Source organism: Dermacentor silvarum, chromosome 2 (genome assembly GCF_013339745.2).
Source record: "Dermacentor silvarum isolate Dsil-2018 chromosome 2, BIME_Dsil_1.4, whole genome shotgun sequence".
NCBI lineage: Eukaryota > Metazoa > Arthropoda > Arachnida > Ixodida > Ixodidae > Dermacentor > Dermacentor silvarum.
In genome coordinates this window covers 63048194-63120282 of record NC_051155.1, presented here as the reverse complement: position 1 = coordinate 63120282, position 72089 = coordinate 63048194, and the positions used below count along the sequence as shown (strand labels likewise).

The 72089-nt window shown below is 45.4% G+C and overlaps 1 protein-coding gene across 1 annotated transcript; it reads right to left on the bottom strand.

Moving 5' to 3' along the window:
• Positions 1–23182: 23182 nt before the first annotated feature.
• Positions 23183–70239, bottom strand: LOC119441529 (beta-hexosaminidase subunit beta-like). The gene is made up of 13 exons (XM_037706143.2): positions 70072–70239; positions 67945–68266; positions 65444–65559; positions 60190–60300; positions 57428–57529; positions 49136–49244; positions 46567–46771; positions 37948–38034; positions 36886–36958; positions 36467–36638; positions 35225–35315; positions 28366–28470; positions 23183–23514 (listed from the first exon to the last, which is right to left on the bottom strand). Exons 1-13 carry the CDS (start codon positions 70195–70197, stop codon positions 23451–23453), a joined length of 1683 nt encoding a protein of 560 aa, XP_037562071.1. The 5' UTR covers positions 70198–70239; the 3' UTR covers positions 23183–23450.
• Positions 70240–72089: the final 1850 nt, after the last annotated feature.

Here is a 72089-nt window from a genome sequence, read left to right as displayed (position 1 = left end):
GCTACTAAAGATTAAAAATTTTGTTATAGTGCTCTGGGAGTGCCCCTCTTTACAGCACCGCACGGACCAAGGAATCTCGCAAGACACATTTTATTCACTAATGAAGAGTCATGGCTGGTTCCATCAACTCAAGGCAGTCCAGAAGGCCCACGATGCGGCGGTGAGGCTTGGCCTTCCCGTCCCGACGTGGGAGCGGCCCGCGGTCCTCCCTCCATGAAAACGGGGGGTGACTGTACCTCAGGACTTCAATAAAGTTTACTACCTAGGAGCCAAAACCAACATCTGATTCTGATACACGCCGTAGTGAGGGACTCTGTGTTAAGTTGGACCACCTTGGGTTTTTTAATGTACATCTAAATCTAAGTACACAGGTGTTCTTGAATTTGGCTCCCATCGAAATGTGACCAGCGTGGTCGGGATTTGATCCTTGGTCCTTTTGTTTATGACTAGCATTGTGAAAGTTCCAAACAGGGTCCCCTATATACAGGGTGATCTTTTAAGTTTTAAGGAATTCTTAAAAATAGCCTGTTTCAGATATCATAATTCTAGTCCTTTGGGTAGGGTAGCCAACCGGGCACGCCCTTGGTCAACCTCCCTACCTTTCCCTCTTCGTTTCTCTCTCTCTCTAGTCCTTCAGCTGCATGTATTAGTCAGAGACGGGGACATTACTTCCACGACAAATCGTAACATATACTCAGGTAATTAACAAAATCCACTAATTATCTTGTGAATTAGTTGCTTCATGGGACATAGGGCAATTTACGAATTGTAGTCAGTCAATTTGAAAGGCGTGTCCTCTTGGAATTTCCAGAATGCGCCAGTTTGGAGATATGCGCCATCAAACTTGCCCTAAAAATGCACTATTGTTCCAGTTACTTTCTTAACAAAGTACTCTATTATGCATTGAAGCACATAAGTAACTACAATGCCCATTTATTTCGTCCCACACTTTCGGAAATTATATCTCGAAACTGGTGTCATCCTGGAAATTCATTTCAAGTGATTACACCTTGCAAGCTCACTGGCTACTATTAGTTAATTGCAATATGTGCGGTAAGGTAATTAGTTAATAAGAAGTTAATTACTGAATTTTCGGTAATTAGTTGAATCTGTGTTTCGATTTCTAGTGCTGGTACTCTCCGCCTCTTCAAATAGTCCCGCTCAAGGACAAAAATTATCTTGTGTGCTATAGGCGATTTTTAAAAATTCCATAAAACTTAACAATGATCACCCTGTATATTTATTTGCTTATAGTGCATGAGTTGTGTTCTGCATGGACACTTTAGCATGGCTACTCTTGAGGCCATCGTCATCCTCATCGGCCGCCTTTTATATAATGGCGCGCTCAGGTGTATGCGCATGTGCCTCGTTCCTCGTGCTGCGTGCTGAGAGGTTACCAAATCCTGACTGGGAGCTTACCACTGTCGTTGAAAAGAAAAAGTGTACAATCATTGCGTTCTGCCGATGCTAACATGGGGCAGGAACTTGTAGGTCAACAAAGAATCTCGAGAATAAGTTAAGGACCGCACAAAGAGCGATGGAACGAAAAATGTTAGGCCTAACGTTAAGAGAAAGGAAGACAACGGTGTGAATCGGAGAGCAAACGGAGATAGCCGATATTCTAGTTGATATTAAGAGGAACATATGGAGCTGGGCTGGCCATGTAATGCGCAGGATGGATAACCGGTGGACCATTAGAGTTACAGAATGTATTCGAAGAGACGTGAAGCGCAGTCGAGGACGGCGCAAAATTAGGTGGGGTGAAGAAGTTAGGAAACTTGCAGACGCAAGTTGGAATCAGCGAGCGCAAAACAGGGCTAATTGGAGATCGCAGGCAGAGGTCTTCGTCATGCAGTGAAATAAGTATAGGCTGGTGAGGATGATGATGAATGAATGAAACCGTAAATAGTCTGACTTCAGCAGCAGCAACTGAAGTGGGATGCAAGGAACCAAGGGAAAAGAGTAGGTAAGCTCTCCCAAGTAACGTAGGGCCTAATAAAGAAACGACAAAGTATGAAAGTGTCTAACTCCAGAAGAACCCGCTGATGTAGCAAAGCTAACAACCAAAAAGAAACTAAGCGATATTCGAAAATTATAACGTCAGAAAGATTGAGGAAGCAGTGAAAAGTGGCCACAGTGTGAAATCTGCGTGCAGAAAACTTAGCATAGGACAGGGCAAATGTATGCAGTAAAAGATAAGTAGGATAACGTCATGAACAATTTAAATGATATAGTAAAGGCCGCAGAATACTATACTGGCCTGTACAGTAACCAGAGCTGCTCTATAACCTTCATTGGAATAGTGAGGAAGAGGATACAGAGGCTCCACCTATAACCAGCCATGACGTTTGAAGGGCCTTGCAAGACAAGTGCCGGGGTAAAGCCCAGGAGAAGATAGAATAACAGTCGATTTAGACAAACATGGAGGCGATATTATGCTTCAAAAGCTTGCGGTCCTGTAAACGCAGTGCCTCAGGACTTCAAGTGTACAAGAGAGCTGGAAGCATGCGATAATTATACTAATCCAGAAGAAGGAAGACGTAAAGAAACTTAAGAATTATAGGCTCCTTAGCTTGCTTTTAGTATTATATAAAGTATTTAAAAGATATGTAAGTTTCAATAGAATTAGGTTCGAACTTGACGTCAATAAACCAAGAGAACAGGGTCGCTGCAGTTAGGGACATTCTACAATAGATCACGTCCATGTCATCAATAAGGTAATTGAGAAATCTGCGGAGTACAATGAACCTCTCTAAATGGCCTTCATATACTATAAAAAAGGCATTTGATTAAGTAGAAACACCAGCCGTCATGGGCGCGTCATGGGGGAATTCCGAAACCAAGGAATACACGCGGCGTACGGGAGTATCTGTCGAAATATCTACAAAGATTCATCTGCTACCTCGCTTCTACTCAAAAAAGTTGAAAAATATTTATGAGAAAGGGGTTATCAAATGAGACACAATCTCTCCAATACTAACCACTGCATGCTTAGAAGTGTTCAAGTTATTAGACTGCGAAGGCTTAGAAGTGAGGATCGACGGCAAATATCTCAACCACGTTCGGTCTGCAGATGATATTGTCGTGTTCAGCAACCGTGGGAATGAAGTTCGACGTGTGACTTGGAACCTTAACTGAGAAAGTCTAACAGTAGGTTTGAAGATTAATATAAGGTTATGTTCACTAGCCCGGTAAAGCAGCAAGCATTCATTATCGCCGGTCAGCCTCTCGAGTCTGTGCAGGACTACGATTATCTACGTCAATTATTTACAGGGAACCCTGATCATGAGAAGGAAACTTACAGAAGAATAAAATTAGGTTGGAGTGCATACGGCAAGCATTTCCAAATCCGGACAGGGAGCTTACCACTGTCGTTGAAAAAAAATGTGTAGAATCATTGCATTCTACCGGCGCCAGCATATCTGGCAGAGGAGGAGGACGAAAAGCTTTATTAAATAGGTAAAAGGTTTCATTTGCTTCACCCATACGCTGCGTCACCCATGCGCTGCCTCTCGCGATCTACCGATTAGTCGCGCCACACTTCGCTCCTTTTGCAACGTGCCGCATGAGATAGATTGTCCACGCCAGCCAATATAGCGCGCAATAAAAATACCTATAGAGCTGCGGTCAAATTTCGCGTTAGGGACTTTCGTAATCGTAATTGAGATTTCAAGATAAGGAATACGGCTTTTAAAATAAATTGTACATTGAAAACGGCACCGAAGTTAGGCGAGATGTTTTGTGACAGTAAAATCAGCATGATCAAAATGAGACGCAGTACAATGTGACGTTCCCGCTTCAACCGAATTATAACTCGAAAGCCTTATACGTCGCATCGTGCGCCTTAGATTGAAAAAGAAAACCTTGTCGATGCTCGAGTGAATATAAAAGGATCCACGAGACATTCTCCTAGCTAGCGCGTGTGAATAGGGATCCGGCGACGTGCGCCAACTCAAACAGGTGTTGCGCCGCTGACGTCATCGTGGCTTAGGTTATGACAGCCGTTGACTGCGGATAGAAGGCAATGGGAGACGCCCGCCGGGGCCTAGCGGATTGTGCGGTAGGCCTAGGAAGTATTCTATGCACCAAATGTGCAACAGGCGTTCGCCTTCATGTTTTAATAATGTGTAACACCTGCCGAACGTTTTTGTTTCATTCTAGCGTATTTCATTGTGAGGCGACCCGCGCGGCTAAATATCTCTATTTATCAGTAATCCTATACCTGGCAAGGAGCACTTGCTGACCATTTCGCAATCACAACTCCCGCCCTTCTTCATTCCTATTATTTCATTATAGAGCCATTTGCGAACGGGTGCGCCCAGTGCCAGAGATCGATCCTCGTGAACATTTCTGAATGACCCGCATAGAACCCAGCATGGGTTCATGACATCCTCGACAACAATAACACGACGTCCAACATGGGGCCAGCAGGAAGAAGGCTCGACGTACTGCCAAGGGGACCGCACCGGAAAGTAATTATTTCATGTTCCTTCTTCTTCTTCTTCTTCTTTCTGGGGTTTTACGTGCCAAAACCAGTTCTGATTATGAGGCACGCCGTAGTGGAGGGCTCCGGATTAATTTTGACCACCTGGGGTTCTTTAACGTGCACTACAACGCAAGCACACGGGCGTTTTTGCATTTCGTCTCCATCGAAATGCGGCCGCCGCGGCCGGGATTCGATCCCGCGATCTCGAGCTCAGCAGCGCAACGCCTTAGCTGACTGAGCTACCCCGGCGGGTTTCATGTTCCTTTGAAGTCTGTGAGTTTGCAACCGCAGCGGCGATGCCTGCGGGCACTTATACGCCGAACTCCCCGGTTCCGGGCGTATCGAAAACACCGAATTTTCCTGCCCCCATGCACCGAGGTACGGCGATGTTCATGATATCGTCACCGCTAATTCGATCCCCGCCGACGACATAGGTGAAACGAAAGCGCAGCGCTTCACCTTCGAGGGTCGTTTCAACATAGCCTGCTGTTTCAACCTTGCTGTAAACGTACAGCAAACGCGACTCCACTGTCGCTTTCACTTCAGGAGCGCATCTCCGGATATACATACATAAACAAGCGTGCATTCCCACTCACACAGCTGCAACCACACACAATCATAGCAGATTATCCTCCCCCTACGCGTGTTCTTGTACATTGTACTCTCCGTCCCATCACTTGAGCCCTGCAACGCTGCCCTCAATTCGATCTATTCGCAGCCCCCACCCCCATTTCCGTTAATGTCTGGGTATCCAAAAGGATAGGGCAGGCGTGCACGCAGGAGAGAATTGAGCAATGAAACGCGACACGCATTGGAACATGTGATTCTCGATTCCTTTTTCTTTCTTTTTTTAGTGTCTTCATACACTCGTTTATGGGTGCTTCTTGCCTATTTCTGTTTTGTCACATGGTTTATAGCATGGTCGGAGAACGTAACACAGCTCGAATACGCCGACGTAAAAAAAAGACGAGCAAATATAACGATATATAAGGCGCTATAAAGGACCGTTTAGTTTCTGCGCTTGTGTATAGAGGATGGAAGAAAGCGGCACTAGAAAAACAAAAAGTCGCAGTTACGTCCGAAAGGCGAAGCATGGATTGCGATAGCAAATTAGTATACAGATATGTGAAGTAAGGGTAGTAGTTTTATCGGCCGTGTACACCTGTATACATTGGCATACCAACTAAATTGACACGCAATCTTCCACGTGCGCACAATCAATCATGGGCACATCTCACTCGATTACCGCGGAAATTTGCTGTCAAAACGCTGGAGTGAGGATGCGCGGCAGCAGCAGCGAGCGAATTGACCTTCGTGCTACCTCTCAAACAACGCGAGCCCTCGGCGCACCTAGACCCTGTACTCACTGTAGATCAATTTCAAGATAGGGCCTGCGCAGCCGCGTCATGCGCAGCAGCCGCCGGAAATGAACGCGCCCCACCCCCTCCCTTGTCCTTGCTGCTTTTGCCTTGCTTTTGCTGACTCTGCGGCGATGTTTTCCCACCACCAAGTGATCCTTGTGGTGGAGCGAGATCTTCGGCTTGTCAAATTTTGCCAGCCTAGATTTTGCTAATTCTCTTTTAATCCGGTAGCGTCTTCATCTTCCATGCGCGTTTCGGCCATTGCGGGCCTGCGCGGCCGATAGGCCTACTTAGGTCTAGCTAGCCGCACACGTTCTATGCACCAAGAAAGGCCAGTAAAAGTTCAAAAATGAAAGTCGCATCTTAAAGAAAGGTGTCCGCCAATTCCCGGCGACTTCACAGCAACAACAAGGGACCTACAACCACCACTACATTCAATAACTGGATTGTCGCGGCATCAAGGATGCCACAATTGCCGCAGGAGCACAGCAAAATCACCATCCGCCCCTGAGGGGGTCTCAATTTGAGAAAAGTGAGCACCATAGCGATGGAATGCACAAAGAACCATGGAACAAAAAATGTTACGCCTAACGTTACGAGAAAGAAAGACAGTGGTGTGGATCAGAGAGCAAACGGGGATAGCCGATATTCTAGTTGATACTATGAGGAACAAATGGAGCTTGGCAGGCCATGTAATGCGCAGGATGAATAACCGGTGGACGATTAGAGTTACAGAATGTATACCAAGAGAAATGAAGTGAAGTCGAGGACAGCAGAAAACTAGGTGGGGTGAATGAGTTAGGAAATTTGCAGACGCAAGTTGGAATCAGGTAGCGCAAAACAGGGGTAATTGGAGATCGCAAGTAGAGGTCTTGGTCATGCAGTGGACATAAATATAGGTTGATGATGATGATGATGATGAGCACCTTAGCGATAGGCGTGGCAGTTATTGAAGCATCGGGCATCACTCTGGAGCAAGCCCGAGAGGATGTCGTTTGCCCTAACTTCACTCAGAACATCGTGGTGGTCAGTACATCAGAGTCCAGTCATACTGCCAGGTATGCGCAAATCAAGGCAATCATTATACGTGGAAACAGAATATGAAGTTAACGCCTACGAGACAGCTCCACACACCGCGTGTAAAGGGGTGATTCGGAGAGTTGACCTCAGAGACAATCCGGCCACGATAACGAAAAGCATTGTGCATGACTTTCACCCACTGGCATTGGCAGCCAAACGTATTAAATCGACGGGCTCGATCATTGTACTGTTTGATGGACTCAGGGTACCCAATTACGTCAGATACGGGTCTACCTTTGTGAGGTACTACCTGTATAGGAAGCAGTTTGATGTCACGGTCAAGGCGCCCCTCGCCGTCGAAAGCAGAAAACGCTTCAGATCACGTGAAGTGCAGGTGCGCTTCGAAGGAGGAGGGCAGATGCCTGGCAATAAGATGACATCTGGAACCGCCTGGGCCGGCAAAGTGAAATGTATTGTGACGGCTGCGGAGAGTGATGCGGGGCTTCCGGTCGGAGATAGTGATGTCACGATAGAACCGCTAATTAAAAAGGTAACATATCTGAGAAAAGCAAATGAAGAACTTACTAAGCAGGCTGCAGAACTTGGCAAGAACTCGCAGACTAGCTCCACAAAAGTATAGCAATAGCCAAACCGGTGAACACAGACAACAGTCAGGAAGAAGAAAACACACCAGCTCCAAAGAAGCGGGCAAGAAGCCTAGTAGAAGCGACAGTGTGCTCTGCTTTGGAAGAGATCAAGGAGGCGATTAAAGAACTTAGAGATGCCACAAATAAAACTACCTTCAACGTTGATAAGTTAGGGAAATGAAGACTGACGACTGAAAGGAGGCTTACTAAAGTAGGAGAGCAAGACGAGGATAACGAATACCTACCTTCAGAAGCAGAAAGCGTCAGATGGCTCCCTGGCGCGTCAAGGGAGGGGGGGGGGGGGGGAGGCGGCACGAAGCGTACTCTAGCGGGTAGTAGTAAGGCGGGTTCCATAAACAATGGCTATCAGGGGAAGCTTTACCGTGTTGCACTGGAATTGCCGCGGATTTTATCACAAAAAAAGCACCTGTCATGCACTTAACAAACCCATCTTCAGGTAAACTGCAAATAATTATGCTGCAGCAAACCTTGGCGGACGAGATCAGCCTATTCGGATACAAAGCGACATGCAGGGGCAAAAAGCGGGGTAGAGGACTAGCCACGCTCGTAGATAAGAAAATACCATACATATAACATGATTTACTCCTTGGACTGAACAAGTTCGAATACTTGTGGAAATCATTTTGAAGAGGAATAGAGGTAAACCACATAGCCTCTTTTGTCTCAAAGTTAGAGACATGAAATAGTTTCACAGCACTTCTTAATAAGACTATGGCTGTTACTAATCGTGCTCCCCTTATTATTGGAGGGCATTTCAACACCCCCGATCAAGCCTGGGGATATCGCTGGAATAATAGAACAGGGCATGGACTCTGGAACCTAGCTACAGATCCTAATGTCTCCCTCACCACCGAACCACCTTATCCCACTAGGTGTGGTACATCTACATGCAGGGACTACACCCCAGACATTACTTTTGCATCAAATGTAACGAACGCTGGTTAGGAATAAGCCCAATATTGACCTGGGTAGTGATCACTATGCTACTGGAAACACCCAGTAATGATATAAAGCACCTTAACTGCATTGACTGGCATCTTTTTCGGAAGGCAAGGAAAAGCAGAACTGAGACAGAGACAGGACAAAAGAAAACACTCCGAACTTGGATCACTCAGCTAAGGGTGGATGTAAAGGCGGCAACGAAAGATACTACCCCAGAGGAGGATATCGAAATTATGGACACTAGGCTGGCGCACTTGATTGAAGTGAAATAATCCATGTTAAAAATATGGAAAATGCAATGGCTGTCAGGAATCAGGAAGCGTATAGCATTGTTGAATAGGGAGATTGAAGAACACTCCAGAAATTTACAAAAGCAACAATGGGATGAGCTTTGTAATTCCATAGATGGTCGAATCAAACGAGGTGGAAATCTCACCTCACACCTAAGTATTTGCCACTTAAGGATACCAATGAGAGTACAGACCAGCCTGATATACAAGGAAAGACTGAGAGGCTATGGATCAAGACTTCATAGAAAGCGAAGTTCACGCAGTCCTCTACGACCTCAACAGTAGATCTGCTGCCGGTCCAGATGGCATTTCCAATAGGCTGTTGAAAAATCTGGACGATGATTCTATAAAATATTTAACAGAGTATTTCAGCTAACTCTGGGAAAACGGTGATTATCCGGAGGAATGGAGAATTGTATGGTGAATAATGACAACAGTCAGGGAGAAGAAAACGCACCAGATCCAAAGAAGCGGGCATATTAAGCCCAGTAGAAGCTACAGTGGGATCTGCTTTGGAAGAGGTCAAGGAGGCGACTAAACAGCCTGTACGACCTCAACCCTGCCGGTCCCTGCCGATCCGCTGCCGGTCCAGATGACATTTCCAATAGGCTGTTGAAAAATCTGGACGATGATTCTATAAAATATTTAACAGAGTATTTCAGCGAACCGTCGGAAAACTGATTTTTCCGAAGGAATGGAGAATCGCTAACGCAATTCTTATTGTCCAAACCAGGCAAGCAACTCAATCTAGATAACCTAGGACCCCTTTCGGTAACATCATATCTGGGCAAAACCACGGAACATGTCATACTCAATAGACTCACTAAGTATGTAGAGAACAGAAATGTTATTCAGCATAACCTGATTAGTTTTCGCCCTGGACTCTCGACTCAAGATGCAGTACTTTTAATCAAACATCACCTTATTCTTGCTAGCCCGCTATATACGACAGCTCTCCTAGGCCTAGATGTAGAAAAAGCCTTTGATCGCATCAAATACAGGGCCATATTGGATATCTTCTCAGAGCTGGGGTTGGGCATACGATTACACAATATAGTCAAAGCCTTTCTCGGTCGCCGTTCTGCTTTACTCAGGTTAGGCGAACTACAATCGAAAACCCTGGAACTTGGGAATCGTGGGACACCAGAAGGGTCTGTCCTATCTCCCATGTTAATTAATTTCGCAATGTCAAAAGTGGCTCTAGGTCTCGCGCAGATTGAGGAATATCCACTTTGCAATATATGCAGATGACGTTACAATCTGGAGGCCTCAAACAAAGACTAAACTACAGGAAATCATTTATACAGTGGAAACAATACTTGAGGGTATGGGATTGAAGTGAACAGAGCAAGCGGAACAGATATATCCCGGAGGAAGAACCTCGCATTGACATATGCGCCAAGAATGGAGAACCAATAAGGCAGGTGGAGGAGACTGTTAGAGTGCTAGGACTTCTCCTGGAAGCGAATGAGTCGAATTGCAGGATGATACAAAACATTTCTAACAAGTCAGAAGATGTAATTAGGCTTCTGCGTAGAATTACCAACAAGCATAAGGGGCTATAGGAGAAGACAATGCCACAAGATTGGTGCATGCATTCGCCTTTTGCCACTTCTCGTACGTGGCAGGCATGCTGCAATGGACACTGGCTGATAAGAACAAGCTCAACGCTTTAATCAGACGACTTATAAAGACTACACTAGGACTTCCCATCAGCACGCCCAATGACAGATTATTGTGCCTAGGGCTGCATACCACACTTGAAGAGATAGCTGAGGCTCCACAGGTGGCCAACCAGGAGAGGCTAATGGGTACACGACCTGGGAGGGCGTTGCTTGAAGAAATAGGCATAGCAATTAACAACCGAACCAACAAAGGAGAATTATTAATAGAATTGCAAGCGGGACTACGAGAAACAATTAGGACGACCCGGTTCCCTAGGAACCTGCTCCCGACACATAACCTCGAGAGACGGAAGGCAAGGGACAAGGCACTCCTTCAAGACATAGACGAACAAAAGCAGCAGGCGGTGTTTGTTGACGCCGCCTGGATTAAAAATAAGGATGCGTATACCTCAATTGTTGTAGACACTCAAGGTAACATACGGGATGCCATCACAGTCTATAACAAGGCCCCGACAGTAGAAGAGCGAGTAGCAGTCGCCTTAGCCATCCGGGCCAATCGGGGGACATATATTACAGCGATTCTAGAATAGTCATACGCAACTTTACTAACGGATATGTGACATGGATAGCAACCAGGTTACGAGACAAGGTCAACAGTAAGAGGATCCGAATCTGCTGGTTTCCTGCACATCTGGGGGTAGTGGACGGAACTCCGAGAAACCTCGTTGAGGTGGCATATGAAGCACCATGAGGGCTTTCGTTCTGTGCTCTTCAAGAGCGAGCAACTTACACTTCACCCGGGGAACACAGGGATCGATTATTAACCTATAACGAAATCACGAAGCGTTATGATTTCAGGAGAAGTGAATACCCAATGCCACACGGCAAACTTTGCAGGGCCCAAGTGGTGGTCATATTACATTTGATACAGTCAAGAACATACCCAAGTACACATTTATTAACAGGATCTATACGGAGAGGGAAATTCAAGCCAGTGAAATGACATCATTCCTCTTGACCACATGCCTGTGAAAAGGAACTGTGACAAGGAACTGTGACAAGGAACAAGAATAGTGGCGGAAAATGCTACAAAGTGAATCACTCTCCGATTGATTACGGGCTGTCCAGAAGGCCCGCGTCAACCCAGGGTTGACCTTCAGGACCCAATAAAGTTCTTCATACTATAGCATACATATACCACGTTTCCCTTTCCTTCCGCGGTGCCTTGCGCGCATACGGAAAACGGCGCGCTTCCTCCCCGCATTCCCTCCTCGGGCGCGCGAGATTGAGCCTACATCGACGGCTCACCCTCGCACGCTTCCACTCCCACGTACAAGGGTGACGATGTTATCGCCCTTGTGCTTTATAAGAAACGTCACGGCGACGCAGACGCTAGAAATTTGCCTTGACTGTCCCTTTAGATGCAATAAAAAAATGTCACAGTTTCGCCCTAAGGGCGAAGCAATGAATGCGATAGCAACACAGCAATGTCATACGAAGTAAGGTGAGCGGCTTTGGTAGCAATATGAATTGTAGTAAACATGAGCTGATTAAGTAAGCAGGTGTGCTGCGGCGTAAGTAGACCGACATGAAGAGAGACTCGATGACCACGAGAAGGCGCGTGTGAAACGGTGGTGTTGATGAGAAGCGCTTCCCGTGGGCAGCGCGTGCGAAGGGACACACCTGTAGTGCTGCACTGCCGATCCGGGCAGCATTGCATGTGTAGCGTGCGTTGGAAAATCTGGCCCGACTATTACTAACTGAATGAACAAGCGTGGTGTGAGCGTGCATAAACATGAATAGATCACACTGAATGACTGCAGACAACGACTGTCAAAACTCTGGCAGCGAGCGCATACGCCTCCGCGGCGAAGGTACGTGCGGTCTATCGCTTCAGCGGAAACTGAGCGGCGAATGCACGGCGCATAAAGGTCGGAGCCGTGTGGAGATGAGACGGTGCGGGCGAGCGAGCGACGAGCGCGGTTGTTGGCAGAGTAGAAGAAGTGCGTCCCCCCCCCCCCCCCCCGCGCTCCCTCCGGCGCTGGCTTCCCGCTTCCTTGCTTGCGCGTGGGTGATTAAATGCGTTCGCTCTCCGTGATAGCGCGCGTCCCCGCACGCTTCCGCTCGGGCATACGGCACGCGGCGAAGATTTTATCTATAGGGAACCTCACGGCGACGGCGATGATGACGGCGACGACGACGGCGACGGCAGAAATCCGGTTGAAGTGTCCATATAATTGCTATCGCAATAAAACAATTCGGCCGCGTGGGATCTCCAACGGCTTAAAACTCCTCAGGACCTCAATAAACTTCTTGACTGACTAACGATTACAATGCTTCATAATGCTAACTTTGTGTCAGCTGTTTAGGTGTTTTGAATTCGCGATATATTGCGGCAAAGAATTTGATTCTGAACGACAGGGTCATCCCGGCGATGGCGCGGAGCCACTGCTCGGGCAGCTCGTTTAGCAGCAGCGGCGGAAATTTCCACCCGCAGGCGAAGTAGCACATGCGCAGTGAGTCCGAAGCGCAAGCCAGCGCTTTGTTTCCATGAAATGTAACGGTGGACGCGTTCGTCGCATGCCTGGTCGCCGCCGTGGGGCACGTCTCGTGCGTCACTCCGCTTTCCCACTTGCCCTTTCGCCATACTCTCCCCCTTCGCTTTCCTCCTCATGATTCCCCTGCATCCTACGCCGCCGCGTTATTCCTCGCACTCTCTTCGCTATCGCCGCCTTTCATCCACCGCTACGCTCGTTCGCTCGGTTTCGCCGAGGAACACCGACGCTCAACGCAGAAACGTACGCCTAAGAACTCCGCTCTAAACATTGTTAGGAAAGAAATCAACCAACATTAACAGTAAGTGAGCAACGTTGCAGTGAGAGGCTTGATTTTAAAGCAAAAAGCGACGATAGGTGGAGCGCTCCATGAGTACCATCGCACACTTCGGGAGAGAGGAGGGCCGTGGGGGGGGGGGGGGGGAGCACAGCCGGAGAGGAAAGTGCCAGGAGGGGATGACGCTGTGTAAGGAGGGCCGGTGAAAAAATGGGGAAACGAACAGCCGCTGCCTGCAGGGTGCGCGTGCGCGGTTGCAGGTATATCTTAAAGGTCTCAAATGTTTACTGGAAGGTCGTTCGATGCAACGGCATAGAGTACACGGGGCGGTGAAACGGTTGCACGTGCGTGACGCAGCTTGCGCTGTTCTACGCGCGTGGAAGCATACGCGCACAAACATGGCCACGGCTGCCGCCACGCCTCTGCGGCCTCGCGTATGCGCAGCCTAGCAGCAGAAGTGGGCAGCGTGTCACGCCATTAGGGAATCATTTACCGTGTCGTCGCCATGTGCAACCACTTATGGGGGGATAAAGGGAAGGCGCGGCTTCTGCATAGCCTGGATAGGGTGCCCTCCTCCTCTTCCCTCCGCGTTTTCCTTCTCTTCAGCGCTCTCCACCTCGGACGCTGCGTCGCTCCAGTGCTTCATTGAGTGCCACGCGGCCCCGTGACACCGTTATCACTCTCCACAGCCACTCTACGCCGATAGACTACTTTAGACGGGTGCAGTGCCTCACCTGCAAATGGCCAATTGAATAATATTTGTCATTCAATTTTTTTCCTTGTATTGACTTTTGGTATAGTGTTTAGTGAATGCAAGGAGCCTGACTAGCGGAATCCGTGTGACTCCTGTTTTCCAAGCGATGCTAAGAGACCGTCTTCCCCTAAACGTCTTACGAAGAACGTTTCTTAGTCCAACGTGCTAGACCATAAAATTTCCACACATTTGGATGGACGGGCGGTTGGATGTATGGATGCTTTCGCATTCGTATTAGGCCGTTGACATGCTCACCTGTGCAGCCTTTTGGCAAACACAAAGTCACGATAGCAGCGTAAGTCAAAGGAGCCAGGCTTTGGTTTGAGGATCATTGCAATGTGCAGATGCGGAAGCGATGTATATTTCCAATTTCGTGCCTTCAGCGTTCCCATGTAGGTGGACAGTCGCGAAGCGACGTTGTTCTGGAGCTAAACAATTTCGTTTTTGAAACCGCATTGAGCATCTTGGTTTCATACTATCAGAAAGAGACGAAGGGTTACACGTTTCATTACTTTGTAACTCAAATGTGAAATCTTAATAATTAAACTAAAATTGAACAGCAAAGTAGTACAGAAAACATTTAATTGTGTGATGGAAGAGAACCACTAGAGACGCAATTGGTCCAGCAAATGTTTGGGTCCATATCAACGGCAGAAAAGTGTAGTGTGGGCATTTATTGTGCACTTCTTCATCATCTGTACATTATCTTCATCATGCGTGTGCCCCTCATCTTCATCGCGCGTGCGGGCGCATCATCATCAGCGTGGACTGTCGAAGGCTGTTCAGGCTGGATGTGGACGCCGCCCTTCTTCGCCGTGTCGTCTCTCGGGCTCAATAAAGGTCCGACCTTACTGTGACGTCACAAGTGGTGGAGGTGCTTCTTGGTTCCCCGTCCTCTACGCCCCTGGCCTACTCCCTGGAGCTTCGTTCGGGTCGCCGCTTGTGCCCACTGTCCGTCAGCATGTCGCAGGACGAGCAGCCTGGCGCTTCTACCCTAACCTTCCCGCCTCCACAAGCCGCACCTTCTGTGATCATCAGCGGCCACCAGCGCGATCCCCATCTGTTCGCTGGTCTTCGTGGTGAAGATGCTGAGGACTGGCTGGATGATTACGAGCGCGTAAGCTCTGCTAATCGGTGGGATGATCCCCACAAGCTCCGCCATGTCTCGTTCTACCTGACCGGTGTGGCGAAGACCTGGTTTTTCAACCATGAGGTTGATTTCACCGATTGGACGAACTTCAAGCAGCAGCTACGGCAAGTTTTCGGCACGCCGGCGGTTCGCTCCGCCCTTGCGAAGAAAACTCTGGATGCTCGCAAACAACACTCCGGCGAGTCCTACACATCGTACATCGAGGATGTGCTTGCACTCTGTCGCCGTTTCAATGTTGCCATGGCTGAGTCAGACAGGATACGCCACGTTCTTAAAGGTATTCGGACTGTGGCCTTCAACGCGCTCGCCGTCAAGAACCCGGCTACCGTCGCTGACATCGTCTTGACGTGCCAGCGCCTCGACGAGCTCGAGTCCGTACGCTTGCAGCCGGACTTCAGCGAACACCGTTCTGCGGCAGACCCCGACTTGCGCTTGATGATCCGGGCGATCATACGCGAAGAACTTCAATCTCTTGGCTTGTCATCTTCGTTGATGATTCCTGCTCAGCCTTCTGGTGCAGCATTGCGCGACGTCATCAGAGAGGAACTTGCATCAATGACCTGCTCTGCGAATGTGGACCCTCCGGCCCCTCGCGCCGTACCAACATACGCTCAGGTTGCTGCCGCGCCTCCGACTAGTGTACGTCCAACGTTGCCTCTACCCACATACACGCAGGTTGGTGTCGCTCCTCCGGCCAATGTCCCCTCAATACCAATTGAGCCGTCATTGCCCCATCTGACCGCACTATCTCACAGCGCACCGAGCGCCCCTTACTACCCGCCTTGGCGACCGTCTCGTCCTACCTGTTATTACTGTGGTTATCGCGGCCACATATCACGTTTTTGCCGCAAGCGCCAACAAGATGAGCGTCGCGGGTACGACCGCACGTACCTTCGCCGCTGCGGCGTATCCGCTTGCTGCCAGAGTTTTGACGGTCGTTGTCTGCAGTCATTAAGTGTGATCTATTCATGTTTGTTTGTGCGCGCTCACACCACGCGTGTTCATTCAGTTAGTAATAGTCGGGCCACATTTTCCAACGCACGCTACACATGCAATGCTGCCCGGATCGGCAGTGCAGCACTACAGGTGTGTCCCTTCGCACGCGCTGCCCACGGGAAGCGCTTCTCATCAACACCACCGTTTCACACGCGCCTTCTCGTGGTCATCGAGTCTCTCTTCATGTCGGTCTACTTACGCCGCAGCACACCTGCTTACTTAATCAGCTCATGTTTACTACAATTCATATTGCTACCAAAGCCGCTCACCTTACTTCGTATGACATTGCTGTGTTGCTATCACATTCATTGCTTCGCCCTTAGGGCGAAACTGTGACATTTTTTTTGCCGCAAGCGCCAACAAGATGAGCGTCGCGGGTACGACCTGTGTGAACGCGATGCGTATTCTGGTGGGACCTCTTACCAAAGCCGTCGTTACGCTTCCCCTCCGCGCCGTTCCCCTTCTCCGCCCGCAACGACCGAGACGCCGAATGGTTACCGTACCACCAGACGCCGATCACCATCGCCCTTCCGCCGCTCCTCGTCACCGCTTCGGCCTGCCTCTTTCACCTCTGACCGCCGCCCGGAAAACTAAGTAATGCAGTTTTCGGAGGAAAAACTGCATTCACCGACAGGACTACAATTCCTCCAGCGCGCCCTTGTAATATGATGTCCGTGTTAAAATGAAGGTGTGCACGTTGAAGCTTTGGTGGACACCGGTGCGACTTTATCTGTTATGCATTCCGATTTGTGTAGGCGTCTCAGGAAAGTTACGACGCCTTATGATGGACCCGCGCTTGTTGCAGCTCAAGAGAAAACAATCCACCCTTCCGCGTTTTGTATAGTGCGTGTATCCATCGATGGCATCGTCCACTACATACAATTTGCTGTGCTGTCGCCCTGCTCCCACCAGCTCATTCTAGGATGGGATTTCCTTGCCTCTAGCTGCTTCTGCTGCTATATGTTGTGGGCAAGGTGTCGTACATATGACCGACACCGACTATTCGCTCGGCGATGAACCGCACCAGCCACTTCGTCTGCTCGCTGCAAAAGATACCGAGCTCCCTCCAGGCTGTCGGCAAATTCTGACCATCACATCCGACGCCATCGACCATGGCGATGTGTTAGTGTTACCTTGTGCGCGTTGGCTCACAAAAGGGATAGCCATTGTTTCAGGCCTCGTTAGGTTCGATAATGGTTCTGCGCTTCTCGAAGCAAGGAACACAACACCTGAGAAAATTCTACTTCCTAAAGGCACCACTTTGGCTTGCGTTGCTGATTCCGAGCCTCTCTCTGTCGTTCCCCTCAAGGCGGCTCCCTCTGAAATCCCTCCTGCTGCTCATTCTGCCTCTACCTCCGCTCTTGCTGCTATAATAAGCTCGGACTTGACCCCTTCGCAGACGCAACAGCTCCTTGCCTTGTTGAAGAAGCACGAAGGTTCATTTGACGCCCATTCTTTGACATTGGGACAGACGACCGTCACAGGGCATCGGATTCAAACAGACGGCAGATCCATCGTGCGTCGCCGGCCGTATCGCGTGTCTCTAGCTGAGCGCAAAATTACTGAGCAAAACGTCGCCGACATGCTGCAACGTGAGATAATTCGCCCCTCTGCTAGCCCTTGGTCGTCTCCCATTGTTTTGGTCCGAAAAAAAGATGGCTCCGTGCGTTTCTGTGTAGATTATCGAGCGCTCAACAAGATCACGCGCAAGGATGTGTACCCCTTGCCTCGCATTGACGATGCCCTCGATTCCCTGCAAGGTGCTGAGTACTTCTCCAGTCTTGATCTGCGTTCAGGTTACTGGCAAGTACCGATGCACGAAGCCGACAAAGAAAAAACAGCGTTTTCAACCCCACATGGTCTTTACGAGTTCAACGTCATGCCCTTCGGCCTCTGCAATGCTCCCGCAACTTTTGAGCGCATGATCGACACCATTCTGCGTGGCCTGAAGTGGAAGACCTGCTTGTGCTATCTGGATGACATCGTTATTTTCTCGTCGACATTTGCACAGCACCTGCAACGTCTCGACGAGGTTCTCACGTGCATAGCCAGTGCTGGTTTTCAGCTCAACACCAAAAAGTGTCATTTTGAAAGCAAGATGATCAAGGTCTTAGGTCATATTGTAAGCAAGGATGGTATTCGACCTGACCCTGACAAGATTTCGGCGGTGCTTCACTTTCCTCGTCCAGAAAAGACCAAGGACCTACGCAGTTTCCTCGGCATCGCTTCCTATTTTCGCCGATTTATTCGCGATTTCGCCTCTATAGCTGCACCTTTACACCACTTACTTCGTTCTGGTGCTCCCTTCGTGTGGTCACCTGAATGTGAATCTGCCTTTGACCAGCTAAAGGGCGCCCTCACATCTAACCCTGTCCTGTGTCATTTTGATGAGACTGCTCCCACACTCTTGCACACAGATGCCAGCGGCCATGGCATCGGCGCTGTGCTCCTCCAGCGAGACAACTCTTCGCGTGAGAGAGTCGTTGCGTATGCCAGCCGCGTGCTCACACCTGCCGAGAAGAACTATACCATCACCGAGCAGGAGTGCCTCGCTGTCATTTGGTCCATCCAGAAATTTCGCCCTTATCTCCATGATCGCCATTTTACCATCGTGACGGATCACCACGCCTTATGCTGGCTTCGCACACTGAAGAACTTGTCAGGGCGTCTTGGTCGCTGGATTCTTCGTCTCCAAGTATATGACTTTGAAATCATCTACAAGTCTGGTAAGAAGCACCAAGACGCAGACGCTTTTTCTCGCTGCCCGCTTCCTCCAGCCGCACTCATCAATGGTTCCGCCACCGCCTCCAGTGACACACACACTGACGTCTCTTCTACGGCGGTTTTGTCCTTCGTCACACTTGATCATCTCACTTCGCACGACCATGCATCATTTTCGTCTCAACAACTCGCTGACTCGTACTGTCGCCGCATTATAGACCACCTTCGTGGAGCTTCGCGCCCGCCTAACGCCCGGCTTCGTCGACAGCTGACACAATTTAAGCTTGAAAACTCCGTGCTGTACCGCCGTATCCACCATCCTGACGGACGACGCTGGTTGTCCGTGCTACCTCGTTGCCTTCGTGCACGTGTCCTTCAGGCCTTTCATGACGATTTGACTGCTGGCCACCTTGGCATCCAGAAAACTTACGACCGCATAAGAAGTCGCTTCTACTGGCCTGGCCTGTCTACTAGTGTGGCGAGATACGTCACTTCCTGCGCCATTTGTCAGCGTCACAAACGTCCAACATCAGCTCCTGCCGGACAACTACTACCAGTCTCGTGTCCTGCGGAACCATTTGAGGTTGTTGGCATCGATCTATATGGGCCACTTCCCATGACTCCCGCCGGTAGTCGATGGATAGTCACCGCCGTCGACCACCTGACGCGCTATGCCGAAACAGCCTGTGTAAGTTCAACATCGGCTTCCGAAGTCGCTGCCTTCATTCTTCAATCCATCATCCTGCGCCATGGCGCCCCTCGTGTCCTTCTGAGTGACCGCGGAAACACATTCCTTTCCCAACTAGTAGGCGAAGTGCTCAAAACCTCTGGCACCACTCACAAGACTACATCAAGTGATCATCCTCAGACCAACGGCCTGACTGAGCGGTTTCATCGTACGCTCTCTGACATGATAGCCGCCTATATTCAACCCGATCACAGAAACTGGGACACAATTTTGCCATTCGTCACCTTCGCGTATAACACCGCCGTTCAACGCACAACTGGTTACTCGCCATTCTACCTTGTTTATGGCCGTTCACCCAGTTCCTTTCTCGATGTTTCTTTCTTCTCTGCCCCTGTCAGTCCATCTCGATCTTCCTGCGAAGAGTATGTTTCTCGCCTTGTCCATTGTCGCCAGCATGCCCGCGTCAACACCGCAGCCAGGCAGCGGGACCGCAAGGATCATTATGACACATATCATCGCGTAGTATTCTACCAGCCTGGCGATGAAGTGCTGCTCTGGACACCAGTTCGCACTCCTGGGTTGTGTGAGAAGTTTCAGTGTCAGTTTATTGGCCCCTACACGGTCCTGGAAATGACTTCTCCAGTTAATTATCGCGTGACCCCTGTTGTTTCCTCAACTGACCGCCGTTGCCGCTCTACCGAAGTGGTCCACGTTTCTCGTATGAAGCCCTTCACGCGGCGTTCCCCGTACCTTTAGGCAGCGGCCAATATGGCCGCTTTCGCGCGAGGGAAATTAGTGTGGGCATTTATTGTGCACTTATTCATCATCTGTACATTATCTTCATCATGCGTGTGCCCCTCATCTTCATCGCGCGTGCGGGCGCATCATCATCAGCGTGGACTGTCGAAGGCTGTTCAGGCTGGTTGTGGACGCCGCCCTTCTTCGCCGTGTCGTCTCTCGGGCTCAATAAAGGTCCGACCTTACTGTGACGTCACAGTACATATGTTTGTATGTTTTGGCTCATTTGTTACCTTCCACATTCATATTAAAAACAAGAAATAATCTGTTGGCGGAGCATCCACATATACATTGTGCAATTGCCCGTGAAAGAACTCCTTGAGGTAATTATCTCTTAAAGCATTGTCTGCAGTTTACCCGCGAAAAACAGCTGTTTTCAGGCGTGATTCATTAGAAGCATGATTGTGTAACATAAGTCACTGCGCTCCCCCCTGCTCGACAGAAACTATTCTATCCATCGCGTTGCGCTTCGATAGACGGGCTAAATTCAAACGTCATACCTAGAGTGTCCGTGTTAGGGAAAATCTGTAATATGGAATCAACAGACAGAAGAGATTGCAATGAGAAAAGATGATATGGTAGAGCAAAAAACAAGCTTCACCAGCACGCAGCGGGTTCACGTAACTAAGAACAGTTTCTAATAAGCCTGCGTAAGTACTTACATTCCCTTTAAGAATTTGTATAACATGATCCAACTTGTAATTGTGTGCGTCAGGTTATGCGTTTCCATAACAATAATCGAAGGAGTGGTAAGATATTAAGGTTAATAGCATGGTAGAACAGTGAAAAAAAAAACAATGTTATAGCTGGTCTCTTCTGGACAGCGATATTGTAGCGATTCCTTCCACTTGATTCTATGCCACTCTTATTATCGGCCGTTCATGGCCGTGGGCCATCGCTCTGAGGACTGACGACCCGCGAAACAAATAGTACCGTAAAGAGCATTGCTACGAAATCGCGGGCGAGGTCTTGGGGCCTAGATTTAGGAGCAGACGGTTGTCTACGGCGTTGTCGGAACTCGTAGATATATATACAACACAACATTTGTTCCCAAAACTTTACCGCAGACTGGAACCACCTTCCGTATCTTATGGCGAAAGCTAATAGTGTCAATGAACTTAGGAAAATGACATCTGCAATCTTGGCAAGTGATAACATCTTACATTTCTGATGTACTGCTTGCATGTTGCTTTGTTCTAAAATGTCTCATATTTCAGATCAGTTCACGGGTCCCAGTTATTTACAGTAACATAATATCGTTCATATGCTTTATTTGCTGATGTTGTATATCTAGTGTTATGATGTTGTGTATCTGTATTGGTAATGAAAATCAGCCATATTTATTATTGCGACAGCAATTATATGGACACTCCAGGTGCATTTCTGCCGTCGCCGTCACCGTGAGGGTCCGTATAAAATCGACGGGCGATAAAATCGTTGCCACGCGCCGTATGCTCTATGTGCAAGTGAAAGCGTGCGAGGGTGAGCCGGCGATCGCGGGTCAATAGAGAGTACGCACTGCGTCGCGTGCTTTCGCCCCGGCGGCTGTATCTTGAAAACCATCTGCGGCGGGGGCAGAGTCCTTCCTCTCTGCGCTGTGTTTTTACGGCTTAGTTCGCTTTCGTGCAAGCGGCGGGACCAAGGTCAGTTCGCTCTCTGATGCTGCCGCGCATACTCACTACAGCGCTTTGACAGCGAGTTTCCGCGGTCATCGAGTGAGATTCGTTCATGTTTTCTTGTGCGTTAACTTAGTTAGTATGCCTATGTTTACAAGTTTATAGGGCCGATAAAACTACTATCCTTTGTGTGTGTGCGTGTTTTTTTTTTCGATCTCCCTCTTATTCTATGCGTGTGCATTTTTATTATATTTCTGTCTCCCCTTACCCAGTGCAGGGTAGCAAACTAGATATCTACCTTCCGGTTAACCTCGCTGCCTTTCGCATCTCATTTATCTTTCTCTCTCTCTCTCTCTCTCTCTCTCTCTCTCTATGCTTACTTCTTATTGCTGCCTACTAGTTTGCTATTGCAATGGATGCTTCGCCTTTCGGGCGAAACTGCGACTTTTTTTCCTTCTTGTATTTATTGCTCTCGAGTGCTTTTATTCATACCTACAACTTCGCTTTACACTGCCCTTTTGGACGAAAATATATTTGAAAAAAGTAAACAAATAGATAAATAAATAAAGTACCACGTGATGCAGTCGATTCAGTTATCACAATGTCCTAAATGAACGAAAGGAAGCCATACTGAAGTGACAATGTGTGCCCTATACCCGAAAAAAAATTAACAAGACCATAAACAGCCTAATATAATAACGTAAACCTCAGACGGTTTCTGATGGTTTTTCTAAGCAGGTGCCATTTGTAGATGTCTTTCCAAAACATGTCCCCCATAATAGGGCGCTGCCGAAACATAGCTTATATATATACTCGCCGACAACTTTCTGTGGCTATGAAGGGAAATCTACCGAGGCAAAGCGCGCACAAGTGAGATCGCTTCTGAAAAGAGTCCCGCGTTTTATTCCATGCCAGTTTACACTGGGGCCAACACACTACTGAATGCAAAAGTTCACTTTTGTTGCGGATTTTCCCTTCCGCGCCTGGGAAAACGGGAAACCGTCCCAAGTGGAAGCTGAGTCGATTCATAGTCTGTTCCGAGCAACCAAAAGCACTGCCAAACGCTGCCGGAACACATGTGCAGCACCCGCGCGCCCGTTGCTTTCCCTTTAAAGCCACAGGAAGTTATCAGCGAGTTTAATGCAGTAACAATTTCACGCGAAGTATTTAAGAATGTTGTAGCATACCCGACTTATCCAATTTATTGATTTGTTATGAAGACACAGCAATTGAAGCGAATGAATTTTATTTGTGAGATTTTACGTAGTGCCGTACTTGCTCTTGTAAAACAGCTTGCCACGCTAAATTTGTGCACAAGAACGTCGACCAGAGCAGGTTCTCGCCTTGAAAGTGGTGGGTTCTCGCACGCCAGCTGGCATGTTCAGACAGGAAGCTTCTGTACACATTCCTTTCCATACTAACATTCCCACCGGAAAAACGAGCACGGCCCGCATGTTCATTCTTAATCATGGAGAACCGATTGTTCCACGGCATATGCTGTCTTCAAACGACATAGTCGCATTCGCAGACACCAGGCCCGTTCTCCGGTTCAACTTTGAGGCCCCGCCTGCACACACGAAAAAAGGAGAGTTGTAAATCTCTGCGTTAAATAATTCCAGGAAGCTGCAGTGCATGCATACGACGACACCATATCAGAGTTGCGGAGTGGAAACTACGCAGTTGAATTGTTTCCGAAATCATTCCACATTTTAAACACCTGGAATTGAATGGTAATAGAATAATCGCACGAGCTGAACAAGTGGCATGGAAATGCAATTGGTGCCCGAGATTCCGGAGTGTAGTTGACATGAAATGGGCACATAGTTCTGGAACGCTAAATGTTGATGTTGAGCGAGGCAAACAAACTGGAAAATTTGCCATTTAAACTAAACTATGTAGAGTTGGCCTTTATATTGCATTTATAAGAACAGTTCCTTCAGTATCTACCTGTCAGTGACTGCCTCTGCCACATTAGTTACCAACGACACTATATTCTGCACATAACTTTTGTAGACGTTGAAACCTGTCTGTGTTGGAAGAATTAAGCGCCATAAACTTCTAGTTGTAATGATAACGATTCGTTTTAGCAACAGCACACTTGAAGTACGACAAAAGGGTGGAGGCCAAATACGACGTTGCTAACGTGTATACTCTGCACGAGTCCATAGTAATTGGAACACAGGCCATGTTTTTGGAATACTGTCGAGCATTCAGAAAGAGTGGTAAGAAGAATTAAGAGAGGTGTCTTGGAAAAATCGGTGGCCGTTATATGCCAGTAGATGTGAAAAAGTACGCCCTGGAAAACACACCAATGTGCTTCAGTTTTATGTGAGTGTTCAAAGTTACTATGTAACCTAGCTGAATGGATGTCATACACAACAGTACAAATTATTTTCTGCTTGCCTTACGCGATTAAGTTTCTAACGAATTACATTGTTTTGGAAATGGTGGATCGTATTTAGAACGCAAGCCTTGCTTGTGTCGCAGTGTGCGATGTATTCGTGAAACGCCGAACACATGTGCAGCTCAAGGCAAGCTAGCTTCAATGGTCATAGCTTGGTAGCTATAGACTATAGCATATGACATATTGGTTAACCATGATGTCAGAAAGTAGTGTCAGGCATGGGTTAACCCTAAATAGTAGAAAAACGATGTAAAAACGACTAGGTGTAATTTCGCTTATAAAGGCCTGAATTCTTATAAAAATGTTTTTCTGAAATGGTGGTTTTGAAGAAGCCTAGAGAGTGAGCCTTCGTGCTGTCACTTCACCTTTTTCGATGTAAGCAGGGAGCCACTTCAGAAAAGGGACAATTCAGGCTGCCACCACAAATTGACATGTTTTCGGCATACTTTTATCACAATAAGAACTGAATGTACTTAGCAACCGCTTCACATATTGGCGACTTCTAACGAGCGCATCTAGCACGTCTGTTGTTATTGTTCATTATTCATTATTGTTTTGCATAAGCAAAGCAATAATGCTTATGCAATACTGTTTTGTGTATTTCTTTGTCAGGTCCTATGGATACGTGTAAATATGTTGAGTGTGTATCTTTTATATGTGTTTTTTAATTCGTTTATTTATGTACGGATACTGTATTGACGAGGCGTGTGCTCTAGAGTGTTCGTGCAGTGCTTCTCTTCAGGGTTTTTGATCCTTTTCCCAGCATATAGGCAGATACTTTTGCCGAAATCAAAATTCACAAAAGTTATGCAGACCCAACGCACATATTCGAATCTGTGTGAGGCGAGACTTTTTGAAGCGGTTATTAAAATGATATAAATTTGCCCATTTCACTCCGGCGTTCTTACTGTAAATAGAATTCGCGCGTTCGCATGTGATTTCGGGCACCCGTGTTGCGCATTGTACCACACATGGCAATCATCTCAAAGAGCTAGTTGGCGATGGCATCATGAAAGTGTATGTGTCATGGCGGCCTCATGGTTAGAGCATGGGGCTGCTTTGGATCGAACACAGGTCCCACACACGAGATGCGACTCAGCTATTCGGCAAGACATGAACACCCAGCCACGGTCAGGGAAATCCAGCAGGGCTTGCAAGATGACTTTCATTTTGAAAAAAAGGAGATATTAGAGATTACAGACAATAACGCACTGCAGAGATAACAGGGTCGATTATGTTCCCCGTCCCAAGTATTGTAGGTAATATGATTTGTAATGCTGTTAAGACTTGAAAAAATACGCTTTTCGGTAGGAGGCACGCATGCGCAAGTAGCAAACAAAAACATACACAGTGTTTCACTGCTGGAATTAAAGGAATAAAATGGTTCAGTTCAGTCAATTCATGAGTGGGAATGGTCCGACTCTCACGATTCCGAGGAGTTGGAGGGAGTGAAATTAACGCAGATTTCCACCGTCCGAAACGGAGTGGGAATAAAATGAAGGGCTCAACGCTGCACTATATGCTCATCTATGTGCTGTGAGCAGTACCATCGCATGTGTTGTCATTGCTATAAGCAGCCATAGTGTTTATATCACAGCAGTATCATGGCCTGTGTTGCCATTGGTATAAACAGTCCCACAAAGTGACGACGCTCTGTTCTTGGTGTTGCGTGTAGCGGGCAGTTAGCTACGATTGTTATTTTGGTTTCTACGACGTCTTGTGTTTTCATACTGGCAGATGTAGTTTTCCTTTTTCTTTCTGGCTTTTTTCACAATACCAAGAGAAGGTGATTAATTTTTTTTTCATTTGACGAAAATTTGATTTAGGCAAACATTGCTAACATAAAGGAAGGAGTGGGTGAAACAGTTCGAATACTTCCCTCGAAGCTTCTAGTGCAACGAACCACCGTGCTATTGCGTGCGTTGCTTCAAAATGTACAGAATGCAACACGTATAATGATTTGCGTGTTCACACTGAGCAGTTGAAGATGACATGCACAAAATAGTAAATACCCACCGAAGGACCAAGTGGCTCTAGAAATAATTAAAATTTTTCATGCAGTTAGCGAATATCTTTCCGACAACCGCACCATATTGAAAAAATCTATTAGCCTATATAGCAGATCAGTATAAATATTTCAAGAAGACTAGCCATTAGAAATAATTAAAATTTTTCATGCAGTTAGCGAATATCTTTCCGACAATCGCACCATATTAAAAAAATCTATTAGCCTATAAAGCAGATCAGTATAAATATTTCAAGAAGACTAGCACTTAACATGTTCATTGAATGTCTAAATGTTTCTTTAAGAGCATGAGCGGCTTGCTTGCGCTATTATGGCAAAAATAAAACTAAATATTGCATAGCATACGAAAAACGATGCCACTGTTTCGAACGCAATGGTGGGTGCGCATGCGAGCTTAAGTACCTAACTTTCATATGTTTATGAGCGCAAATGTACTCTTCAGAGCGAAATGCACGCATGTATTTTAAGGGGTAATAATTGAGGTACAACATAAAACTAATTTACGTTTATAGTCATAGAGGGTCTTTTCAGAACTCTAACTTCTTGGTTGGTACAAAAGGGTTCATTAGGAGCGGATGTAATAAAGTTCATAGTTGAGTCTTGTTCTATACATGAAACCATACGAGTACAGAAAACATGGACAGTCGAATGGTGCACCGACTTACAAGTGGTTTTCGGATTCGTACATAGCGCAAGAATCAATATCAAACTCCCACCCACTATAGCTCCATTCACCGCCCTTTTAAAGTGGAGATAATGAAGACCTAGCACCCGTTCCTTTTTACTTCTTAATCTGGCGGCGAAAAGTTCGAACCTGTAGGCCACTGCGAGATCAGAAATTTTAGCGTTTTTTTTTTGTATTTGGATTGTTTATCTGAAGAAAATGTTTCCGTAGGTGGAATCAGTGGTTTCTTTTTATGAAAATAAATTCCTTGTTTACAAACAAGAGAGAGAACACAGGTAGTAAAAATGCAAGGAGCTTAACCAAAACAAAAATTCTGGTTTGCTACACAAAATATGGGGACGGGGGATGCAGAGAGACAAGAAGGAAATGTAGAGAAATCGACGCAGAGCAACGCGCACGCAATCGCAGCCGTTTACAGCACAGGATAATAGTGAACGTTGTAGTCAGTACTGAAGTCACTTGTATGGCTTGTGGTCCTCATATAACAGATGTAATAATGCTTTCAGGACGCTCTGCTGCGAGGACATTTGTGGTCGACAAAAATACAATTAGACCTCAGTAGGCACTGTCACGCCAAAGTTGTGTGGAAACTTCAACATGACTCCATCAGCTGTCTCTAGTTTATCTGACTACTCTGGCTATGACGCCTCCTCTCATACTAAGAGTGGCTGCTCTACAATTACAGAAGCGCGATTTACCAATAATGTTAGAGTGGAATATTGTTTAGTAAGTTGTCTCTCTGTTTTGTGTCAATTTCACATGCAATACATTAATAATACAATAACAACCAAGCTATCATTAGTTACCTTTTCAGCTGTCTGTTGAAATATAGGTCGTAGCTGACCGCATATGAATGTTTGCCACAGAGGATGGCTGGGAAGGTTGCGTGATAATTTGAAGCCGCCATCGATCCTATAGCTCTTAAATGTACCTAGTTGGTGCGAAGGGCATCCGTGCAATCTGAGAACAAATGACCTGCCGGGATCTACTTTGTGCTTTCCCTACATTACACAATTCTAGATACTTCTGGTGCTCGCCAGTGGAGTGCGTTTGTTCTGCTTCTGTTCAATTAAAGTTGTAATTCTTCTGAGGTAAGTATGTTTTTCTTGTACCGAATCAGAGCGAATAGAATCCACTAGAAGGAACGAGAATCATCCATAAATAAAACTCAACACAAGAGGCTAGCCGTTCTTTTCTTGAAATGGTTTACTTCTACTACCTTTGTGCTTAGCGTGTGGGCTACTGAACTACACGTTTGTAGGTTGTGTTTGTTTTTCTTCGCACTCTTTGGCTATACACTCACCTACGCATCCTGCAGCGTTGCTCTTCGAACCGGGACGCTGTTGTCTTTGAGTACTTCACCCAGGCGGCGCTCCACAGCCTCTCGGCCACTGCTGACGCCCTAGGCCTAAGAGAAGAAAGTCGAAAGTGTGTGGTCGACGTCTTGCTTTGTTCTTGGTAGTGCGCACGCACGCACGCACGCACACACACACACACACACACACACACACACACACACACACACACACACACACACAACTCTCAATTATCAATACCTTTGTCTTGAAAATGTGCGTGCTCGCGCATAGTAAGCAATATGGAAATGCAGAGAGAAAACACAATCACATCATAATACACATCCATGTAGTAAAATCTGACCCGCCGCGGTGGCTCAGTTAGCTACGGCGTTGCGCTGCTGAGCACGAGGCCGCGGGATCGAATCCCGGCTGCGGCGGCCGCATTTCGACTGAGGCGGAATGCAAAAACACCCGTGTGCTTACGTTGTAGTGTAGGTTAAGAACCCCCGGTGGTCAAAATTAATCCGAAGCCCTCCACTACGGCGTGCCTCATAATCAGAAACGGTTTTCGCACTTAAAACCCCAGAAAAAGAAGAAGAAAAATCTGAAATTCGCAGGATTGACTGCTCTTCAGTATTCCAACAATACTTTGCATTGTTCCATGCAACAATACTGCATGACGCACGGATGCTTCGCAAACGTCGGGCAGGCAATATATTTACTTCCTATGGCGATGATTTACGACGTCGATGCGGTATGTTGTGTTTTAATGGGCTTTATAACGCACCGACTCATGGCAGATGAGCTAGCTTATATGCTACAGAAGACTTTAGTGAACATGGGAGTTAACTTATTGCTCCGATGCGCGCAGCTGGAAGTCCACAATGCCAATTCCCCTGAACATTCCCGAAACTCCCAACACGGTTGCAAATAAACGGAAAGTCGTCGGGATCGTTCCGGTCTGTGCGAGCAACCCATTCGGCGCCGGCTCCTACCTTCCAGGTTGTGGCAGCGCCACCTGAACGGGAAGAACACTAAGCTTGTTCGATATTTTAGTATCCAATATTAGCAACGCGATGGAGGTTTATGACACGCCATATGGAGAGCACTAAGATGTGAAAGCTCGCTCTTATGCTGAGTGAAACACACTGGGAATCTTTTAAAGCATTTCACATTTCGAAAATGCACAGTGGGCTATAAAGGGCACGCCGTAGTAGGGAACTCCAGTTAAATTTTGAACACCTGGGTTTCTTTAACATGCATACAATGCACGGTATGCGAGCGTATTTTGGTGTCTTGCAGTAGGAAGAACGAACAGGCGAGGGAAGAGCACGAGCGCCTGACAGCAGCAGCATCACACTAACAACTCCGTTATAATAATGCCCTTTGCACCAAAGTTTTCTTCTAACAGCGAGGCTGTTTAGGGTCGAGGTTGACCCCTACGGAGCGAGGGTGTTCGAAGTTTCAGAAAGCGAGTAAAGTAACGAAAATAAAACGAAATGTCTTGGCGAGGCAGGATTCGAACCCAAGTGCCCACGGTCAGAATGCGAGCGTCAAAGCTACTAGGCTATACACCTACGCTTGCAGATGTTGCATTTATGGAAACCATACCATTGCGTTGTACCAAGGATTGTAACACAAGATGCTTTGCTTTGGGCGACAGAAAGAGAAAATTAGAGCGAGAGAGAGAAAGAGACACACAAATAGAGAGAAAGAAAAGAGGAGGACTTGAACCCGGGTACTCACGGTCCGAAGGCGAGCGTCATACCCACTACGCTATACACGCACGCTTGCAGAGCACCGCTGTTTTGTCAGATTTCAGAAGCGTGGAACTGGCTTAAATTTTTCTTTCTTTCTTTCTTTTATTTTGTTTTGCAGTAGGAGGCGAGATGCTTTTAAACAACATACGCATTGCACACATTAGAAGTTGCGAGGCCTCTTTAGGATATATATATATATATATATATATATATATATATATACCATTTATTACTACCAAAGGAGCTAAAGCCCAAGTCCGGGCCTCCCTATAGGCTCATACCTCCTGTCCCAGCATGTTCTTGACCTGCTGCACTAGACGTGACCATCATAGTTGTTGAAACTTTCGTAATGGAGTGGTCCACTCCTCCCAGCTGCGAGCCCGCAGGTTGTGTGGGAATTTAGAAAGCACTGTCTTTCTGAAGATGGGGTTTGCAGGGGACTTACCACAAGGTGTGCTTATTGATGGATAGGTCCCGCACTGTTTACAAATCGGGAGCCTTGTTCCCCGTTAATATAATGCATATACGCGTATTGTGGTGTGAGTAATGTGTGTGCTTGTGCTTTTCGTATGACTGATGCGTCCTCTCTCGAATGCGTGCAGGTTGGCGTGTTGAGAAGTCTTGATGCTTCCCTGCGAGACTTCAAAATGCCTAGCCTTTCGTTGCGCTGCATCTTCCGCTCTTTTCTGGGGTTGTAAGTGTCTTCGACAGGCCAAAGGATAGAAGGTCCCGGATTTTCTGCGCGGGAGAGCTGGTGTGGTCTTAAGTTTTGTCGCAATCCTTGATGGCCTGGAACCCACTGTATACGTACGTGTAGAAGGGGGTGAGCATGCATGTACATGTGGAGCTTTGTGCGTATGTGGTAAGGAAGGTCATCATTTTGAATCTCTATGCAAGCGCCTTGACTGTCTGTTCGTAGTGTTATCGTGTCAGATGTATGTGTCATTTCCGTTGTGGCAAGCAGTATCGCCAGCGATTCCGCGGCTTGAGGCGGTGGCAATCTCTAGTAACTTTTCACACGGGTTAAGTCATGGCCCACGACCGCTGCTTTGCTGCTTTCGGCGTTATGACTGGCATCTGTATAGTATGTGTTTTTATCGTCTGTCTTCTGCGCTATATTTCTTCGTTTTGAACTTGGTTTTCGATTCTTTTCCGGGTGCACATTTTTTTCTACTGCTATCCTTGGCAAATCATCCCATGGTGGCAATTTCGGCGGAATTGGCGGTAAGTTAGCGGTTTTGTATCCCAGTATGTTGAGTATTCGTCGACCCTGATGAGATGATTTAAGCTTTTGTATTTGTGCCTGATTGTGGATGCCTATTCAATATTTTAGTGAGTTAAAGAGCCCGGTTGCTTCAATTTTATGGTTGGGTGCGAACTTAGAAATTCCTAGGGCAAGGCTAGCACACTTTCTAGCGTTAATGTCTACATTTTTGCGCTGCCTGCTGGCTATCTTAGCGTATGGTGGATAATAAATTACCCTAGAAAAGATCGGGGATTCTATAAGCTTACGTAGTTCGTATTCTCTCATTCGTTTCCTTTGTCTATTGACTCTACGCCTCATTGCAAGGATATGTTCACCTTGTACGATCAAATTCTGCACCCACGTAGTTGCTTTACTATTGTCCTGTAGAAGGAGACCGAGGATTTTTATGGTATTTTTGCGGGGTAAGAATGCGTCTTTCATTCGAAGTTTTATTCAGTTCCTATATTCTTCGTCTCGCTTGCTAACGTGTTCACTAATGACAATACATTCTAATTTCTCAGGGTACATTCTAGCCCTAGTGTTCGGCATATTCACGTATGGCATCTAGTCCACTTTGAACCATTTGTTCCTGCCATCATGGTGATCCTGGACTCTACCAAGTAGTTATGTCATCGTACAGATTATGTTCTATGTCTTGTAATTGTTCTGGTAATATGGGTAGCTTCATCATTGCAATGTTAAATAAAGTCGGTGAGAGAATAGAAATTTGAGGTGTTCCGCGTGTGATTGGATGGCTAGGTGACGCATATTCATCTAGCTTCACCTTAACCATCCTTTCACTTAGGAATTCTTTAACATAGTTGTATACTATAGGCCCCGGTTTAGTTACGTTAAGTATTTCTAGAATTCCGCGGTTGGTGACACTATCAAAAGCTCATTGCATATCAACCCCTACGATTGTTCTTAGCTGAGCTGTACTTGGTCAATCGAACACCCGGTTTTTGATCCTCAGCATTGTGTCCAGGACATGTTTTCTGAAGCATATCAATGTCTCGGATAAATGTTGAAGGGTTCCAGGTGCCACTCAAAACGTTGTAAAACCATCTTATCCATAAATTTTCCTATACAGGGGGTTAAAGATATGGGCCTGAAGTTGGGTATTTTGTCGGTTGGTTTTCTTGGCTTAGGAATTGGTATTACCACTACCTCCCTCACATGTATTGAAATTATATACTCCTTTTTCTCTTAGTTTGCTTATATATTCCAGCGGAGCCTCTTGATAGCTATCTGGCAAGTTTGTCAACGTTGCGTACGTAATTTCATCTGCTCCGGGGCTAGTGTGCATTTTTAAGCTCTGCATGTACGTAATTCCATCTGCTCCGGGGGCAGTGTGCCTTTTTAAGCTCTGCATGGCGCCATGTTTTTCACAAAGGGAAAAAGGCGAGTTGATTCCTTGGGGATTGTCGTTACCGTACTCGCCGTAATCTCGCCAGGACGATCTTCGTTGTTGATTTGAAAAAAGGTGTGCAAATTCTTGCACACCTTTTGCACACCTTTTTTCAAATTCTGCACCTAGCTCCTCTGCATTTTTATTTTCCAACATTTGCAGTTTAGTTACCGCGTGTCTTGGTTTTGCCTCGCCTACAAGGGTTCTCAATATTTGCCAAACCTTTGGGGTATGCAGTTGTTCGTTAAGCTGATCACAGATTTCAAGCCAGTCCTCGTTGACCAATTCCTGGGCATAAATTTCCGCTTCTATTGTGATTCCTTGAATTGTGTTGCGTAATGCATTGTTTCATTTATTATTTTTGCATTTATTGATTAACCTGTGGCACTTGTCCCAGAGATTCAAGAGATGGGAGTCAACATAAGGGTGATCTTCATGTCTTCCTGTTTCCTTAGCATGCTTTTTGTACACATATTTGATATCTGCCACCCAAGTATCTATGTCGTGCCCTGGGTCTCTCTGTAGTAGTTACGCTCGTATATCGTCCAATTTAGTAATCTTTTAGTAATTTTACGAAATTTTTAGTAACCTTAGTAATTTTTAGCCATTTACAACTGCGTTATAAAAATTTACTTTGCAGAAACACTTATTTTTTCCTTGTTGCAGTAGGAAGCAACATTCATTTAAATAGCATACGCACTGCACAGATTAGAAGTTGCGAGGCCTCTTTAGGAGTGTTACGCAATGCACAAAAAATATTTGCGTCGTGCTATGTAGACGCACCAAGTAAAATTTTCGAGAGACTGAAGCAGCAGGAGAGAAAACAAACCAGGCGAGAATTTCGGCCACCGCTGTGAAATCATCATGTCGTGTGCTCTATTTACATCAAGGTGGGCTCTCCTTTTCTTATTTACTTTTTTACATGCGTATGTGATTCACCATGAAACATAAAAATTAGCGTTTATTGACGGCCAGGCCTATTTCTTACCCTGAGAGCCCATTGATAGCAACTTTACCGACTGACAAAAAAAAACGCAAAACCCATCTCACGATAACCGCCGACGGTAATGCGAATGCCAATCGACCAACGTAGCGAGAGACCGTATTTCTGAAGTCACGTTTACTTAACATGTCTGTCGATGGGGATGAAATTCAACAACGCCCGTGCACTGTGCGTTGACAACTGGGTGGAGAAGCGGGATTGACGACGATGACACGACCGAGACGGCATGGCGATGACGTTATGACAGCGGATGCATGATAGCGTCTGTGCGACGACGACGCAATCACGACGAGAGCTATGACAACAGTTGAATAATTGCGATTGAATGACGACAGCATGATCACACTAAAATGACGAACAACAAATGACGTCGATTGATCGCCGAAGGTGGCATGACGACGATGGTGTGATGACAGCGGCATGACGAGAGTCGGATGACAAAGCTGGAATGACGACGATTCATCAAAGACCACGACGGCATCACCACCCAGAACACATACCTAGTGGCCTAAGCTATTAAACTCGTACCACGGGGTCGGAGAAGGCGTGACGACGACAGAATGATAAGGAGTCAGATCACAAAGACAAAATGACGCTTGAACGACCACGATGGCATCGCTATGGCTGTGCGACAACGAAAGCATGACGGCTGTCTGACGATAGCGTGACCACGAGATGGCATGACGAGTGTGCGATGACAAAGCTGGAATGACGACGGTGCGGCGAGAGCGACGGCATCACGACCATGTGTCGATACCTACTGGTCCAAAGTTTTAGACAGCTCGAGCCACTGTGTCGCAGTAGAAGGCGTGATGACATCTACATGACGACAGTATATATCACGAAGCTGGAATCACGAAAATGGAATGACCACGACCGCATCACGACCATGAGCACATAAGTAGTGGCCCAAGTCGTCTCACTAGAACTCAAACTCACGCGTTGGTCTGAATGACCAACACGTGAGTTTGACTTCGAGCGAGACAGCTTGGGTCACTACTACTTATCTGCTCATGGCCGTGATGCGGTCGTGGTCGTTCCGTTTTCGAAGCAACTTGGGCCACTGGGTCGACGTGAGAAGATAGATAGATAGATAGATAGATAGATAGATAGATAGATAGATAGATAGATAGATAGATAGATAGATAGATAGATAGATAGATAGATAGATAGATAGATAGATAGATAGATAGATAGATAGATAGATAGATAGATAGATAGATAGATAGATAGATAGATAGATAGATAGATAGATACGCGCAAAACAGCTGAAGTAGGCACAGAATACCATACACACTCAGAAACAGGGTGAAATGGGGATGAAATGTGCAGGGCGAATCTTTGGTTATATTCTTTCCATGGAAAGTTACTTATGTTAGACAATCCCATATACCTCACGCAATTTTATAAGCAATAACAACACGGCATCAGGTCATTCTTAACTTACCAGGTGCGGCTAATCAGGTTCGCGGCATCCACTAACTCTCCCCAAATGCAAGCTTCGCCACCCTCGACAAGAGACTTCTGCTTGGCCGTACCTAGAAGCATAGAACAGAGTTGTTACGTCGCTTGACAATTACTTATTTATTTGATTACTTTGTGCTTCCGCCCCTTTCGAGAGAGTTCATGAAATTCTGAATATTTACATCTTGGTTGACGGGCAACAAGTAAAAAATGGAACACCGTGGGTTAAGATAATGGCATTGATAGGGCATAATTTTGGATCTTTCAATATTATTGAGTAATACACTAACGTATCCTCAACGATGTAATTAGCACTGCTTTAACTTGCTTGGAATAATATATTTCAAACACCTGCATCGTGTCACTGAACACACTGATTTAAAAGCATGTAGAGTTGGATAGATAAACCCTAAACTACTAAAATCTTGAAAAGTTTAAGAATTGCTTTAAAGCGAAGGCAATAGTAGAATAGTTTAACGAGAGACAACAGCAAAAAAGTTGACTGATTATGCATGCAACGTAAAGTTCGCATGTTGTATACCGTGCGCATGTTTTCTTTTGAGGTACACTGCTAAGCAGTACCACAGCCAATATGTTTAATGTGTTTAGAAACATGTCATAGTCTACCATCGCAGTAACTATTTATTTATGTATGCGATTAACATTCTAAGGGTACGTATTGCACTTTCCTGGGGCTGCCTTTATGTCTCTAATTGTTTTCGCGCCAACCTATGTAACTGGGTATTCCACGGTCGAATAGTTAGCGCATAGCGCCGCTGTGCTGAGGAAACATGGTGCGAACTCAACAATCGGAACAACTTGGGTCACTGTCTATGTAGCAAAGGGTCTGTGCCACTGTTGAATGAACCTCTTTGACGACAACTTGGCAACTGTTAACAATGGAAAACCGGGTATGTGCCTAACTTGAACAAATTTCATGCTTTTCCAAATGAACCTTGAATATATTATTCGCAGTGCCATTTCTGTTTCTTCAAACAAAAAGAAAAAGAGAAAACTAAATAATGCGATCACCGAGTTTAATCTTGATGTTTGTGCTGTACTTGGAGACCTCGTCCACACTCGGCAGTTGATGTAAATATCTGAGTATATATATATATATATATATATATATATATATATATATATATATATATATATATGGTGATTACGATGTTACATTTTCAAGCAGGCAGAATGGGCAACCGTAATTGATGCTCAGACTCGCCTGTGAAGTTATGCGGGTCGCAGGCGTAGTACGTCTTCCAGTCGTGACTGTAACTGATGTAGTCCAAGTACCAGCAGCTGGATAAAAGGGCATTGAACCCGGCTGCCGTCACGGCACTCATTTCTTCCTGATGAGGTTCCTTCCAGACGTGCACCACTGTATCCGACGCAATCTGCAAGAGACAGTGCCCTGTCACGTTGTTTTGAAGCTGATGATCCGACCAGTCGACTGCGAGCCAACCAGATTAAATTAGTCATGCGTTTGCAATAACAATTTCTTGCGACTTCATCGCCGTGTTTCTTGGGCGCTTTTAGCTAAGTCGCGTTTCTGTTCTGCACGTGCTATTAAAATATTTATTTCAATCCACCAGATTGAGTATAGTCTTTATTCTTGAAGCACAAGGAGATGCTTTCACTTACCTCAACGTTGTTGTCAAATACTTCCTGCCAAACCATGTAGCTCTTCCGTACCCCTTGCACTACTTTTAACAACCTGAAAACGTAATCCACAGACAAGAGCGTGACGAAAACCTGGCTGCTTTTCAATCTTGTTCTCAAGCCGACACACCAACTGAAGCTTCGTTAGCAATGCCCATGTTTATCTAGGCACCTCGTTAGCTTAAATTCATTTCAGCGATTGTCTGCAGAGAGATTTCGATCGCTATATAAGACAAATGTTTTGTCGGCTTTTGAAAGGTCACATTCAAGGTTTTCACAAATCACATAAACAACTTTCCAAGTTTGGTTTCACCCCGCGCTAGATGGCGATGCCAATGGTTCGCTAAAGATCAAGAACACCGGGCTTAACTTTTCGAATAAACACTCTTCAAGGTTCACAATCTGATACCTTTCACATAACTCATGCGTTGCCATATTATTACTTTTATTGTAGAAAGGCAAGGTTTTAGGGTACCAAACTATACCAACTATTATTTCACTTGATGTTGAATAAAAGCTCTTGAGTTACATGTACATTTATTTTATCGCTGTGGCAAGTAACCCACGTGAGAAACTCGGTATGAAGTTAAAATTCCACATTCATTGAATGAAAGTTTTCATCTGCCTAGTAATAAGCGTGGTCCACTATTCTCTCTGAATGTCGAAGTTCAACGTGCACAAAATGCTATCATTTAAGGATATCCCACTTCTATGACTTTCGTAGGGGAGACTTGCTCAGTAAAACAGTAAAAATGGCTCAGCCCATCTTATTTCCGGTGGTTTAAAAGAAGGTTTAAGATGCTATAACGTACGACACCAAACGTACACTTATGCGCTGCTGCTCTCTGGCATGGCTTAAAACTGGTCCTTGTTATGATTTTCCGAACGCTTTAAGCAATTATAACTGCAATATGTGAGACTGAAAACACACAAACAACTTGTCGTGCACGTGTTTGTTTGACTTTGCGTATTGTACTCAGACAATGCTGCAGCAGCACGGACGCTCAAGAAGTATGAGAGCAAAACGAGTTTAGACAAGCTCACCTTTGTATGTAAAACTCTTCGAGCTTCTTGTAGTCACCGGGAATACCAATGTCGGCCATGAAATTTGTGATATTGGGGTTAGATTTCCTGCAAGCATAATTTTATGTAGCATAACACTTGAACAGGTGCAATCGGACGGGCTTGTGAAAACAGCTCGTAATTTACCTTAGGAGCACAAAGCGGACAATTCAAATTATTCTAGAATGTTTTGAGCAGAGCACAATTATTTTCTGGGACGGTGTTATGATTGATGAGTTTTGATATTTAGGGCACATTGACGTGTAAACAAACTCCACACTACATATAAAGAAAGCCGCCGGCCGTTCCTTTGCAGAAGTTGCCTTAGGTGGCAATGCCATAGTACGCATCCTAACACATTCACGTCAGTCAAGTAAATAACCCTCACAATAAAAGTGGGGCGGAAATTCAATTTTACACTACTGTAGTGGGAAAATAGAGCAGAATCTGCGAATTAAATGACAGTCATAATCATTTTCTGGAATACACACGAGTTTTTGTTCTCTGCATAAAAGAGGATTAGTTGAAGTTGAAGTTTATTTCTTTCTCTGTTACAGTCAACCTAAAGACCGAGGTGAGGGTGCTCTGTGGAACGAAAGTATAGCAGCACGCCTTCTTGAACAAGGACACAACCGAAGAACGAACAAGGAAAACCCGGACAGCACAGCGCTTGCTCTAGTCTGTTTTTCGGTGTTGATCGCTTATCCAGAAGTCGCATTGTTATAATTTAAGTCATGCAGAACCAAGCAGCCCAATGTTTGGCACGAATATCGGGCGTAATGAAATAGGAGAACCTAAATAAACATGAGTTTCTGCGAAGTCGTCTCGTAAGATAATTTAGTCGTCATAGCCTACCACTTCACTTAAAGATCCTATAAAATTGGCATTTTGAACCATTCATCCTTGAACCATTCACCATGAAAACTTTGAAGCTTACTTTAGTCTGTAGTACACACGGAAATGAGCCAGCACTGGGCTGTCACTGGGCTTTCGCTTGTGAACGCTGCAGTTTTACTACTACATAGGCAAGAAATGAGCTAAGGAGCATAGATACTCAAAAGGTGGGAGCGAAGGATCCCTTCTACTTTAGCACAGAGTGCCTCAAAACCAATTTGTTTCAAATGTTCCCGCTTCTAGCGATGGGATTTGTCCCTTTGATGAATTAAAGTATGAACTTGGCCTCCCGAAAATGAGCAGTAACCAAAGTTGGCTGCCATAGTGCATCAGTTTCTGATTAAGTTTATATGCCGAGAGTTTACATGTAACCAATGCACAGAAAGAAAAAGTGAATGTGTTCTTCCACTGTGGTATTTTGCTCGCCGTGGGCGGGAATCAAACCCGCCACCTCGTGAGAAGCAACGCAACGCCATAGCAACTGAGCTACCATGGCTCGTAGCCATTTTGTGACGCTAGCATTTCTCACATCAGTACTAGCTTCATTTATTAATATCGCCCTGAATGAGCCTGTCCCGTTCATGTTTCACCTTCGGCAAGCGGTATTCAATTTTGAAATAGCAAGATGCATGTTAACTGTGCCACTAAATCGAACCAGGATAAAGTACCGGACCTTACGTATGCGTCAAAGATCACATTTCGTCGATTTCGGGGATTTAGGAATGTTTACTGTGGCGCAAACTAAGCGTAACAAAAGTAAGCGGGTGAGGTTCAATGAAGCTCCCATCTCAAACACGTCGAAAGAATGTGAATCTGTTAGCACCCAAACTGCTGTTTTCATGTCGATGAATCTCCTCAGGCTCACGAATGCCACAACAGCCGAAGCATGTCACATGTTTTGTGGTCTGGGCCTGCGCAACTTGTGATAGCTTGTGGTTAAGGTGAGTTGAGAGAAAGCGCAAGCTTAATTCTTCATTACTGGCGATCAATAACACCGTTTTATGTGATCCCCCCAAGCACTATCGGGAAACCCTGTATGTATGGATCATGAGCAGTAACGAGAACGCTACCTCTATACGTGTACGGAAATCATTTATGTTTCTTTGCAATAAAGCTCCCTGGCTATGCGCTAGTGTTCCTCTAAGTCACCTAAAAGCGTTGTTCCACCGAGGGATCACAGTGGTCCGAGGGATCACAGTGGTCTTCAAATAGCTTGATAAGCTTCGTACAATAAATACTAGAGGGAAATGTGGCGCTACGATTGTTAAGCTACCATAAGAATTAGTGGTAGCACATGCATGCATTCCTTTAGTATTTCTGGCATTGGCGTGAGAGGTTTTTGATACTAAAGCATAAAATGGCCAGTTGAGCCAGAAAGCCAGCTTCTGTCGTCTGGAGCAACGAAACGGCACCCAAATTCTCATTGGCTGCGTCGCCATGTCACGTGCGCGCCTCGATAGAGCAGAGCGGGCGAAAGGGACATCTACTGCCGCCCTGGCGCGCCAGGTATTGCGTGAGGGGAGAGGGCATCGCTGCGACACCAGGCCACCCTCGCTCTCGCTCTCGGAAGCCTGCGTTATTCGTCCGTTCCTTGTCCGCGAAAGCTCTAGCCTGCGTTGTAACTTCGCATTGGTAGTCGCTATAAAGAAATTAATGTATAAAAAACATCATAAATTCTAAAGGAGGAAAGTCACAGGCCTGCGCGGCAGACGCAGGCACAGTCACAGCGTAAGCTGGAGGAGTGGTTCTATGGGCGCTCCATTTTCAGCACCATGCACTACAGGGTCTTGGCTGCAAATCCTCTTCGCGTAGTTTTCCCAAGAACCATCCGAACTGTGCACCCGGCGTCGACGGTGAGCTGTGGCTTGTGCTGCTCTCTGCACTGTGCTCTGCTCTGCCCGATGTTGCCTGGTTGCAGCCGCGCGTGTAGCTCTGCCATTCGATGTACCATCACCCTTCTAAATCTACGATTCGCTTCTTCAGCAGCGGTTCGTACCTTTTGAGGAGGCGCTATAACGTATCATCATCATCATCAGCCTATATTTATGTCCACTGCAGGACTATGGTCTCTCCCTGTCATCTCCAATTACCCCTGTCTTGCGCTAGCTAATGCCAACTTGCACCTACAAATTTCCTAACTTCATCACCCCCTCATATTGGCGAAGCCTTTAGCGCAATTCAAGAAAGACATGGACGTGGCAGAGACACAGGACAGCGCTTAGTTTTCTGCCGTGCTTGACTGCACTTCCCTTCTCTTGGTACCCATTCTGTAACTCTAATGGACCACCGGTTATCCTTCCTACGCATTACATGGCCTGCCAGCTCCATTTTTTTCTCTCAATGTCAATTAGAATATCGGCTATCCCCGTTTCCTCTATGAAACACATCGCCCTCTTCCTGTCTCTTAACGTTAGGCCTAACGTTTTTCCTTCCATCGCTCTTTGTGCGGTCCTTAACTAGTTCTCGAGTTTCTTTGTTAACATTCAAGCTTCTGCCCCATATGTTAGCACTGGTAGAATGCAATGATTGTACACTTTTCTTTTCATTGACAGTGATAAGCTCGCAGTCAGGGTTTGGTAATGCATGCTGTATCCAAGCGAACCCAATTTTATTCTTCTGTAAATTTACTTGTCATGATCACGGTCCCCTGTGAGTAATTGACCTAAATAAACATACTCCTTTAGAGACTCTACGTAGAGGTTGACTGGCTATCCTGAATTCTTGTGCCCTTGCCAGGCCATTGAACATTACCTTTGTTTTCTGCAAATTAATCTTCAAGACCACTCTTACACTTTCTCGGTTAAGGTCCTCTATCATTTGTTGTAATTCATCCCCATTGTTGCTGAATAGGACAATGTCATCTGCATACTGAAGGTTGCTGAGATGTTCGCCGTTGATCCTCACTCCTAAGTAGAGCTCTGCACGGGCCCGGGCCGGCCCGAAAGCCCAGGCCCGGCCCGGCCCGCGGGCCGGGCCGGGCCGTCCGAAGCGTTTTTTTGGCGGGCTCGGGCCGGGCCCGGGCTTAAAGCCACGGGCCCGGGCCGGGCTCGGGCTTGAGGCCGCGGGCCCGGGCCGGACTCGGGCTTGAAGCCACGGGCCCGGGCCAGACTTGGGCCCGCTCATTAAAGGACCTAAGTAGGCCTTCGAGCACACGCGACCGTTATGCATTGCATGGTTCAATGCATTCGGGCCAAGCTGAAGTGACACGTGCAAAATGACTGTCATCATCATCATCAGCCTATATTTATGTCCACTGCAGGACGAAGGCCTCTCCCTGCGATCTCCCATTAATCCTGTCTTGCAATAGGTGATTCCAATTTGCGCCTGCGAATTTTCTAACTTCATCACCCCACCTAGTTTTCTGCCCTCCTCGACTGTGCTTCCCTTCTCTTCGTATCCATTCTGTACCTCTAATGGTCCATCGGTTATCCATCCTACGTATTACATGGCCTGCCCAGATTCATTTTTTCTTCTTAATGTCAACTAGAATATCGGTTATCCCCGTTCTCTGATCCACACCGCTCTCTTGACTGCATATTTTATCGGATGACTGTATATCTTGTCGAAGAAAATAGTAAAACAGATGATGTTCTCATTTTAACAGCCGAGCTGTTTCAGACGGGCGCAATGTGTCTGCTGAATCCAAAAAAAGTGTGCCGATCCTGGTAGCATTGTAGAAAGGGTCCACGCGCAATGGCACATACACCTGTGAACTAGCGAAGCTGAGCCTGGATAAGTCTAGCTAAGAATGGTGGGGACTACTTAAACTTAGTCCGTCATCGATAGGCAATTGATATCCAATCAATAGCTAGTCGATAATCGATCAATAACCAATTAATTCCGGAAAATTATCTGGGTGACTTGGTAGTGCTTAGCCTAGCCCAAATACGTGACCAATATCTTGCGATAGACAATCGAAAGCCAATCAATAGCTAATCGATAATCAATCAATTATAAATAAATTATGGGGACTGCTGGGGATGACTTGGTAGTGCTTAGCGTAGCCGCGAAGTCAGGACTAGCTAGGTGCCTATCAGCTCCGCTGTCTCTTTAGCATTGCGCCGGCAGTGCAAGCTACGCTATTTTTATTTGCCACAAAAACAAAGATTGTTTCCGCGTAAGGAAAAATAAATTATACAAAGAACCACTCCTCAAACCATTTCCATGTTACCCGCTTTTGCGATTGCACTATTACCAGTGTCGATACTATTGCATTATTTTAGCGCTAAGGCCAGTTACTTTTGTGTTTCAATGCATAAAACAGCGTTTTACTCAAAAAGTTAACTGGAACGTCCATTCATTTCGTCGGACACTTTGAAAATTAATATCTCGAAACTGGTTCAGTCCTGAGAATTCATTCCAAGTGGATATGCCTTGCGAACTCAGCGGCTATAATTCGTAGATTGAAAGATGTGCCGTAAAATGAATAATTAGAAACATAATTAGCGTAATTATTTTAAATATTCAATTAGGCGTTTTGACCATCCATTAGGCCATCCATGTCAGAATTAGCTTGGAACTACATAAAAAAATTATCCTCCTTAGAGCATCGTCGCATCAATAATGCGAACACAAGAAATCCTGAGATATGGTCAATTCCATACTTCAGAACACTTTATAAGCATCAGTCGTTAATACATAACCTACCATTCACTTTGAACAAACACAAAAATGTCGATAATTTCAGTAAGAAAGAACTCAGCCCATACGTTGGTAGCTTGTAATATATCTGATGTGATTATTATTCTGCCTTCGTGTATGGCTGAGTATATCATGTACATCCTGTTTCGTTTTCTTAGCAAATGTTAATCTAGTAAAATTCAGTCTCATGCTATGTTGTATAGCTGGTGTTGCGTTGTTTTGTATAGCTAGTATTGCTATTGTATATTTTATATAGGCTGATGATGAAGATGATTGATATTGTAGTGTTGTTTAAAATGCATTATGTTAAAACTTTTCCCAATTCTCTTAACTCGCCGTGACGGAAATATTCTCTGTTTTTCCGTTCATAGCTATTTCGTGCGTGAGGAATTTCAGCGACAGCTGGAAATATATGTGAATTATTGTACATGTGCGCACACTGTTTGCTGACGTACTATTGCCTTGCCTGGTGTTTTGGGTCACGTCAAGCTACGTATGTAGCTTTTAGTCCAAAATGACCGTCCAGCATGCAAATTGGAGAATAAATTTATTTGATTTGATTGATTTCGTCGGACACTTTGAAAATTATCTCGAAACTGGTTCAGTCCTGAGAATTCGTTCCAAGTGGATACGCCTGCGAACTCAGCGGCTATAATTCGTAAATTGAAAGATGTGCCGTAAAATAATTAATGAAAAAGTTAATTAGCGTAATTATGTTAATTCTTCAATTAGGCGTTCTGTTTTCTCGTGGAAGTAATGACCGCCTCATCGAGTAGTTTAGATCAAGGATTATTATATAATTGTGCAATCTGCAACAGGCTATTTTTAAAATTTTCGTTCAGCTAAAATGAAACATCCTGTATATTTGCATACTAAATGACATCATAGAACCATATCGTACAAATCAAGGTAAGTGCATATGCACCACCAGAAAAATAGTAGCACAGGCAATGGGCCGGATTACTGATGTTCCCGTGGAAGAAACAAATATTTCGGCCTTTTATTATTGCTTATATACTGCAGCTGATTAAACCTCGAGAAGGTGAGGCTGACAGATACGGTACAATGTGTAAGTAAAAAAAGATTTTTTTTCTCTTACAGGCCGGGCCTGGTCATGCACACGCGGGCCCTAGCTAAGCTTAGTAATGAACGCCCGGGCCCGGGCCGGGCCCGGGCTCAGTAACACGGGCCCGGGTCGGGCCCGGGCTTGGAACCACGGGCCCGGGCCGGGCCCGGGCTGGTCTCGGTCATGTACGCCCGGGCCCGGGCCGGGCTCGGGCTCTGTATTACGGGCCCGGGCTGGGCTCGGGCCTTGTAAAGCGGGCCTGGGCCGGGCTCGGGCCGAAAAATCCGGCCCGTGCAGTGCTCTACTCCTAAGTCTTCCCGGAGTATAAATCTCCTTAAACTTCTTTTTCTTTCCCAAACCTTCTTTAACTGCCTTGTAATACTACTTGTGTATCTGCTACATGGCGTTCTAACTGGTGTCATTATCATCACCATCAGCCTATTTTTATGCCTACTGCAGGTGCAGATATCCACTATCTGGTGCAATAATATGCAACTGCAATGCAAAATGTGGCCGTATCGACGCTACGCAGCGTGCATGTCACATCGCGTGTCTCCTCGCGCGCTAGGAGGCGTTTATAGGGCGTTTTTCCACCGCATGCTTGGAAGCGCTGCCGCGGTTCGGTGGTAGAGTAGCTGACTTTGATCCCGGCGAGAACTGGGTATTCAAGCGAAGCTTGTATTGTCCGCCAAATGTCAGTGCCGGCGGCGGTGGCGACGGTGGTGGTGGTGGTGTCACGCTAAAACCCTATCGAAGGCCTGTCGAAAACTCGTGTCTCGTTCGCTTGGTATATACCAAAATTGGCATGCAAAAGTACGAATGTATGACTGACATGACTGATAGGTCATGAAATCAATACCATCACATGCTCGTCAGTTACGCCAAGATTGACGATACTAAAATCGCGTGTGGCGCATATGTGATGCATACGTGTGAGCTAGGGACAAGAAAGAAAGAAAGAAAGAAAGAAAGAAAGAAAGAAAGAAAGAAAGAAAGAAAGAAAGAAAGAAGGAAATCAAGTGTGGCTCATACCAGGGCCGCACATGTAAGCTCCGCTGGTACGGGGCATCACACGGGGCGCATGGGCGGTGCGTTTGAGCAATGGCGCGGCGAACTCGCTCGGGAAACGGCTCATCGTCGACGTGCCGATTCTAGCGTGAGGGCTTCCGAAGCCCAGGCGAAACGTCAGCCGCTAACCCCGAATATAGGGCAAACGAAGCGGAACGCCTGCGACAGCGTCGTCTTGCCACAAGCTTCGCTTACGCCCATTTTCCCGACAGGGGAAGAGCTGGTTTTTTTTTATTCTAAGGCGATAGCTGCTACAGACACCAGACACCGCCGGCGGAGGCTGGCGGCGGACGCCAACCGAAACGGCTATTGGAACGAGCCCAAAACAGCTTACGCTGTAAAACGTTAGCGTTAAAGATTTTCGAACCTGCGACCACAAGCTCAGAAGCCGAGTGTCTTACCCACTGTCAAGCTTCTCAACGCGCTCGCTTGCCAGGTGAGGAATTCGTAACTCGATGGACCACTCAGCAGCGTTCAATCGCAATTTAATGCTTTGGCATTCATAAGGAGTGCTTAGGTGTCCTCAGAGTTTTCGTATCGTAACTAGCTATGCTTTGCCTTTTTAATTTCTAATCACTAGGTTTTGTAAACATCGAAAGCCAAAGGTATCTTCGCACGTACATAATCGTTGCAGATTGTTTAACTTGTGATGCAATTATTTGTTGAGAATAACAAATTTGGTAAGAGAGAAAGCCCTTTGAAGACAGAAGGGCCAATTTCCGATAAAATCAATTATACTACTCGATTCCATGTTGACTGAGCAGTCACAATCGCAGCTGACGTAGGCATTGGTGCGAGAGTTCCTTCTATTAATTTTTCCATACGAAACAGTATGATTACGAGTATGCAATCATCGGATACCACACCCAGATTGCAGCGTATGTTCAACACAAATAAAGATTTTGTCTTGTTTTCGATGATTCTCCACGTACCAGCAGTCGAAGCTGACTTCGTCTCCTCCCAAGTGAACATACTGGTCGGGAAAAACGCCGGCCACCTCAGTGAACAGCTCCTTAAGGAAAACGTATGTCTCATTTCTAGTGGGGTCAATTGGTCCGAGATTTCCGCTGGGCTCCATGCCTTCGTAGCAAGTCGTCAGGAGGTCAGGGAAGGCCTCACCCCACGATCGTGTGTGTCCTGTATCGAAAAACCACTCTTGAACGTTGTGCACGTGTTCATATTGGCAGTTTCTTCTTGATATTCAAATGAACTTGATAGTGGAGCTGCTGGCTTAAAAAATATACCGGGTGTTCATTTTTAAGTTTGACGGAATTTTTGAAAATCGCTAGCGGCAGGTAGCATAATGCTGGGTTATTCGATGAGGCGGGCATTAGTAGCAGGAGAAATCGAAACACATATTCAACTAATTACCAAAACATGACTAATACCTTCTTACTTAATTACTTCACGGCACATATTGCAATTTACGAATAGTAGCCGGGGAGCTTGTCAGGCGGATCTACTTGTTATGAATTTCCAGAATGACCCCTGTTTGGAGATATGCGCCATAAAATGCGCCGTAAAAATGCGCTGTTGTTCCACTTAACTTTTTACCAAAATGCTGTTTTATACACTGAAGCACAAAAGTAACTGGAACGCCCATGTATTTCGTCCCACATTTTGGGAAAAAATATCTCGAAACTGGTGTCATCCTGGAAATCCATTTCAAGTGGATGCATACGTCTTGCAAACTCGCCTGCTACAATTCGTAAATTGCAATATGTGTCGTAAAGTAATTCACTAAGACGTTCATTAGTGAATTTTTGTTAATTAGTTGAATATGTCTTTTGATTTCATCTGCTAATAATGTCTGCCTCTTCGAATAACCCAGCTCAATAAAAATAATTATGCTACCTGCCACAGGTGATTTTTAAAAATTCCGTAAAGCTTAACTTTGAACACCCGGTATAGTGCAATCTCCTGAAATGTTTTTGCTGTACAGTCCCGTTAAACCCAACAGGTGCGAACACTATTCCAGTATACAAAAAAATTATAATCGAATATTCAGATTTATTTGTGCTAATTTGCACAACAAATTCATGATTTGATATTTCCGTAAACGTAACAGCAGTTTTATTTCAGTAGTAAATATTCACTAGTAGTTCAGCATAGAGCACTGCACGTGCCTGGCTCGGGCCCGCTTTATGAAGCCCGAGGCCGGCCAGGGCTCGTGGTTTCAAGCCCGGGCGCGCCCCGGGCCCGGGCTTGAAACTATGCAATGCAATGCAATGCACAATGTTCGCGTATGGTCAAAGGCCCGACTTAGGCCCTTTAATGACCTGGCCGGAGTATGGCCCGGCCCCTCCCTTCAAGCCTGAGTCCGGCCCGGGCCTGCGGCCTCATGTCAGACCCAGGCGCAGACGCCGGGCTTCAAGCCCCGGCCCGGCCCACCGAAAAACGCTTCGGACAGTCTTAAAAAAGGCTTCGGAAAGTCCGGGCTTTCAGGTCGGCCCGGGCCCGGGCCCGTGCTCTACTTCAACAGTACATAAGTATTTAGTGACTAGTTTAATGAACTATTGACAATTAGAAAGCTCGCGCCAGCAGAAAAACGCTACTTTAGTCTTTACGTTACGATTCTATCGCTTAAATCAGAATTTTAGTTATTAAACTGAGCGTACCAAACATGAAATACATTGGGCTTTGTCGGGTTAAATGGCCAGATGCCTCTCTTCAGATGCATTACAAATATTGTTCAAGTTGTTTCTAAACCTGTGTTACAGGCAGTTTTTAGCCTTTGATTGTGGTGCATTAAGCATAACGAAAAGAGGCATTTCTGACATCCAGTAGATGCCGACCTAATAAATCTCCGTATCCACACGGCACGCCAGCTACTACGCTGTGGGCAGTGCCAAAACATTTTGCCCCGACTGTGTGTTCAAGTGACATACAGACAGTGAATAGTTTGAATAGACCGTGAAATTTTCGGCGAAATGAATATCTGGTGGATGGGGAGACGTACTGTTGGCTGCTCAGATGGCTGGGCAGACCGAATGTGAACATCCCAGCCAAAACAAAAAAAAAACACGACAAATACACTTGTAAGTTTATTTACGCTAAGTACACACTCCTGCGCTAACCCTGCTAAAGAGTTGAGCGTAATTGCGGCAACACACATTTATAAATATTTGTTATTTGCAACGGGATAGTTTTCAAAAATTAGGTTCAGTGCACGTGCCATGTGTAATTTTCACATGTATAGTTTGGTTACGACAATGTGCTGACATAATATTTCTTCTGATTTGCAATGCGTGAGGGCTGGTTTTAGGAGCAATATTGCATTTTATAAAGATTTTTATTGCTTCGATTATATTTAGTTTGAATCCTCCGTGGCACCGAATTGCTAACATTAGCGATAGCCGGATTCCGGCATTGTGCGAGCCAATGACGAAGGGCGCAAATAATGCCAAAGAAAACCAAATCGTTATAGAACATGGCCGCAGCATTTGCTATAAGCCGAATTTATTTTTTTAATTTTTTTTATTTCTCTGTAGTGGTTCTCACCAGGCGTGTCAAATTCCACCATGACGCGAATACCCCTGGCAGCAGCTTCACTGATGACATGTTGCACGTCTGCTGGCCGGTACACGCGGATGTATGGATCGTAGGCACCCTGCGGAGAGAATTTGGTGTTCAACACATTCTATGACCTTGTTTTATCAAGCGAAATACGACAGCTAATCGTCTTGATGCCTTGCCTGTCGTTAGTCTTACGAAGCATTGTGTTAGGTGTAACCAAACTAGCTCGTGAGTACAAATTCTCGATGGTGATTAAAATCTCTTTATTTTGGATAACACAGGATGCAGCGCGATTTCATCAGCACATCTGCTTCCTCGGCCCCGTCCAACGTCTTCGACACCGCACTCACGCAGGGCAATTTTTGACTGTGTGCCTTCACTTGCGCCTACATCTCACTTACATGCACACAGTAAATGCTACGATTCAATAAGAATGATAAGTAGTACAGGCTTCCCATGGGCAGGCTGATTTGGCACTTTCCTACTAATTACATTTGAGTTCATTTCCTTCGTCCTTCGTTTGTACACTTCACAGCATTTCGAAGCGACCTTCGCAATACGATATATATGGAATATAGATCATATTCGAAAAGTACGGGCCGGTTAGTAATAAAAATATATTTGTTCGTAAATGTTTTATTGAAATTTTTAGTTTCGTACCAGCCACTTGAATTTATGCCATAATGGCCGATAATTTATAAGGCCTTTTTGTACCGCTGCACCAACTTCTTTAATCCCTCTGCATAGAAGCTTGCCGCCTGGGAATTGAACCAGTTGACAACGGCGGTCTTGAGTTCCCCGTCGTCTTCAAATTGTTGTCCACCAAGCCACTGTTTCAAGTGCAAGAAAAGGAAATAGTAGTTAGGTGCAAAGGCTGTAGGGTGGGTGATCAAAAAGTTCGCAACCGAATTCTTGAACCTACTCCTTGGTTCTGGCAGTGATGTGAAGACGCTCGTTGTCATGGAGGCCGAATATTCCGCCTAACATTTTCCTGCGCCATCGATTTTTGATCGCACGTCTCAATTTGGTGAGCGTCTTACAGCATACATCAGCTTAAGCGTTGTCCCACGTTCCATGAAATCAACGAAAAGAACGCCCTTTTCTTCCCAGAAAACAGTGATCATCATTTTCTGACTCGAATAAGAATATTGCTTGAACGTTTTTGCTTTTTTGAATTTTTTTGAATTTTTTCGCTAATCACATAATCAAGATGCATGGAGCCATGCATGGACTGTTGCTTTGTTTCAGTGTTGGTGAAAGAATCCATGTCTCGTCGGCGTTAACAATGTGGCAAAACAAGAAATCTCCGTCTTGTCGCCCGCGGTACAAAAAGTCTCGTGCACATGACATCTTTTGCTCTTTGTGTTAGTCGGTAAGCATTTTCGGTGCCCACATTGCACACATGTGATATCCGAGCTTGCCCGTTATAAATTTGTAAAAAGTGGTGCGTCCAATAAGAGGAAATTTATCAGCCGGAGACCTAATCGTCAATCGTCAATCAAATCGCAGTCCTTGGTCCGCTTGTTGAACGATTTCATCGGTCCGTATACTGGGTCTGCCCCTCCACTCTTCATCATGCACATTTCTACGGCCAGTTTTCAAGTCCGGGCGCCATTTTTTACCTTTTCTTTGACTCATTACTCTAGGTCCATAAACTAGGCACAACTAGTGGCGAATTTTGGCAGCTGACGATCCTCTTGCACGCAAAACCGAATCACAGCAAGCACTTCGCAATTGGCGGGAGCAAAGATTTTTTGCAGAAATTGTCGTCTTCATTCCGTGACCAGCAGACGACTACTCAATCAAAACAATATCTTTAAATACCTTCGCAAATAATCAACCGATGGCGCTGCATGCGTACAGATGACGTGATGTTATTGTAATTGTAAATGACGTATAGATGACGTAAGTGTAATTACGAGAGACATACGGAAAGAAAAGCAACATGCTCGTTGGAAAGGAAAAAAGAAACCGAGAAGCTGGTGGAGCAGGAAGATACGAGAAGCGATCCCCGAACGACAGCAAGCATCACGAGAGCACAGGCAGTCAAAAAAAGCGCAGTTGCCGCAGGATGAAGTATCGAGAAAATGGGAAACATACCATGAGAAAAAGTCTATGGATCAAATATTGGTTCAAGCAAAAATAAAAGAAATACGTGCGAAAAAGAAGGTCGCACCTAGAATATTTTGGACTCACATAAACTTATCAGGCCTAGAAAAAAATACAACATATGCTAAACGAGGATGAAAACAAACAGGAAGGGGACGCAGCATCAAATTACATCCGAAAAATAACAGCCGAATCTTTCCAAGGCAATGACGAAGTTGCATTGGAGGCAAAAAAGAGCACGAAAGAGAACCAGATGGAAAAGAAGCTGCTGCTGACAAATTTCAACTGAAAGAAAGCCAAAGAGAAAATTCCTAAGTGCACAGCCACGGGGATAGACAAGATTCCCATTAGGCTGATTAATGAACTAGGACTAAAAAGTAAGGAAGCTCTGTTGAAAGCAGTAGAAAAAAACCTTGAAAGATAGACGAATACTAGACAGTTGGCGACAGAATAGAATTAAATTAATTCATAAAGGTCAGGGCGAAAACATAGAATTCACTCATATAGACCGTTGCAGGCGATTAAATTGAAGCTGCAAGCATGGGCAGAAAATAATGGCATATTGGAAGAACTTCAGAATGGCTTCTGAATTGGTAGGCGTCTGGATGATAACTTCTTTGTCCTTACTCAGTGTATTCAAATATCCAGAGAAGAAAGCAGACCGCTATATGTGGCGCGCTTAGACATTACCGGAGCGTACGACAACTTAGACCGCAACATATGGTGGGATATTGTGGAAGGTGAGGGTATAGACAACGACTGTATATATATCTACTACCTGCGATACAGTAGTGGTGCAGGTCGAGGCATCTCTCCTTTATGCCTCTTTCACTTTCTGTATATATCTATTGAGGGATATTTACCGAGAAAATACCGTTTGCGTTAAATGGGAAGGGATGAGGAGCTAGGATAAAGTTCATATCAACAAGGGACTGACACAGGGGTGCCCTTTATCCCCGCTGCCGTTTATTATGTACATGGTAAGGATGGAAAGGGCTCTAGAAGGAATCAATATCCGGTTTAACCTCTTTTATTAGCCAGCCGGCACACTAGTTGAGCAGCAGCTTCAAGGTTTATTTTATGCGGACGACATTGTGTTGCTTGCTAACAAGCAAAGTTATATGCAACGTCTGGCTGATGTCTGTGGAGAAGAATATGAGAATTTAGGATTAACATTTAGCGTTAAGAAATCAGATTTTATGTTATTCAGTGAAAACAGTGAACATACAGTGTTGATACAGGGCCAGGAAATACCTCGGGTAAAAGAACACAAATACCTTGGGGTATAAATAAACGAAGGCGACAGATATCTGGAGACACAGGGAAAAAACATAATAGCAAAAGGGAAGAGAAATGCGGCCATAATGAAACACAGAGCGCTATGGGGATACAATAGGTACGACGTGCTCCGGGCTATGTGGAAAGGTGTAATGGTTCCATGGCTTACATTTGGAAAAGCGTTTTTTTTTTTTTTGCTTGAAGCCAGGTGTGCAATCAGGACTCGATGACAACCAAAGGTAAGTGGGGCGCCTCGCATTGGGTGCTCACGGGAAGACTACAAGTGAAGCTGTGCAGGGTGATATGGGCTGGACAAGTTTTGAAGTGAGGGAAGCGCAGAGTAAAATTGATTCTGAAGAACGACTGAGGAATATGGAAGAAAGTAAATGGTGTGCGAGAGTGGTCAGATATTTGTACCGGCTCAACAGTGACTCACAGTGGAGGAAGAGAACTAGGAAGCTTACCAGCAAGTATGCGAACGGTATGGTCAGCAACACTGACAACAAAGAATGTTAAACACAAAGTGAGAGTGGCTGAGACAATTTCATGGGTGGCGGCAATGGAAAATAACCCTGCTATGACTAGCTACCTCAAAGGAACAACAAAATCAGGAAAGAAACAATTTATGACAACTCAAAGGGAAGCTCCTTACTTTTAGAAGCGAGATCGGGTTGCCCTAGAACGCGTAGTCATAAAGCGAGGTACACCAAGTACGAAGACACATGTGCTTGCTGTGGTAAAACTAGAGAAATAGTGGAACATGTTTTATTAGAATGTGAAGATATCTACCCAGCTGCCAGTCTAGGTTCCTCTCACCTCCTTGAAGCCCTTGGGTTCAGGGATAGCCGGGGGAAAGTAAGCATGTCCGCTATAGAGATTAGCAAGAGGTGATTAGATGTTTGGTGGCAGAAAAGTAGTGAGACCCCAAACAACAGAGACGTACAAAACAGAGTTCCCAGTAACGGTTCAAAACGTTTGATGCTTGAAATTCTTTGTATCTGTGTGTTTCCAAAAAATATGGCTAGGACATTAGGCAAAATATTAAGAGCTTGGTGGCGCAACGCACCATCCCCGTTTCAAAGCGGACGCTCATAGCATCCATCCATCCATTTATTCTGAACCACTGGTATTTATGATAAGTAAATGGCTGTTAGTTTTCCAATACGCCCGTATAAATAAATTCCGATGACATGTACCATCTGACGCTAAATTAGCGTGTGACGTCGCTTACATCTTTATCATGATAGGACGGCTAAAGCTAAATTCTGGATTTTTACTCCTAAAACCATGCTCTGATTATGAGGCACACCGTAGTAATAATTTCGGAATAATTTCAACCGCCTGGGGTTCTTTAACGTCCACCCAATGCACGGTATTCGGGCGTTTTCACATTTCGCCCCCATCGAAATGCGGCCGCCGCAGCAGGGATTTGATCCCGCGCTCTCGCACTTAGCAGCGAAACGCCAACGACACTACGCCACCACGTCGGGTATGTCACGAGTACTCTAAGCATTTGCTTATTCGTACACTGTCTAAAGCTCATCAAAAAAATGTTTCACTTGGCGTAAGATGATAAAAACGCAAGTGAACATTTATGCTGTTATAGAGCTCAAAATTGAAAACGAATTACACTCAATGCACAGCCACTAATTTAGGCACTGTTCACATTTGCTTCATGGCTCATCTATATCATAGAGCTCAATTGGTTGTCTTTCACGTATACAAGTAAAGTCAGATAAAGGTGTCTCAGACTTAATACGGGCATATTGCAAGATATTCTGAGCAACCGTTATTTGTCAAATACACATACCTGCGTAAGTAAGATGATTTGCATTTTTTCTCTTCGAAACCGCGAACCAAGCAAGCAGGGCATGAAACAGAATTTCCCTGGCGCGGAACTAATTACCCAGTTGTCGCTTATTGAAAATTATTTGGTTTCATGTAAGGCGAACGAAAACGTTTTCGCGGAAGGGGGAAGGGGGGGGGGGGGTTGGGCTGTGGGTTCGTGATCCTATTATTTTCCTAGGTGATAAAGACAAATGCAAACACTAACACCGTACATATAACGCTCGGTATGGCCCGCTACACGAACTACAAAAAGTGTATTGTGGCCTAATTGTGTAACCATCTCTCGCTGAACTTCATGGAATCTTTCTGAAGACTCGCTTCATTCGCAGCTCGTTCTAACGTGACCTTCATTTCTTTGGCTGCGGGCAAAATTGTAATACAGTCAACCTCACGCATTTCAATTCTAAGCAAGGCATGTTCTGTGCTCCATTTGTTATTGAAATTCCGCACAAAGATCTCATGTGTTCTAAATGCTGAATTTTAATCTGGAATATTTCCAAGCTTACTTCTAAAAAGGCCATATGCAAAAACTCTGCCCATTTCTGTATATCAGCACTTGGTCATAACAGGCCGCAGAAGATCACCCAAGTGTTCCATACTGCACGCAAGTCACATGAAATCATCAGGGCCTTTGTCACGAGGAATGCATTTTACAACACACAGACACACAGTTTATACAAATTAGAACGCCTATCCATGAGGAAAAAAACCTTTCATGGATTAGTATCTGAGCCGTATGTCTACAGCACGGTCTCTGACTAACAAAACTCGCGTGCGCAGGAAAGCTGCTTGTAACGTGAGCCACCTCTTCATTACTGACAATTGGGGTTGACCCCGGAAGAAAGAATGTATACAAGGTTTTTTTTTTCTTCTAGACAAATCTTCTATACAATGGTTATTGGCGTAGCGAACTTAGCGTTCTTGTGGAGCAGATTTCGTGTTCAGTTGTCAGTTTTCTGAGCAGTTTCGTGTTCAAACTTCGAGGGCAGTTTTTTATACGGCATACTTGGAGGCAATCACATTGCAGTGCAGCCTGATCTTCTGTAATCCTAAAAATCGCACCTAATTCGAAATATTCATTATCAGTTCGAAAGCTCAATCATGGCGATATCAAAATTGAGCACACCAGGAGCACAGAAAATGTTGCCACGTTATCATATCATATAGAAACGCCCCATGACGAAAGCCGCGACGAAGTTTGAAAAAGAATGCCGCGGTAAGTCGCGACATGTACTGATACGGCACGCTTTTTCTGTCAAGCATCTGCTGCGAAGTGCCGTATTAGTACTTGCGGCGACATGCTATCATTCAAACTTCGTCACACTTTTGGTCAAAGTGTCTTCCGTTCGACGTAGTAGCAGGCCAGTTCTCGGTTTTAATATTGCCTGGTTTACCTTTGAAATTTGACGAATAATATCGGGAATAAATGTGATTTTCAATATTGAGAAAAATAATTAGGGTGCATAAAAACGTGACTTTCACAAAATTTGCATATAAACAACGGGTAAAGGCTCAATTAAAAAATGGTAAACATTTGGGTAATTTGTCTTCTGAAAAGCGGCAAAGTATGTCTGCCTTGTCTAAGAACTCGTTTGCAAAAACGTTACCCTCGCTAAGTTCGTAGCCTTTGGGTAAACAATCTGTACATCGTAAAGGAACAGCCGGTAGAAAAGCAGGAAGTTTCATCAAATGTAGCTAGTTCTGGTTGGCTACTCTTCAATCGAAAAGGCGAAAGGAGTACAATGAAGACATAGAAAAGGAAGACGTTGAAAAAGGTAATTGAACACTCCTTGGTAAATTTTATTCTGAAACTCATGTTATCAGCCGCACAGAATGCCTGTCTTGTCTAGGAACTCCTTTGCAGAAACGCTGTGCTCGCTAAGCTCGTACGTAGCCTTTTCATAAAAGTTGGTACAGTCTAAAGGAACAGCCGGTAGAAAAGCAGGAAGTTTCATCAAAAGTAGGTAGTTTTGGTTAGCAACTCCTCATTCGGAAAAGCGAAGGGAGTAGAATAAAGAAATAGATAAGGAAAACTTTGAAAACGTTCATTGAACATTTCTCGGTAATCTTTCTTCTGAAATACACGTTATTAGTGGCAAAGTATGTCTGTCTTCTCTAGGAAGTTCTTTGCAAGAATGCTGATTTTGTTGCGCTCGTAGCATTTTCAGCGGGAAATCTGTATAGTGTGAGAACAACACTTGGCAGCAAAGCCAGGAAGGTTCCCCAAAATAAATAGTTTTGGTTAGCTACTCTTTTATGATAAAGGAGAAAGCAGTATAGTGAAAAAAAATTGCCCGCCAATCCACCCTGTGAAGGTGGTTGGAAAGCGAAACTTTTTACGCCACCCTCACGGTGACTGCGGCGCACTTGAGATTTCGCACACTACAACGTAACTTTAACCACGGCCTTTATTATTATTTACTTCACAACAATGTTCACTACTGCTTTATGATCGGTGTGATATACACTACTAGACTACCCCATAGTGGGGTAGTCTAGAAAATGAACCGAAGCAGTTACTAGGCTGGAAGGGTTTCGAATGACGTCAACCCTCTTTCAAGCAGCTGCATAAGCTTTGCAACAGCTGCAATCTAATCTTCCGGACCGCGCCGAGCCTGTTTCCGTTGTTTGCCCGCAGCCCTCATCATCCATCATGTTGGCTCATCACTTTGAAGCTCGTTTTTGTGGTTTTTCTTGCGAAAACGAGTGCTTAGTTGTACGCTGAATACCTGAATTCAAGTAAGCTATACTGCTATACCTGCAATTGTTAGCGGTTCGTCGGGATCGTTTTTTGCTTACAACGACGGACACGACAGAACCCTTGGCTGGTAGAGGTACAAAGCTTCGCTTTAAAATAGAGAAAGACGAAGAAAACAAAGCACACCAGCACTTCAGGTATAGCATAATGTGTTCTCATAATCTGCCATATAGGTCTATAGATTTCAGGAATTGGAGCAGTGCCGGAACATTTTTGCTGCTTCACAGCCTCAGCTTGTAACAAAAAAATGAAAACAATATCTAACAGAACCAATTTCATCTCACCTTCTCGCTCATACTTGGAAACGTCCTGCTCACGTAGGGAAATGATTCGTCGTCCACGATATGCCAGTGGAGAACGTTCATCTTGTTGTACGCCATTGCGTCCTGGAAGAGCAAGGTTTGTATTACACACCTTATCAAAGAATAAACGAAGTGCTTCCTTTTTGTTGGTCTAAGTGTGAACTGTTGAGGGTGGAGCTATTTTAGGGATCTATTCTTTTTTGCGAAATCAAGGCGAACATTTTTTTCATTTGCAGGAGCTATACGTTCCGCCCTTTATTCCCTAAATCTGAAGTAGCATTCGCTATCTTCCGTGAGGACTGATTGCTTATACAGTTAAGTATACCCAAACGAGAAAATAACACAGTGACGACACGCCAGCAAGCGAGGAAAAAGTTTTATATTGATTTGAATATTTCACAGTGCCCCGTAACCAGCCCTGTACAGTTCAGAAGCGGTAGCTCAGATGTCAAATTAATATCCGCGTCTGCTTGGTTACATACAAAATAAAAGTGTCTGTTGGAATTTAAAATAACTGTAGTGCTATAAACTGCAAAAGACTGCCCACGAAGTAAGAGCATTGTCGGCAAACACAAGTGAAGCGTGTCCTGTCTGTTTCACCCTATGTTTCTATTGCCCAATGTTATCAGTGTAAAATCCCATCGTAGAAACTCAACCGGCTAATGCAACTAAATGAAAGTGAAATACCTTTTTAAATAAACAGCTTCAGATACCTTTGTCAAAGCGTTTCATCTAGCTCTAATTGCCATCTGCGTCATTTCCATGATGACGCGCCAATGCCCAGTGGCATTACGCGCAAGCAACGGGGCGTACCCGGGGTGTCGGACTGCGTTGGACCAAGCACCAGGGAAACATTAGGAAGCGGTCAGTTTTGTGATTTCCAGAAGAAAATATAAACAAAGTTCAAATGAACGCCTTCTCTGTCCGCATTATAACTGTGTAGCAGTTACTGATGTCCAAACTTCATCGAATCATACGGGTTAGTCAGATGTTACTTTTCATGTGAATTGCCGCCTAATAGAACGACCTGGTGCCGCTTCTCCCAGTAGGCTCGAGGGGAGGACGCTCGTCTTCTTCCTTAAAAATGCTATAGAGCTTGGTTATTGGTACGAGGCCACGCTGTTATGTTGGGACGCAACGTCCACGCAATTATTTCGAGAAAACAAAATGGGAATCTGGGCGGTATTTGATTAACCACTGTTAGTAAAGTGAAATTACGCCTCACTTTATAAAAAGCAGGGCCCGTATTTATAGAAATGTCTTCCGCTAGAATTGTCCGTATAAAAAAATTCGAGAAAATCACGGTGCCCGACATATCACTGAAGGCGGGTGGCCAATGGCATAGAGCACTTATGAACGAACAGCTTTGTACATTCTACCACGGATTTTCTAAGTACGTTTAGGTAACGTGCCCTGAGGAAAAATATTTTAGGCATTGTATGTGAAACGAGCACGAGAAACGTAGGTGTCCTTAACTTCAAATTATCTACAAGTCAGTATTTTTTTTTTTGCAGTATTATGTGCAAATAGGCCGTGGAGAAAGTTGAAAAGCTGGTCACATGTACAAACCCACATTCTGATTTCATTAAAGCCGCAGAACGACGCAAGTGAGGCGTCTTCATTGATCGTTTTTTGCACGAGTTAATGGGCTGTTTTCTAAGGACATTCTTTCCACCGATGTCCTACGTTGCCACTGGGTTGAGGGTTTTCAACGCGTCTCCTTGCGGCTTTTTCCTCACCCTCCGTCATTGTTAAGTGAGAAATAAAAATTTATTCATTCATTCATTCATTCATTCATTCATTCATTCATTCATTCATTCATTCATTCATTCATTGAATCCGTGCGAAGTTATTTCGTTTCTAGTTTTTCATGTCTTAATTCTTGTCGGGTTGCCGCCAACAATGTGTGCTTCTGTGTACCTGTGTCCTTCTCTGCGGTGCGCCGCCACTCAAAGAATGCATTTTGCCGTAGTCTTGCATGGCGCCCTCCTATTCGTGGTTAGAACGGAAGAGCACCGGGCACTTGGTCACACGGCTCTACCTGCGCGCAAAATTTTCTGTCGTTTAAATGGCTTCTCAGCGCGTTCTGCGGGAGTGGCCCTTTCAGCTCCGGATGAGTTCGATGGAATTGATTTCGTACCATATGCCACCTGCTTGCAGAAAGAACTCTGTTCATGCAGAATCCGTCGTCTAAAGTAAGTAGGTTATATCGACAGAAAAGTAGTAATACCTCACTGAGAGATTAAGACTTAGAGATTGACTCTAACCAAATAAGGAAATTTACTGCAGGTGAGTGCGAGAGCCGAATTGGTTCCGAAACGTCGGGCTAGTAAATTTCCTTATTTGGTTGGAGTCAATCTCTAAGTCTTAATCAATTTTCCCAACCAGACAGGTAATTCTGTCGAAATGTTTAGCCTCACTGAGAGACAAACACGAAAGTTTCCTAAATGTATATCATGTTTTAACATTAGGCGTGTGCACGAGCACAAGCAGTGAATGTTCAGCTGTCGACCTGCGCTGGAAGTAGCGAGTGAAGGCTTGTTCTCAGTCACGTGAATTTCGTGTGCTCCAGCTTTCCGCGCAGAAATACAGCTAGACGTGTTTCTGAGCGTCCTGGTTGTGTTTACTGCTACTCCTCAATGCAATTTTCTCATTCCTTTTTGCATACAGTTGCTACAGAGAGCAAATCTGAAGGCCAGATAAAAATCCGCCCTTAGTGCTGTGCAACAATTAAGCCAACTCACCAGCGTGTCCATTATCGACTCCAGTGGCAGGAAATGTCGCGACGAATCGATCAGGAGGCCACGGTGCGGAAATCTCGGCTCGTCGTAGATTAGCGTCTCATTCACGACCCACTGCAATGTTAAGTCAATATTTAATTCAAGAGGAATTGTTACACGACATATAAGTGACACAGCAGAAAATAACTTGAACAATGATTAGTTATGCACACCTGACAGCTTCTTTACTATGTCTACTAGTTAGAGCGACTAATTTCGGCCCTGCTCAGAAATTATGGCTCAAGTCAGTAAGTATAATTGTTTGAAGCATAGGGCCAGGAAACAAACTGCCTAAAGTAAATGTTGAAAATGTTCCAGTTGCAATCTGTCACCTATTCATGCTCTAAAGCTTTAATGGCCACGATATTGTGTTCTACTATTGGATCCGATTGTTAAATTTTGACGTTTTCTAATTACCAAAGTCCACTTTGTATATAGTTTAAGAGCGAGAGTTTATTTGTCTCTTTCCCTCGGTTTGGCGTTCGTCGTATCTTCCTCACCGGATGTACTCGTATATTTGTGCATATACGCGTATATATAAAATTAAAATAGAGAAGAGAAAGATAGTGTTGTATATCCTGGCAGGGGAGCCAGAAATTGTCATCGGCAGTCAGACTCTAGAATCTGTGTAGCAGTATGTTTACCTAGGTCAATTACTATATGTTGGCACACTCACTCATGAGTGCACTCACTCACACTCACTCGCACTCATTTCAAAGGCGTGAGTGCGAGTGCGAGTGAGTGCCAGTGAGTGTGAGTGGAGGTGAGTGCGAGAGATTGCACGTGAGTGTGAGTGGAGATGAGTGCGAGGGCGAGTGAGTGCCAGTGAGTGTGATTGCAGGTGAGTGCAAGAGCGAGTGAGTGCCAGTAAGTGTGAGTGGAGGTGAGTGTGAACGTGAGTGAGTGCTTGTGAGTGTGAGTGAAGGTGAGCGTGAACGTGAAGTGAGTGCGGGGCCTGGAAAAAATTATGGTGAGTGAGTTTTCTCCCACACTGCCGACCTAAGTTAATTACAAACATAGCACCCTGATCATGAGAAGGAAATTCACCGAATAAATGATGGTTGGAACGGACATGGGGGCATTACGAAATCATGACCGGGAGCTTACCGGTGTCGTTAAAAACTGTACAATCATTGCAATCGACCGGTGCTAACATATGGGACAGAAACTTGGAGGTTAATAAAGAAGTCTGAGAGTAAGTTAAGGACACTGCAAAGAACGACGGAACAAATAATCTTAGGGGTAACGTTAAGACACAGAGAGAGAGAGCGGTGTGGATAAGTGAGTAAATGGGTAGCCGATATTCTAGTTGACGTTAACAAAAAAAGATGGAGCTGGGCAGCCCATGTAATGAGTAGGATGGATAACCGGCCGACCATTAGAGTTACAGAATCTGTAACAAGGGAAGTGAAGTGCCGTCAAGGGCGGCATAAAGTTCGGTGGGTGATGTAATTATGAAATTTGCAGGCGCGACTTGGGAATCAGCTAGCGCAAGACAGGGGTAATTGGAGATTGCTGGAAGAGGCCTTCGTCCTGCAGTGGACATAAAAATATGCTGCTGCTGATGATGATGATGATGATGATGATAGACAATTTGGGTCACTCGGTAGGTCTCCAATTGGACGATTCAGTGCTGGCTGCTCTCTGGCCTTGTAAACTAATTGGGTCATTTGGTATGTGCCCATTCTTGGCCAATTCCCCATAATGTGTGTGGCTCTGGGACTCAAGGGCTATGAAACTTTCCGGCGCATTGATATAAATATGCGGTGTACTTTTATTTCGATTCGCATCCTTCAAACACTATCTATCTATCTATCTATCTATCTATCTATCTATCTATCTATCTATCTATCTATGTCTTTAAGCGTTCTCCCCTCAACGTGCGTCACTTGGAGTGGGTAGTCTAAGGTCTAATTGGTAGCGCATCGGCGCTGTTGTGCTGATAGAACCGGTTTCGAAACCAATCGTCGCTTCATCTTGGGTCACTGGGCATGCGGAACTGGTTATGTGCCACTGTTCAATGAAATCCCTTGAAAGCAAACTTCGAGCATTTGGTACGTGAGTGAACTTTTTGAGGCAAGCTTGGGTTATTGAGCATCTGCGACTGCGAATGTGGGGACCTTCATTGACAAAATAAAAGATACTTGAAAGTTTACCCGAATCTCGGCCGAATTGAACACACGCCACGTGCAGACTTCGCGGCTTCACAGCTGGGTGGCACAGCGTGTGCCGTGGGAAGCGCGAGTAAGTAGCGCTGCTGCATACACGTCTCGGCATTGGCAATGCGGTGTGTAACTATATTTTTCATTGCTAATCGCATTAACGCACTAAAATCGCATTAACGTCGACTTTCGTCGTGAGATTGGTGCTGCCGCAGCCTTTTGCGCCCTTAATCGTCTCGTCAACGATCTTCCTCGTCAAGCATCATACATCGCGCTCATCCTTTTGACGCATGCAGCGAACAGCTAATGGAGATGAGGATGTGCTTGTTTGATCCGCTACTTCTGATAACACACTAATTCAAGCAAGCTTCGCGTCATTTACATTCAAACATCACGTTGGATTGGCGTGTTCTTTTTTTGTGTTGTTGTTGGAAGCTTCGACTGCGATTGCATTGGAAATACACTAAGGTTTTAGAGCTCAGCTTTCAGGAGTCCGTGCCTGGCGCGAGCGTCGGAGTTATCGGCGTCCCTCGACATCGAGTGCACGAGCACAGCGAATGATCAAAGGGCGAACGCGGAGCGCAGCGGGGGATGAATGACGGCGACCGCGAAGAGAGGGCGAGGAGCAAAGTGGTGGAGGAGGGTGCAGCGGTACTATGAGGCGGAAAGCGGAGAAGGCGGGTATGCCTCATGCGTGAGATTAAAAGCGTAGTGCCCCTAAAGACGGGCTGTGTGGCGACGATGGCTACGAGATAGCGCCAGAGTAGCGTGCGTCATCTGTTTACCGATTACGCCACCGATACCATATGTGAAACAAAGGTCTGCGTGAGCGGATGTCTGTCTGCGGCGGCTGCTAGGAATCGCGGCCCCGCGTCACCCACGCGCTCCCTTTCGCGACCTCCCTATTCGCGAAGCAGTCGCGTCACACTTCGCTCCATTTGAAACGTGCCGCACGAGACAGATTGTCAGCACCAGCCAAAATATTGCGAAATGAAAGCACGTATAGACGTGTACGCTGAAATTTCGCATCACGGAATATCGTAATTGTTGGTAAATTTTTTTATTTTATTTTTTTCTCACGTGTGCTTGTCAGAGACTTCGGTCCTCGCGGCTGGACACCGCACTCCAACATGGCCAGAGAGTTTTAGCAGACCGTTTCCTGCACTCCGCTCCGCTCAGCCAGCGAGCGGAGGCGCCAGTGCGCATGCGCCAAACGCTCAGTTGCGAGCGCGTGAGCGGACTGGCGCCTTTGTTCAGCTAGAGAGCTCGCCGGGCGGTACACGCGCGGCGAGCGAGACGAACGAAAAATACAAAATGGCTGCCGCCACTAAAGCAGGTCGGCTTATCTTCTTGGGGGACGCTTTGCGTCCCTGACAGAGTGCCTAAGGAAACGAGGTGAGGGAAATAAACTAGCGCCAAAAAAAAAAGGGGGGGCGGAGATTAGAATATGACGATTTGCAAGCGAGTACACAAGTGGCACGTCAAGCGCCTTAAGCTCGGCGAATCCGCTAGAATCCAGTGTAGCGCGGCAATGCATGCGCCCGCGTTTGCAAGTAAAGAAGAAAAAAAAAACGTCATCAACTGCTAAAAAATAACAATGAAAAAATCACTGCTTGGAACTGATACCCTTGAATATGGTATATACGTTTTGCTGTAGTCTCATCTGCTACCACCAGGTGGCATAGTATGCGACGCACGCTGATGGATGAAAATAAATGGGCGGCTAAACTGCACAATTATCTGTACATGAAAAACGTGCACACAGAATGGAGGAAGAGGTCAAGGAAGTTGGCAACCAAGTACCGGATAATCGAAACGGCAAATAGACAACCCGGAGTCATCAGAAAGAAAGTGAGAGAAATAGAGACCGTGAATTGGATGCAAAAAATGGACACAAAAAGGACAATTGAGATTTACAAGAATGAGAAGAAAGAAATTAGAAGGGAAAATCTGTACGATAACACAAGGGCAGTGCCTTGCTATTTGAGGCTCGAGCCGGTTGCCTTAGGACCAAAACATACCGGAGAAAATATTCGGAACTAGATGAGACATGTGTATGCTGCAGTTAAGATCCAGAGACCACTCAGCACATCCTAATGTAATGCGACGGGTTCCACCCAGCGAGAACCGTACGTAACGTGCCACTCCCAGAAGGGCTTGGGTTTTAACTGGAAGGAAACATCAACAGATTAGCCGCTGAGATAAGCAAGAGACGATTGGAGTACTGGTGGAAAAAAGCAGGAAAAGACTGATACGACATGATCTCTTAAAATCATAGGTAGCTCTACAAGGAAAAGTTTAGAAAAAAAGGAAAAGATTAAGGAGAGGTATAAAAATGCTAGATTAAGAACATATATAGCATTCCTGATTATCTGATTATACCTGACCACCTGTTATTTTTTTTGTGCTGATGCAAATAATTTCAACTTCAAAATCAAGCAGGCTAGGTGACTATTTGTCGCCACCCCGTTTGAAAAGAAATGCCAATAAATCATCATCATCATCATCAGCTCGCCGAACACGTGAATGCACAGCTCAAACCGATTCTATTTCCGTTCAACCGCTGCGGCGGAGCGGGTGTATGCGAGCGGAGCGGGGAGGCCGAACATGTTCTGCTAAAACTGCCTACTGCTCAAGTTCCCTAGATAGATAATGGTGAAAGAAACGAGCATCAGTTGATTAGTTCTAGATCTCCTCGTGCTTGTCATATTGTACAAGCGATTATTACCATGCGTCACCATTCACTAATGTCCCATAGTGGAACATCTACGGAAATCAATGTTTAGCAGTCAACATGGTTCCTCTTTCATAACACTGTAAATAAAGAAAACGACAGTCATTGCCCCTTTATTCAGATGAGATTATAAAATTTTAGAATCGTATGTTACGATGGATTTGGTAGGCCAAGCGACATAGTTGCGTAGCAGGTTATTGAAAGTTCTGAAGGTCAAAAAACCGCATACATTCTTCATTCGTCTCTGCGGCAAATGATGTATTGCGGTTCTGTTCAAACGAGCAGGCGATGAGACACGGGATTGGCACTTGGGGCAACTTACCGACACTCCATCGGGCGAATAGAGAAGCTGGCTAAAGGTTTCCAGTCCCCTCAGCGCTCCCCAAACGGTTCGAGCAGAGATGAAGGACTTGTGAGCAGATGATAAAGAAAGTGTGTCTGAAAAATGAAAATAGTGTGTATCTATTACTCTCAGCGATTTGCACTAAACGCTTATACTTCTCGTCTAAACTAACCTAGGTTACCCAATTTCTTTATATTATATTCCTTCATCACAAACGTCCTCTTGATCAAGACAAGCTAAATTAGCCAAATGAATTCGCTTAATGCAAGACGTCTTCATGTTTGTTTGGTAGTGCTGAAGGCGATGTCCAGTACACTCTTCATAGCAAACACGCGAAAGTTCCCAGTGATGGCGCTGAGACAGAATATGCCGCTATTTTTCCGCATATTTACAAAGAAATAAAACCGTAAAATAGGGAAGTATTGCCACTTAGAAAAGCGTGTCGCTTGTATTTACAACTGGCAGAGTTTGTGAACGGAGATCATCTGCATGCCAGAATAGAGGTTCAATGGCCAAACTGATCTGATGTATTATTTAATTAAAATGACCGACAGTGTTCATCAGGACATCAAAGGCGCGGCAATATATGTAATGACAAAATCTGTGTAGCTGAGACCTCTTATTCTTCACGGACTTCTCAAAGAGTTCAACGATGCTCAACGTTATGCACCTTTAATAATATGCTTCCTGAGTAGCTGACTCTGTGAAAGACGAGGTCTCAGCGTGTTTGGAAAAAGCTCAGCTTTTATTATTGCTGACAAAAAAGTGAGTAAATTTATGAATGCCTGTAGATCCGCCCAAGCTGAAATAATGCGGTTTCGCGTACTGGACATGCATCGTGTCAAAATGAAAACTTTTCCCACGATATTTTCTGATCGATCGCAGCGTTCTAAAATGTATACTGCCTTTCCTTCATCTAAAAACGGTTATTCTTTCACGCGAATAATGTATCTCGAACGTCAAAATGTCCTGCGGATTTGCTCTGTATAGCGGAACAATCATTAGAATTAACTTTCTTGAAGCTTATTGATGTCGGAACGCCCCAAAATATGGGAATGCTTGATGAATATCCGAAGCTGGACATTTTGTGATCCCATTCCATCCTTTCTAAGGCCTGCATGTAATTTTCTACTATAGAATCACCCATCAGTTTTAGGAGCTCCGCCAGGAATATATATGAAAGGCCCTTATTTTATGACGATTTCTCGTTCCTGGTTTCGCTGGATGATATCCTAAGCGCAGGACTGCCGTTATTGTAGGGCAGCGTATGCTATAAAGTGTACTAAATTTGTCCTGTCAGCCTTTGAACAGCACGATAAGCAGTGCAGACGACAGGGACAATACAAACGGAATAAGCGCAACGTACGTGTAATTGTACCGTCCTTCATTGCGCAGTCGTCTGCGGTGCTGGCAATAGTGGGCTACAAGCTGTATTCGTGAACTGCTTCTAGCAATTGCAGACAAAAATTCACATGCCAACTGAGCACTAGTGTGGCCCTATGTTGTTGCCGTTACAGCTGTGCTCAGTGGCGAGCATTCTTCAATACTTCCTTCAAGTTGGTGGCATTCAAGTTGTCGGTTTAGGCTATAGCAAACACGAAACCGACGCTTTTCCGTGTTCTGACCTAATTGTTTGTGCCGCGACGAGACGGAAAGAAATGTGCGTCCTTCACCTTTAACAAGCCAACAACCAAAAGAACAGTAATTATCAGGAAGCAGCGGCTTTATAGACCGCATCGCTAGTGCCACAGCGGCGCTACAGTGTAACTGCTGACGCTGCCTAAGCTGGCGAGCTATCTTATCACACACTAATTTAGACTAATAATTTGTTAAAGGGCACATCATTTAGATTAGCTTTCAAGATTACTCAATTAGACCTTAAAGTATCTGTCCAATACAATCGAACACGGAAGCCATTAGGTTATATACAGCTACACTAACTTGAAAACTTCTAACCACGCCTTAATTCAAACTTGAAGTACTCTCGTGGCAGAGCTCGTCTGTGGCCTCTTTTCTAGTGATTCACAATGGGCTCACCACATTGTCTTCCCCGTAGATACTGCTTCAAACGTTGCAATACAAATAAATACACGATGCGACCGCTTTCCGACAGATACGCGCACGACAACATGCCCGGCAGCATTTACTAAAATACACGAACAGCAACAACTAAAAATGGTCAGGAAAATATTCCCTATTTTGCAGTTTAGCGATGATTACCGTGGTCCAATTTTAGAATCGCTGGCTAAACACGAAGTGCGCACCTTGGATGTTACGCCGCAACCAATATTTTGACAACTTTTGAAGGACCGCTTGGACGAAACAATTTTGCGAAAGTCACTACGCGTTTTATTTGTGGCCACAACATACAAGCCGTTTCCCGCCACCTCCTTGGCTATCCATGCTGCACGAGTCAGCGGCTTAATCGGCGCAATAGCCTCTTTCTCGGAGAGCTGCCAACATTGAGAATTCGTACTTACAGCTTTCATCCATGCGGTGGTCCGGGAGGTCCTCGCACTCACGTTGCACCATCACTCGCAGAACATCGAGGTGACCATCAGATAGAGGAGTGGGGGAATTCACAGCGTTCCGAGAGTCAGCCCGTTCGGCCGCTCTTGATGTAGAGGGTTTCGTGCAGTTTTGGAATAAAATTTCGCGGCGATACCGCTTGATTGCCTGCTGCACTACGAAGCAGGGACCGTCGTATTGGAATGAGAACATGCTTGCGTCTACAGAGAGAGTACGGCAGCTCTTCGTCTGGTTCAGGGGCTGCGGCCACACCTCACCGCGCGTCGGAACGACCTGCGTGATTAAACCCACATTCAATCAACAAAAGTTGGTTACAAGTGCACTCTTGCGAACATGAACTTCGGCGACATTCCGCTGTGCGCTTCTCTTGAAGTTATGGTCTTACACGCATTTCCAGGCATACTCGAAATTAGGTAACATTGCTGAGGTGCCGAGTTGGAACAATTCAGATAGCTAGGAGTACTAGTGTAGATATTAATGAAAATTGTGAATTTTGCTGTGGTAATATATAAGAAACGGCAATAAATTAACAAATTTACAAGGAACCTTAGATCATTTTTCAAAATCCCTGTGGGCCTTTTGGGCGTTATATCTCGGCTGACGATTTTCTTGAGGTGTTCCTACTAACAGTTTGTGGAGTTCTCCCAATCATTTTGTGGCATGCATATTACATGGCACTCCCATGTGAAAAGTATAATAAATGTTCAAGCTATAAAGATATTTGGCCTTCAAAGTATATTGAACCGTTAACGCAGGAACGGCTTGTGAACGCGTCTGTAGTTTGTTTACTTATTCGCAATCATAGATCAATGAGCTTCGATCAAGCTAATGCATTGTGTTCGCTTGAAGCTGCGTTATTAAAACTCTATGGTAACATATTAACAGTATGAATATATTGGCAACATTAAGAATGCGTATTCTGGAAGATATTTGATGGACATATTCATTGTACACGGCTTTTTACAGTGCCAGCCGCAATGATTCATTTCCTTCCTTTCTAACATCCTACGAGCCCCTTAATATGACATTTAAAAGATGGCACGTCGGGTGGAATAATTATACGGTTACTCAATGAATCTGCCTGCGACATCAGAGTACAACGTTAAATATTACTAGCGAATGGGCATATATTCAGGTGAATGAATGAACAAGCCATTGTTACCAGCAGTGAAGCAGGTTGCTAGTTCTCGGCAGCTTTTTAAAGTGGAAAAATGTTTGCCACTTGACACATGTTGCACTGCAATTCTTGCACTGCAAAGAGGTCAATAGAAACACTAAAAAACATTATCATCTTTCAACGTGTCTAACATAGGCCTAGATTCATCCACTAATTAAATATTTCCTTTCTCTGCAGCCATACAAAATACATTCTTTGCAAGAGGCACGTCCATATGTTCAGTAATGCTAGTTTAAATTATTAAACTAGCGCCACGTGTTACAACCGTGTATGTCTTTAACGCATTTTCGCCTTATGTGCTTATTTTATGATCATTGCTGTTTTTTATGCTGACCGGGTAGCGGCATTTTATGACAAGCGCTGTTTTATGCGCTATTGACGTGTTCTATTGACAGGATCGCGCAGATCTGTGGGTATTTAAGCCGGTGGTTCTTCAATGATAAAATCAAAGCGCTCGTCCTTGTGTTCTCCTTTTCTTCGTCCCTGTTTGTTTGCGCACAAAAATGTAAGAAATTGAATCTGTTCCAACTAGGCCGACTCGCAGTTATGCTTCGGGTATGTAGATCTATTGTTCGGCTTTTGTGAATGATGGTAAAAACACTATACAAATGTTTAAGCCCAACGATTGTGATCGATCCAAAGGGATCAACACAGATCGAAATAAAATATCCTTGTAGCCAACGAATACACAAGGGGACATGCTTTCGTCAGGTCATCAACTGCTTTCCTTCAGGAAAGCAATGGCTGACCGCAAAAATGCCGTCCCCCTTGTTGAAAAATTGGCTACAGGGACATTTCTTGTTCTACCAATCTTGATCACTTCGTTCCCTCACCTTCTTGTGAACATCTGTCCTGTAATAGCGTGGTATTGGCATTTTTATTTCCATCACGCACTACTTACAACGCGGGGCCTCCAGGACTGGCCAGTCTCCATGGGAAGTCCATACGTCCGTGCCCTAGCCAATGCCAAGCAACAGGCCAGCACCGACAGAAGCAATGCCGAAGGAACACAGCAGCCGAACCTCATCGTGGCCCCACTTGTCCTGCGGAAAGAGTGCGAGGCATTTGTGTAAGATGCCTCGCTTGTGCGCTATATTATTTTTACAGCGAGTCGCTGTTAACGCCACAGAGCGCACTCAAACACATGGATGGTGTCCAATCTACAAGAAGATAGCCGCAACAAGACATTGTCATCACTGAGCCGTCGTGACGGCAATACGCAACCTCGTATGCGAACAGATAATGATGAACTCTGAGCTAAAGCTGTTCAACCATGTCCGCTTCGCTACAAGATATTGTAGCCATCATCACTGTCATCATCATGTCATCATGATGACCAGCCCGCTATCACAAACAACATAGCGCTTACGGTGATTGATCCTGCAACCATCTTTCTGTTTTTTGACGGCACTGCTCCTTTTCGCTAGCACAGCCAACTTCTGCGGAGCGGAACTGGTGCGTGCGGAGCTACGTGATTTGTGAGAACAAGGTGGTCTGCAGGCACCCATTCCCTCTCGGTGCCTGCTACGTTGATCAAACTGGCAGGTGCCTGAATTACCGCCTTCGGGAACTTGTCAGCAAGCTACAGAACAAAAAATGCGGATTTCCGGCTATACATTGTGATACAATCTCGACCGGGTGAGGTAGGTCGTCACCGCAAGAATCAGAAGACGGCGATGAAGGCGGGCATCGTGATGATGAAAAAAAATAGAAAAGACTGTATTCACTTCATTGGTACATGGTTTTGACTCTATCCGAGTATCGAGCGGTTCTGCCTAACATGGGGGCCAGGACGGCCTTAAATAACCCCTCGTGGTCTTGCGGTAGCCGATGTCTCCTTCGGGGAACTTGTGGAAGTTTCAGTCCTCTGTCGGGTTGTCAAGTTGATGACCTCTTCCCCCTCGGGTCCTCTCCTTTGGTTGCTCGCCTTTGCGTCTGCTCAGGTCGTAGAGGTGTGACGCTTTCTCGGGGATAAAGGGGATTACCTCGTCACGGGAAAAGCGCTCGGGCCTGTCCCCCACAAATGAGAGGTACAGTTTCCCGGAAGACGATAGCGCGCGGCGATGTTTCCCGCACTTGTGGGAGCCGAGTTTCCGGGAAGACGATAGCGCGCGGCCAGGTTCCTAACACTTGAGGGATCCGAGTTTTCCAAGAAGATAACAACCGCCTCCCGTGATGGCAAAGCGCGCGGCGATGTATCCCACACAGTTGAGCTGTCGAATTCCTTGCATGCCGATCATAACAATTGTAATAGTTGTGGCTGTACGCCAGTGTTTGAAGACACCACGGTAATTTACAATCGCAATGATATTCGCACTCGGGTTGCAGTCAAAGCGGCAGAAATTAAACGGGAGTAGTGCACAAGTGTCAGTAAACTTTTTGTGTCATTATCAGAAAAGGAACATCCTTTCTTGGAATGTGACCGCTGGTTTGATAGTCATTGGCGGTGATTTGATTATTCGGTAACTTCGTAACGCCCCACGTTTGGTGATGGGTTTGTTTCCACACGTGGTGGTTTTCTCCCTTATTTTGGACTACTACTTTCTAGTAACATGTATAAAATCGTCGGTTTTCCGCATTAAACTCAGTTGGAAGAAAGAGCTTTTCTGTGTTTCCTTGTCGCCCCGTCTTCGTTTGCGCTTTTAACTTATTAGACTACGGAATACCAACTAGCCCAAACTGCCACTATTCAAAGTTATAGGTGCAGTTATTGCACCGATACCTATTTTCTCTCTATTTTTACCTCTTATTTTCGTCTCGGCTAGCGCCCTAGAAGCTACGCAGCTCAGAAGTCAAGAGGGAAAAGCCCCAGCCAAAAGTTCAGTGTCGCGGCTGTGCGTTCATCGCTGCATGCCGTGGCGGCCGCGGTCGACTACGCTACGAAGCACACTGCTCACATCTCATAGGTCATGCGCAGTG

Excerpts from the sequence above, each read along its gene's own strand:
- LOC119441529 (XM_037706143.2), bottom strand. The coding sequence starts at position 70,197 with ATGAGGTTCGGCTGCTGTGTTCCTTCGGCATTGCTTCTGTCGGTGCTG. Across the intron at positions 60,301-65,443 it reads ATTCGCCCGATGGAGTGTCG|TGGGTCGTGAATGAGACGCT; the intron begins GTAAGTTGCCCC and ends TTAACATTGCAG. Across the intron at positions 46,772-49,135 it reads GGTGGAATTTGACACGCCTG|GACACACACGATCGTGGGGT; the intron begins GTGAGAACCACT and ends TTTTCGATACAG.